Source organism: Odontesthes bonariensis, chromosome 13 (assembly GCF_027942865.1).
Source record: "Odontesthes bonariensis isolate fOdoBon6 chromosome 13, fOdoBon6.hap1, whole genome shotgun sequence".
Classification (NCBI taxonomy): Eukaryota; Metazoa; Chordata; class Actinopteri; order Atheriniformes; family Atherinopsidae; genus Odontesthes; species Odontesthes bonariensis.
In genome coordinates, this window is record NC_134518.1 from 24926480 (window position 1) to 24998568 (window position 72089).

Sequence of the window (72089 nt, forward strand, 5' to 3'; positions counted from 1 at the left end):
AATATGGCAGCGCTCTGTGAAAGAAAGAAATACATTGTTGCTAAATAACTGCTGTAGTTTATGATCAGCCCTGTAGCTCGGGGCACTGCTGTTGCCTGGATTCACACTGCACTCGACTGCACGGGGCGGGGAGAGACATCTGCAACATTTGTGGTGCTCCACTTTACCAAGATTTTTAGACTTGAGGACGTTCAACCTCTGCAGTGTTCGGATAAGTTGCAGAAGCCTCAGCTCAACTCTTTTTGTTAAAAAAAAGCCTTGTTGTTTTAGCACTTTAAAAAAGGAGAGATGAGAACAACTGCACAAATACACAGAAAACACGCTTAACACAAGTCCATATGCCCATTTCCTATCAACTGTTGCTCACAAATGCCACCTTTTCTTATAGTCGATCGGGCTATGCAAGCCTCTGTAACTGGGGGGAAATATAAAATGTGTAATGCACTCTGGTGTACACATGGCCGTGAAAAAGCCCTGAGGACAAGAAAAGTCTCCTGCCACTGCCTCCGGTTGTTTAACTTGCTGACATTAAGAATTTATGAGCTTAAGGATTCTTCTGGCGCTCTCTTCACACAACTGCAACATGTCTTGGAAAGTGTTGTGGCAGAACAAACAAGTTGCGTTGTTGATACTCGCTTGTTTGTCAGGATGTGACTGCATAATGCACGAGAAGAGACAATATTTTTTTACAAAGACTTGAATACATCCGGTGATTCTTTCAGGTGATAGCGTGGCTTTACCTTTTAATTCTACTGTTTTCTGCACTTTTTAGGGATAATTTAATGTGCTAAGGTAACCTTTAATAGAGCATTACATGATTGCTCCTTTCACATATTCTTTACCTTTGTCCACATTGTTCACAAAATAAACCCTCTGCCTTGTGCTCATCTGTTTATTAGACTGATAAAGATTAAGCTTTTGAAATAAATATATGAGCAAATGAGATAAATAACACATCCATAATGCAAAACAATGATCTTATTCTGCTTTCAGTGTAGAGTTCAATCACAATTGATTGCCAGAGAATGGATATGGCTCAGAACTAATTCAGGACATGGACAGAATATTAATTGTGGTCAAACTGCAGACTACTCTTCCAATAAATAGAGGAAATTGATTTGCCGGTGTCTTTCATTGTTATTCTTGTGGCGCATTATTGTTTTTCATCCGGGTGAAACAGTCCGGGGGGCAAAATGGACAAACTGGAATATCAGAATCGAGCGGCAGATGTGGACGCTAGGTGTCACCCTTGTGACTTTGAAATCAGCCTGCCCCACTACAGAATGTGATGGCGGCTTGAGCGCGCGCCGGCGAGAGTCGGGGCAGACTGGTTGCTCTGATGAGGAGGCTGCGCGTGTGTGTAAGAGCGTGCCTGAAAGAGGGACCGGCTGTGAGCCAGTGTCGCTTCTATCTGAATGTGAAAAGTGAGATTTCAGGGTGGGTGATGACAGACTGCAATATGTGCAGAGCTTAGAGGGGAACTTCATATTCAATCGTCTCTCGGTGCCACTGTAGTTTTCCTGCTTCTGAGGGTTGAATGCATGTAACGGTGCTCCACATCACAGGAGCCTTATGATGTCGCCCTGAATTACGCGGAGATAAAAGAGAAGGGACGCTTTGAATAACGGCATAATTGATGTGTCCCTTTTATTATGATGATGAGCGGCAGGCTGGAGGTCAGCACCCGACTCATTATTAACCTCACTCACAAACAATTCCATATAGTGACGGGAGGTTGTCTGTAGTTTTTCCTTATCGTATAGGCTAATTATCTCTTTAATGAAGCACGTCATAGTCTGTCTGTCTGAAGGTGATGTGTCTCGGATTCAAAATTAACCCCCAGTATGTTTTAATCGTTAAAATGTAACCATGGAGGCTATGAGCACCTGGACTCAAATGCGATATTTTAGAAGAAAAAAATATCATTCTCATTATTGTGACTGTGACATTATCACCATAAGTGATTCTTTTCATCAGGCCTGTTGCAACGTGTTACAACGTGGAAATCATCACCCAGACATAGTAATCGTTTATTAGTTTATTTGGGAATTACCTCACCACCTCGTCTGGTGTTTGCCGAAGTTCAGATTGAATGCACATTAAATGCCTGGGAGCCATGCTGGGGTGTAAATGATGTAACATGATATGTGCAGTTGCAGAATCTGTATAGATCAACAGGCCTATATGCAGAAGGTAGCAGGAAATGCTCTTTGGTTCTGCAGTGCTATCTGCTCTGCACAGGGGTCACATGGCAAATGTGAGGATCCCCGTGGTGAAGATGTGTGTTGTGAAAATAAGACTGCTGTAGAAGAGAAAGCAAGCACAATTCTGTAAAGTTGCCCCTACAGCATCTCCTCTGTTGTGGGAAATTAGTATATTTCTCTCTTTGCTGTGGCACCCATGGGAGCTCTCTCAAACACCCCCCAAATGGGTCCCCCAGACCCTACTTTTGGAAGCAGCTCTAACGATCGTCTAATACTCAGCGTCGTGTTTCAGCTTGTACGCTGTAATTGCCCGTTGAGTCGTCCATCTGCAGGAGAACAGGTAGTTGGCCGTGTTTCATTGCTGTACTTTGCCCCACCCACCAGCAGCTCCAGCCCTCCTGTGTAACCCCTGATTGGCTGAGGGGATTGCGGGTCCTGAGACTGAGCGCTCGGCTCTGAGCTGCGCGTCTGCCAGTGTGCACCAGTGAAGGGAGAGGAGCGCTTGTTGGAGTCAACTAGACAGCCTACAGGAGACGAGTGGTGATTTTGTTTTCTGCCTCAGTCAGGCTGGATATAGGCTACGGTGCTTCTTTTTTTGCTGCAGCTCAACATGAAATGCGTTTTGAACACACTGTAGGCTCTGGCATCGTTTCATCCCTCTGGCTTTTGGCAACATTTTTCGGCGGATTTCCTTTTTTTTTCTTTCTTTTTTTTTTTTTTTGTCTGTGCCTGGACTAAAAACCGGGACATGTGTAGCCTTTTCCAAGTGAGATACGAGGGAATTAATTAGTAAGTAAAAGCTGCTAGACTTGCGAAAGGGGACGAGAGACTAAATCAGCTTGAAATAAAAAGGTAATCGGGACTTGAGTGATGTGATGAGACATTCCTGCAACTGCACCCTCCATTAAGCAAAGATATCTGGACTTTGGCTGTTGAATAATTTTGTCACTGCGTATCCTTTTAGCTTTTTTTTAATTTAAATCAGACGAGCTTTTTTGAAAGCCCAAAACTGCCGACCGAAGAGGAAATGTTATATCTGCTTGTAATATAGCCCATCACACAGAACAAGATGTTTATCCAAACTGCGACTTAAACATTAACTTGCATCAGGGCGGAAAATTGAACGCGGACTTTTGAGCCTCATTACTTCATCTCCACGGAAGACTAACATTTTTGTGGACTTGCTCACAGAGGAATTCGCATTTTGAGTCCATGCAGTCCGAGCCTTTCACCTCCTTTCGGCTCTCTTGAAAATGGACAGTTCATCTTGTGAGTCATGTGTAAGAGCAGTTTGCTGCTTGTTAAGAGCTGCACGGATTTCTACGGCTAAACCACTGCTGTGAGAAGATTCAGCATGTTTTCACAAATCCGTCACCCTCAATGTTTCGCCCGCTGCAGTAGAGTGAACGATGTGCTCTGCCTGAGAGGAGCGAAATAGTCTAAAGCACTTGTTAGAATTGTAGCTCTCAGACCATGTTTTCATCTGCATACTGAAGAAATACCGAAACACTTTTTTTTCTGGACATTTTCAATGAGATGTTTCATTTTTGTAATTTTCCCCGTTTTCTCTGACGCGCATTCACGTGCGTAATTATCAAGGTCTTTATCGGGCACAAAAAAACTCAACAGGTACAATGCAAACCAAGGAGATGGAATTAATACAGTTAACTGCTGTGTTCCTCTTATTTTGGGTCGGGACTGAGGCTGTTATCAACCTAAAATATGGAATAAACGAGGAGATGAAGCCCGGGTCAGTGATTGGAAACGTGACAAAGGACGCACTTAAGCAAGGATTTCAGATTGCACCACAGCCCCCCTACTTAAGGGTTATTTCCAATTCTGAACCAAGGTGGGTGGAACTCAGTCCAGCCGGAATCCTTACAACCCAAATGAAAATAGATCGGGATGTAGTTTGTCGACAAAACCCAAAGTGCATTATTTCCCTAGAAGTGATGTCAAACTCAATGGAAATCTGTGTTATCAAAGTTGAAATTGAGGATTTGAACGATAACGCGCCCAGGTTCCCAACGAGCCACATTGATATTGAAATTTCAGAGAATGCCTCCCCTGGTACCAGGTTTCCCCTAGAGGGGGCAAGCGATCCGGACTCGGGGATCTTTGGAGTTCAGTCATATTCCATCACTCCAAATGAGCTTTTCGGACTAGAAATCAAGACCAGAGGGGATGGGTCCAAAATTGCTGAGCTTGTTGTGCAAAAATCCTTAGACAGAGAAACCCAGTCCCACTATTCGTATGAAATCAGTGCAGAAGATGGAGGAGACCCTCCTAAGATAGGCGCGGTCCAGTTGAATATCAAGGTAATAGATTCTAACGACAACAACCCTGTTTTTGATGAGCCAGTGTATACCGTTAATGTGATGGAGAATTCCCCCATCAACACATTAGTCATAGACCTGAATGCCACGGATCCTGACGAGGGCACAAATGGAGAGGTTGTGTACTCATTCAACAGTTACGTCACCGAGAAAACGAGAGATGCTTTCAAAATTGACCCCAGAACCGGGATCATCACTGTCAACGGGGTTTTGGATTATGAAGCAACGCAAATATACGAGATCGATGTCCAGGCCAAAGATTTAGGTCCCAACTCTATCCCAGCCCACTGCAAAGTCACAGTGAATGTGATGGATACGAACGATAACCCACCTGTCATCAGTCTGCTCTCCCTGAATACAGAGATGGTGGAAGTTAGTGAAAACGCACAGCGTGGATATGTCATTGCGCTGGTGAGGGTGTCAGATAAGGATTCTGGGGCAAACGGCAAAGTGCAATGCAGGCTGCAGGGCAATGTTCCGTTTAGACTGCAAGAATACGAGAGCTTCTCCACTATACTTGTTGATGGCAGGCTGGACAGAGAGCAAAAGGACACTTACAACCTGACTATCCAAGCGGAGGACAGTGGCATCCCTCTTTTACGCGCCACAAAGTCTTTGGTAGTCAAAGTAACAGATGAAAACGATAACCCGCCCCACTTTCTTAAACCACACTATCAAGAGATGGTGTTGGAAAACAACCTCCCCGGCTCATGTCTGCTCGCAGTATCAGCAGAAGACCCGGATCTGGGGATGAATGGCACAGTTTCATACTCAATAGTCCCTGGTGAGATTAAGCACATGGATGTAAACACATATGTCAGCATAAACCCATCTGGTCGCATTTACTCCATGAGATCATTTGATCACGAATACACTAGGACTTTTGATTTTAAAGTTTTGGCCAGAGACAACGGTAACCCCTCCTTGTCCAGTAACGCCACGGTGCGTATTGTAGTGCTCGATGTAAACGACAACACACCTGTTATGACAAACCCTCCGCTGGTTAATGGATCAGCGGATGTCTCCATCCCAAGAAACGCTGTGGTGGGTTACCTGGTGACCCAAGTGAAAGCCGAAGATTACGATGAGGGGGAGAACGGCCGGCTGACTTATACCATCTCAGAGGGGGACAGGGCTTACTTTGAAATTGACCAGTCGAACGGAGAGGTGCGCTCCACCAGGATGTTTGGAGAAAATGTTAAATCCACGTACGAAATCACAGTAGTGGCGAGGGACCACGGCAAACCCTCACTGTCCGCCTCGGCCTACATCGTGGTGTATCTCTCACCAGACCTGAACGCGCAGGAGCCTATTGGACCTGTCAACCTGTCCCTCATCTTCATCATCGCCCTGGGCTCTATCGCAGCCATCCTGTTTATCACCATGATTTTTGTGGCGGTCAAGTGCAAGAGGGATAATAAGGAGATCAGGACGTACAACTGCAGGTACTGACTAAACCCCGCGTGTGTGTGTGTGTGTGTGTGTGTGTGTGTGTGTGTACTTGTATGGATATTTGTGGGCCTGAATCAGCCATTTGCCAGTGCATTGCTTTTATCACGCAGCATGGAGAGGCCCTATAAGTGAGGACTGCAGATCTCTCTTTTTCTCTTGCTCTCTCTCGCAGCTCCACAGCTGAGCTCGACCTAAATGAACCTGACTGCTTTAAATCAGATACATTCTGCTGAGACCCACTGTTCTGTGTTAGGGAAACGTGATTGATGGATTTAATCCTTCCATTGTAACCAATTGACTCATAAATACGACGCTTCAACTGTCATGTTCAATTTGCGGATATGTTGCCGGACAGTTAACGTCCCACTGATTCAATGGCAGTCCCAGACATTTATTATTTAACGTCCACCGTGGCTGATTGGCTGTTATCAGCTTTAATCTAGTGTGATTATGCACAGTCCTCTTGGATCATTCAGATCCCCTTCTGTTTTCTTCCTCACCAAGGTGCATCATTAAGAACTATAGTTCTCAATATTATAAAATAGAATTTAAGCGCTTAAGCTCGTTGTTTAGATGGTGTAAAACTATCTTCAGAGTCATTAGGACAGATTTATGGAAAGATCATTAATTTCTGATCTTGGATTTATGGGAATTCTGTTTTCTTCATCAATTTCAACATCAGTTCTGGCTTTGATTTCCCTGCATGTGCCACATTACCACTGTAAATTTACATATAGATTGGATTTGAGAATTTAACCTGAAGCTATAATCATATTTTGCTCCTCACATAATTTTGTTGATTTGAGGTTAACTTCATGTTTCAAGCAGTACTGATCATGACAAAATGAACCGACACTCCCTCAATATTAATCTGTTATTTATTTATTTTTATCGATTAGCAATGGTCTTTTTTGTTTCACTTTTGGCTTAATGTTTGTTTACAAATGCTTTTTTTTTTTAAAAAATTAAAAAAAAGTTAATCGCAAAGACTGGTTAGAGAAATTAATCCTCCCTCTCAGAAACAACATACAAAAAAATCCAGGTATCCCTACCTTTAGATTTAGACTTGATGGACCCATATCTACTATCTGCTCATAAATACTTTTTCTGAATGTTTTACGCAAGCTTGATTGAAAATAGAGTGAAAACTATGAACTTGCATCTATTGAAAGAAGTTCTGCTCTTTTTTAATGTCAGTCAAACATTTCTTGCAGAGAAGAAACAATGACACACAACAACAATTTCAAAATTCAAAACTGCTCCCAGTTCTTTACTCTCCTAGTGTGAGCCCCTTTCCCTGCTGGGAGCTTTAATCAGCACTGATGTGCTCTGCCTCTCAGTCGCCACCTCAAATATGAGGAGCAGTTATCTCCAATTTATTGCTTGTCCTCTGTCAGCCTGCCTGACTCTGATGTTTTCCCCCTCCCAGATTTCAATTTGGGTACAGAGTGCAGAGACAACATGTTAAATGTGATGAATGAAAAAGAGATGCAGTGTTTTCTACCCCTGCAGCTGCCCATTTTCTTTCCTCTGACTCAAAAAGAAACAAAAATGGGGGTGGGAGCTGTTTTCAATATGCAATCTAAAAGACAATTGAAATAGACAAACTACAAGGATGATTTTGAAGAGACAAAGGATTAGTGCTGCATTTTACTGTGGAACAGAGACCAATGGGGCCTTGTATTGCACATATACAATTTTACAAGACATTTTAGACTAGGCAAGAGACGGCAGCAGAGACATTCAAGAGATAGCAATTTCATGGGTATATTTACATGTAATTTTGTTTTTTGGCTTATTATGGGGACTTAACCTATATGTTTTATTCCATTTAAAAGTTATATTTAAACTTCTACAGAGTTTGAAGCAATAAATATCGTAAAAAACAAAATCACACATGATATAGAATGTGTCCTGTGAGGTTTGTAGTCATCACTAGAGTACTTAGCATCTGTTCTCCTGTGAAAATTGCAAATGTTGCGCAAAGAGTAGATATTTCCCCCAATCTGAGGATCCTTTGATAAAGCGTTGCTGTGTTGCTCATTTGCTCCTATTAAAGTCAAAATACTCTGTTCAAGTTTGCAGAAGTCAGTGAGAGCAGAGAAGTGAATTTGAATCTGCAGTTCTCCTGACTCTGTATTGCTGGTGGGCCTGCTTGCTAATGAAAGGAAAAAAAATGTAATTAGTGTAGGTTGTGTGCTTTGAATATGATTGCACATACCGGTGGTGCTGCTCAGTATGAGTGTACTCTTTTGCTTTGCTTCTGTGGTTTTGGCATGTTTGCATATTGTTTGCCTGTTTGTGACATGTGAATTGTTGAGCATGCAAATGCAAACAAACAGAGGATGACAGCTCCATTTCAAGCCGGGTGTGGGAAGTCATTTAGGTGTGCTGTTCCACCCTCTGACAGGGACAATGAGCCTCTGTCTGGCACCCGTGGTTGAACAACGCCCTAGTTGGCATGATGGGCGAGCTTTTTGACCATGTGTGCGAGGGTGGGGAAGGGAGAACACTACTTTATTGAGTCTGTTCAGTTTCTTCTACTTGCGCAGGGTGGCGGAGTACTCATATGGCAACCAGAAGAAGTCCAGCAAGAAGAAGAAGCTGAGCAAGAACGACATCCGCCTGGTGCCACGAGACGTTGAGGAGACAGACAAGATGAATGTGGTGAGTTGCTCATCTCTCACCTCCTCGCTCAACTACTTCGACTACCACCAGCAGAGCCTGCCGCTGGGCTGCAGGCGCTCCGAGAGCACCTTCCTCAACGTGGAGAACCAGAACTCACGCAATGCAGCTCCCAACCATGGCTATCAGCACCCGTTCACAGGGCAGGGCCACCAGCAGCCAGACCTCATCATCAACGGCATGCCACTGCCAGAGGTGAGATACTATCCAATGCGCTCTGTCCTTGATCCTTGGCTAGGCTGATTTGGCTGTCGGAAGTAGTATAAAAGAGGAAATTGATTTTTGAAAATGTGTTTTTGTGATTTAATGCAATGAGGCAGCAGACATACTTACCTTTGCATACTTAGCTTGTCATTAATGATAATAGATCAAGCCAAATCTTAGCAAACTACATCATGCCCCCCTTCTACATTTCTCAAGGTCTAGGGATATTTAGCATTTCATAGCACCAAAGTGTATAATGAATCATAAAATATGTGTCGGTTGCTGATGGAAAAGCTGAGCTATTTGAAATGGCAACGTGTCAGTGGAGTGGAATCCTTCAAGGCATTTCAAGGTGCCCAGACACTGGAGCTGACCTGTGATGTGAGCGCTTTGCCAAGCAGAATTTGGAGGCCTGACAAAGTGGATTATTTGGCCACTCTCACTGCACTTGTTTTCTTTCTTTTTTTTTTTTTCCTGTGTGCTGAGCTACTTGCAAAACGAACAGAAGTTTGTGCACCTGCCAGATGTATTGACTTGGTTAATCAGCTCCACCACACATCATTTCAGGTGCTAACAGAAAGAATAATCATTGCTTAAATCTGTATGTCGTCCATTTGGCTGCAATGTTGCCGCATGGCCGCCCTGCACAGCCAGCCATTGAATTACCCTGACACACCACGCGTGGCTCCACCAGAGCAGTGAAAGTCTGACTTGAAAGACTATTCAAGCTGACAGGTGCATGCCGCAGCTGATCTTTAGTTTATGGATTTTTGTATGTATGAACTCTTCTATTGGATTCTGTTGGCAATCTCCCTCTTTCCGTTCACGACCCACTTCTCTCATGGGAGAAATGGACATTTATGTCTGTGTGTGTTAGAAAGGGAGGCGGTGCATCAGTTGTGTGTTTGTGTGAGAATGCGTGCCATGCTTACTTACATAGACAGCAGCAAATAAGCGCCATCTCGGCATAAACACACTTCTGTAATTGATGAGCCCAATCTCAGTTTGACATTCAGTGAGAGGGTGGGGGTGTTGGCTTGGGAGTGGGGGTCTTAAAACAAGAAACACAAGATGGATATTGATATATTGACTGGATGATCCAGAGAGATCCAGGCACCATTGGATCCTGAGGGGTCAATGAGACCTACTTACAGGCGTGCTGATTTACTGGGCCTGTCTGAGCTGCTTGGTGTGAGCGTGTGTTTGTGTGTGTGAGAATAACACAGGTGGAAAGAATGAGAAATGTTGAGGGGGTTCTTTTGTGGTGTTATGCAGTCAGTGGAGGCAGAGGAAGGGGATTCGGCAGATACATGCAGTGACCCGTATGCTGTGATTGTTTGCTGGTGGGTAATGCTTTGACTCCATACTCTTCCTCAGCCAAAAGAAGAGAAAAGACACTTGGATGTAAGTGAGTGCAGAAAGAAAGAAATAAAAAATATCTTGCAGCATCCTGCCTATGTGGCTGAAGCATCCAATAAAAGTGCATTAGCCGCAGGATTAGGACACCCTTTATTTGTTTCAGCTAATGAAAAAGAGGAGAAGGAGACAAATAGGGAGGAAGATTGATTTTGATGATTCATTATGCAAAGCTTGGAGTTGTCTTGATAGAGCGGTGTGAGGGCAGATAGACAGATAAGGAGGGTGAATCTTGAGTCTTAGTGCCAGGTGTCTGAGCTAAGACCACGTTTTCTCATTTTCTCAGAGGCAGTTGATTGGCTTGATAGAGGCTGGAGCTGTTTAGCATGCAGCTTCCACCTCTTTCTTTCTTGCACTTGATGTTGACAAACATCTCTTTGACCCAGTCTTTGCATATTTTCCCTGGACTGAGAAAAGAGAGTGTGTGTCTGTGTGTGTGAGTGATTGGGAAAGTGGGGAAGAGCGGCAGCAGGAGCGTGCCTTATCCTCCAGCAGAGTAACCCAGCACAACAACAGTTGTCATTGTTTTCTTTCCTCCCCACCGTGACATTTGCAAGAGACAGAAGCTATCCAGTATGTACAGATGTTGCTCTTAAATAAAAAATGTGCTCAGTTTAATTACAATGCCATTTATAGCGCAAACAAACTGCAGCGAAATGACTGATAATTGCTTTGTTACAATGAGCAAGCATGGGCTTGAAACCACTTGACTCCACAAGTCCTCAACCTACATTTCATTCACTGGTTAGGACACACGTGTGGCTGCACTGTTGTGATTACTGAGACTGCTTTGTCCCCCCAAAATGATTTTCATCCTGAGGGCAACCTCATAATTACCCATGATTCATTTATCCTGGGCGGAAGAGGCTTTTTGTTTTTTTACACCAGAGCACAGTGTGGTCCCCGTGTTTGTTTATTTTCCAAAAGGGCAGTTTAAGTCATCATAGTCATCAGATCATGATCAGAGTGGGTTTGCTAATGGAGGAAAGAAGGATACGGGCTTGTGTTGATTTGTAATTTATGTATTTGATCGATACAAAGTTCTCCCCCGTCGTTAGTTTATGTGAGGCTGTGAGCATCCTGCTTATGTCAGAACGGCAGCTGGAATCGAGCTTTTCCTCCTACACACAAAACACGCTGCCACACACTTCAGACTTGGCCAAGATAACAGTGACAGGCATCCCCGAAGGCCTCATACCTGCAGTTGCATTGTGTATACAGTCTTCCCCCCTGTGAGAATGTTCACAAGTATATACCTCCTTGAACATCACTCTCCGTTGTTTTGCAAAGCATCAGCTGTGAGCTGTTTGTTAGACCTGCCTGTGGTAGCACTAATATGAATGCTCACAGGAGAATAGAGCTGTCTTCCATGGCTTAATTATAGTGAATCACATGGTGGGGGAGACAATTATACAGTAAAGGAATGGCCTTTGGCTAGAATGTGTTTTTGAATTTGTAATGCGCACTAAGGCTTTTCACACCTGTGAATCCAGATAATGAGCATAGCAGGAAAAAGAGCTCTCATACTTTATCGATAAGCCTTATTCACGTAAGACAATGATTTTTCTTTAAGATGGATGATAAATCAATCTTGAAAGGGTGGTTGGACATTGTACTGCATGGTGTTAAATGTTCATATTTCATTGAGAGTGTGTCCCGTAAGTAAGAGTTATTCCGTAGCGTAAGCAATTATCTTCCACATGCTCACTCCTTCTCAAAACTGTTGTTACGTAAGTCTTAATGATGGTGAATTGTATTGTATCCGACAGTGACAGGTCCCAATTCTGACTCTCAGAGACAATCAAACAAAGCTAAATAATTCAAAAATGTAACAAAACAACTTTGACAAAAGATCTGACTGTACCAGCCTGGCTGATTTTCTGTCTGAGTTGATATGGATGTAGGAGGAAACAACGGGGAGTGGTTCCTGCAAGGCTGCACATCCCTCTCTATCGCTTCACATCAGGACATTATACATGGGAGCATTCAAACGTGTCATATTGAGCATGCAAAGTAGATGTCATGCTGTCAGTGCATACTACACATCTGTTGAAACTGCCAGTCTCCCCCCACACACACATCCATGAATACACACGCAGACACAATATTTCTTTTGTAGTGTCACATTTATTTGAAATATGGGTTGGGACATTATCATTTACAGCATAATGAGTGAGTGACTCAGAAATCTCACAGAAATAATAGAGGCATAATTCAACATTATTATTATTAATCAAACATTTTTAGGGATTCTGCATTTAAATTACTTTGCTTTTGTTGTTTTGATGATGCTAGCACTGAGTTTTAGATTGGTTCGATATATATATGCTGCCAACATTTCCAAAAGAATTTATTTCTCATTTTATTGTTAATAAAAAATGTCACACATTTACAACAGTTCTATTTTTATGGCGACTGTTCCTCACTGTGGTTTTACTGTGTATGGAATAGCAGATGTTTTCCCCTTATCTCAACAGCTATTCAATTTTATAATGAAAACTACATCAACATTCTGAACCTCCTGCATAGTCAGGAGGATAAAGCAGATTTTGACGAGTTGTTTCAGCTTAATTTTCATTTGATCTTTGCAGATTGTATCCGTCAAAATGATTTAGCTTTGTTTTTTTTGTTTTCTTGGAACAAGCTTTGATTGACAGAAAGTGGAGGACATTACTGACGGTAGAAATAGTTGAGAAAACAACACAGAAGAGAGCAGAGATGCAGAAATTCAAAGCAAACCCTCCTCTCTTGTCTCGTCTCAGCACTCATGTTGCAGCTGAGTGTTTTAGTTGGGAGTTGTAAAAAATTTAAAAGATTCAAGTTTCAACGTCACCTGCTTCCAAGGTGCATGCTGAGGTCAAAACTCACTTTTACTGATAAGAGGGTGAATGTTATAGAATAAGGCATGAAGCTATTTAAATAATTATACATATGTTCTTGCAATGCCTTTTTGAATAGATATCAATATGTAAACTTAATTTAATTTCATGCATATATTCTTTCTATATTTAGAAGGTAAAATGAGTGAGTTTTCAGTTCAGTCATCATAAATTCTATATATAATATAACAATTTAATGGGCATAGCCATTTTTCCTTTAAGAAAAGTCTTATAGGGAGAAAATACAAAGCTTTGCTGATATGACTGAATCTTCTCATCTCTCAAAGGTTTGTCAAAGGCTGATCGTGGGGAGAAACTGTGACATGGTTCTTTTGTAATTAAGGAAGGGATACATAGTTGCTTGATCTTTTTAAGTGTTTTATATTTATTTAGATTCTTTGAAAGCTTTGGAGATATGTGTTTCATTCTTTAAAGTCTTCTCTTTCCGAAGCCGATGAAAAAGAATCATTTTATCTCCAGGTGCTTCAGATGCAGACTGATTGACTGGCAGATGAATCTATCAATTATTTAAAGAGGTTATTTGAAAGGCAGAAGTTTTAGTGTTACTCTTCTTTTCAAGTGTCAGTGTTTGTTAGGTGATATAACATCATGTACGTCAAACATGCTGTAATTTAACTGCATGACAGTGATTTACCCACTGCCATCCTCAGCTGGCTCCTCCCTTCATGTTTAACACACAGCACTGCCGTGGCTATGGGTGAGTGAGCGACATTACTCAACAAGATGGTTTTCAGTTCGTGTGCAACCAGTGCTAGTTTAACACTCTGTTGGATTTTTATAGCCCTGACCCTAACCCCTGACACCCCATCGCTGTGTGTCATTCTTGATGTTGCAGGGGTACAATGATATGACATGACAACCCCAGGCAGCCACTCGGAAGCACACAGCCAACTCAGGGTTGCCACCCTCTCGTTAAGATCAGAGCATCCAGCCAAAAGACCTTAACAGTCAAAACACATGAGTGACAGTGTCTGATGTATGCATGTCACTGTGTGTCCTTAACCACATGTGACTTGTACAGATTGTACAGCGGGAGTAACACGGTAGGAAAATGGCAAGGCCCCGCAAATCGAGGAGAGGCGGTTGGGAAAGAAGAGCAGAGTGGGATCTATTTATAGAATTCCAATGATTTCCCTCAACCTGTGTTGCTGCTGCCTGAAGCATGCCATTTCTTTTTGTTAAATGCATTGTTAAGATGAGGACAAGATTTTTTTCCCTCATACCATATTAAGGCAATCATGTCACCTTTTTTTCTCATTGAAGATGCTCATTTTCCTTAAAAAAGAAATAGACATGTTCAGATTTTTGACAAAAAAAAAAAAAATGTTATTGCAGTTGTAAGAGATGCTGCTAACAAAAGATAGAAGTTTGAGGAAAAATTGAGAGTTTTGCACACCCTGCTCTTTTTCTTGACAATCTTAACACAAAGAAAAAAAATAATTCAGCCCAAAATCAACCAACTCCATCTTCAACCTTTAGAAAGTTATAAACTTAGAATTACTTTAAAAACTCTATCAAATAGAAATAATTAGCTTTCTTGCAAAACCCATTAAACAACAAAGTGAGACAAAAATAGTTACACAATGGCTGTAGTCATCCAGTAGTTTATGTAGTTGGATCTTTATTGGACACGAATCTAAATGCAAGAAGGGCGTATAATGGCACTGGGCTTATAGGTTGATGCGTCCACCCGCTAATGAGAAAAGGCTAAATGGAGTGAAGGAAATGGACACAGTGATGATGTTTATCGCTGGGGAAGGGGACATCATTACGTACCTTGTTAAGCCCTGCAAGCAATGCTGCGTGGCCGTAATTACCCATTTAAATGAGTTTCCTGCAGCGTTGTTTGGGTTTTTTTTATGTCTCAAATTAAACTCTCTGACACAAATATGCTTTTCTTTTCTCTAATGGAAATCCTTCAGAGCTCAAGTCCCAATACAGGTGTGAAAATGCACCATCAACACAGATTTATCAAGGTATGCTGAATTGGCCGCATGAAGCTCTTTCACACATATTGCTGAAACGTTTGTCCGTCAAATCCCTTCCGTTTGGTGTTGTAATGCAAAACTACGGGGGAGTTTACCTCGTGAAAAGAAAAGAAAAGTTTTGACAGAAGAGGGCTCCCAGAGTATGAGAAAAAACTCTCATTAATGCAGATTTTGCTGCCTGTGGTGGTGCCTGTATTTACATTAATATAGGAGAGAAAAGGTCAGCTTGCACACTTAAAAACACAAACCCCGAGACTTGTTATGACCAGGAGGGAAATCTATTTGCAGTGGAAGCAAACTAGAAAACTAGTTTCTGTGCTACACTCTGTGTGCCAGGAGGAACATGCCCACCTATGTCCCTGCAGCTAAGGAATATTAAAATGGAAGCATTTGTATAATGTCTGCTGGCATGCGGTGGAAGAAAAACATTGACACTTTTACAGTATATTTGGCCCTCCTTGTGGATAACAGTAACAAAGGAATTGCCATCCAGTTCCAAAGAAAGTCTTCCTTTTTGGTATGTTAAGAAATAACAAAACGAAAAAAACAGGTGTTTTTCAGAAAATAACCAAAGTGAGTAAAAAGTAATTACAGTTCTCTTGTAATGACAATTATGTGTGCCCAAACCTAATTTCATCCAAATGTTCTGAGAGAAAAGATATTAATTAGAATTCATGGATATCAGGCTTGCAATTGTGTTTCTCTGTCCTGCCTTAGTCACACTGGGGGTTGCCAAACTTGTATCCACATTATTGTGAAGAGGGTTCCCAGGGCTTTCTCCCGAGTGCTGCTGCTATGCCTCTTTGAATGACAGGGAAATGTGAGGGGGGAGGTTTGTGAAACGCAACAATACTAGCTGTGAACGGAAACTTTTTCCAAGCAGCCAGCTCTGACACCAGGGAAGAGTGACCTTTCCAAGTGTCCTGTTTTTTTGCTTAAAACAAAGAGGGGACAGGCTGATTTTTAGTTAGCATTTCCCCCATCAGATTAAATGTCAACTTCTGCATGCATAATTGTAGAATGGAAAGGAGGAAGACTCAAAGTGAACAGATTAGCCGGTGGATATATGAATCCTGAGCTCAGGTAGTCACTGCACTGCAGAGATTGTCACCGTACTTTCAGCCGCAGTATATTTGAATCTGTGTGTTTGGGCTGTAACTGCTTTGCAATAATTACAACATTGAGTGAAACTTAATCCAGCTGGAAACAACACAATTATCCATTTGTCTCATGTCTACCTTTTTAAAGAGTTTAAAGAGGATGGAGCAGACAAAAGGAAGCAAACATCATTGTGTTACTCACACAAATGCTGCATTATACTTTTGTTTTGTTCACTTCAGTGGAAGAACAGTCTCTCCTGCCCCCCCCCCCCCCCCCCCCCCCTTTTCATTGTAGCAAATTCATACCGTGCTTTTGTTTCTAGACATAAACCTGGATTTGCATTACAGAGTACATGTATGGGCTGTTTGATGAGCACAGAGGCTGTTGGCAGGCCAGCCACTATTGCAGCAATATCAGGCGCCTCAGAGGCATGCAGCAGTATGGCTAGAGGAGCAGCAGGGAAGCATAATTGTGCATTGTTCATCCACAGAACAGAGGCAGAGCATGTAATGAGCTGTAGCATTTTCACCCAGCCAGCCTAATGGTCTATGACCAAGTATAGGCCTTCGTTCCCTCTGCCCTGTGTGGCCAGTGTCTCAGGCCTCCGCTTTTCTTTCCTCCCATTCTCCCATTCTTCTCTGCCCGATCAGCGTCAGCCATTCCTTCACCCCTGTTATCCTCCTTCTTTATCTCTGCTCCCTTCCCCATTGTCCCCCTGTCTGAGGAGATGGCGGGACCCCTAATGTGTTCAGTGTGTGGCTCCTTTTCTCATTCATAATGTCTATAAACCTCTAAGCGCTAAGTCTAATTCAGCCTGACATAAATCAGAATAGCTCATTGATTGAGCCCCGAATGCAGTGTGATTACATTAAAAACCCAAACAATGAATACAAATAAAAGTTCAGGGGAGAATTTGCTGATGTTAGTTATAGGGGATTTGTTGTTAGGACTCGGCTCATTTTTCTATCAAAGGCTGTTTTGCATTTTGATTATCTAGTTCTCATGGAAGCAATTCAGGTGGGCCTGTTTCGCTCAGGTTTGTTATCTTGGAATTAGGGCTTTTCACAGACATATTATTTACACCCATATGTAGTTTCCAGAGAGGTGGAAAACCATTTCTTTGCATGAGTGATACCAGGTCAAATTGGGAAGACAAGAATGTGTGCTGGGGAACATATTGCATTTACTCTGGAGAGGGTGTGGAAGTTGGAAATACTATGAATGACATTAGTTATGATTGCCTGGCAAGGGAATTAATGACTTCACCCACATCTTTGTGCTCTCTCACAGGATCAGAAAACAATATTGAGGGTTAAGTTGTCTGGCTGTGGATTACAAATGGACATCACTCCTTGACTTTCCCCTCACGTCCATGTTTTGACATACCAAAGCTCAGGCAGCCAAGTTAATGAATGAAAAGCGCTCGGGTTCTGTCTCTGAGACTGCTCTGGGTGCAGTACATTCGGCAGTAACCTCCTTAGTTCAAGATTAGCTGTTCCCAGTTCAGGTTTATGGAAGCCAGCGAGCAGGGAAGGCAGCGTGTCTGTACTTGTTAAGGGGAAGATTGCTTATAATCTCTGTGCTTTAATAACACAGATTGACTCCTCCTTTGGGGAGCACAGCAGCAAGGTTGCTAAGGAGCTGAGTTCATAATGCTTTTATCTAGTTCAGGGACTGTTACATCAAAGCATACTGTAATGCATCAGCATGTATAATAGATGCACATACATGCACGCACACAAAGGAGCATAAACACTGCAAGAAGAGAGAAGCTTTTAGCTTTTCAAAATGCTCAAAGACTCTAAAGGAAACAGTGAGAAACTCAAAAATGTTACAGTTTTTCTTTCTGTCATGCTGATGTGAAGATTTGTTCATAAGGAGTACTTGTGGTGCTTCTCAGTTTCCCAGTTTTATGTTTGAATTAAACAAGGTATAATGTCTTTTCATGCATACAGATGCACGTTACCTCAAACTCGAGCTGGGCTTGCTGTTTTTACAAGTTTTTTTCACCAGCACAAAGCTGAACTAGACAGCATTAAACAAACTGTTATAGTGGTATCAAACTTCTCCTCCAAAATGTTTTCTAAAATGCCAGTCAATTCCTTTATTTTATTATTGCGTAAATTAATTTTTTCCCCCTGTGTAAATAATTTATCCCAGAGAGGGATAATCCAGTCTGAGCTTTGTTTCCAGCCAAAATTTTGTCCACTCTAAATGTTAATGTGTGACTGCCCCTTTTTTGTTTGTGTGCGATAGGACAGCAGACAAAATACCAATAGTGTTGGGGGAGGACAGGCAGTGGGAGTAGTGTTCTGACTTTTCATTTGTTCGTTACCCAGTAATGATTATTTTAGCCTCTAAGCCCCAGATTTGGCCTTGTTTTGCTGTGGGAAGCAGCATCAGCGGGGACAGAGCAGCCTTGCCCTGGCTGAGACGCTTGTCTAGCGGCTAAGCTGTTTGGCAACAGGAGTCAGGTACACAACATGGAAGACATTTGGAGTGTAGTTATAGCAGGTCAGCTGGGAAGTGAAATGGTAGAAAATGGTAGAATTGTTTAGGCAAAGATGGCTTGGGTTTAGCTACTGTGTTCCTTTGTGCAATCATGTGGCGGCTGAGTGTAAAAAAAAAACTTTCTAATTATAGACCTTCATCATTTGCCTTGTTTGTAGGGCTGGTAACAAGCCAGTTGCCAGCTTGCATGAGCAACTGCAGAAAGCTGACTTTTGGTTTAATTTGGAGGACTAGCTATAATCCAGACTAAGTCTTCTAAAGCTGAAGCCTCCCCCCTCCTCCCACTGCCATTGGATTAAGGGAGTGTCTTTAAAAGGATGAGGACCTGCTTATCACTGCTCTCCTCAACACTTGTTTGGGACTTCAGATGTGGAGGAGGAGAGTCCATCGTCACCCAACATGACCAGTGTGGTTGCGAATCTACAAGATTAGGCGACAGCTGTAAATCAATGATAATCACAGTTTACACTTTTTGAAACTCCCTCAGTCACAAAGACATATGGATCCCAGCATATGCCTCAGCAAGCTGAATCTGACTAAAGTAGATAAATCAGATGTCCAACAGCGATTGGTTAGTTCTTGTTTGCTTTAATCACATTCACACCTATGACTGTTAACTGTTTAGAAACAAAGGCTTCAGCTTTGGTGGAGCTGAAAAAATGGGGATTTAAGGCCTCTTGAATATTAAAAGACATCTGAGCTTGTGTCAAGATGAAGGGATCAAAGCTGCGATAAAAAGGTGCTGAAAAACATGCCTACATTTAACAGCATTTTTTTTATTAAAGTAGTATTTGCTAACAGATTTTTCTTCTCTTCAGAAAATGGGTCTTCCCACTCTAATATATGTTTGGTGAGCAGGATCACACTGCTGGCTTTGCATGTTGTATCTTTTTTCCAGAAAAGACTAGTTTTTTAAATTTTTATAAGCTTGTCTAATGTCTAATATCTTAGACATCCTGGCTAAGAAACAATCTTGCACATAATTCTTAGAATTAGTTATTTTCACTCATTTTCCTACATCCAAAACAGCAAAATACAGAAAATAATGTGAGTAGTAAGTTTTAGAGGTGTCTGGCATTGTTTTCTTTTCTTTTGGACAGATTCAGGCAAGCTTTTACCCCTTGTTTCCAAGTTTTAAAGTAACCTGCTGAGCACCAAGTTGTGCTCAGTTAAGCGAAGGCTTTTTTCAACAATTATGTGACCACATTTATTAAACATTTACATTCAGCCCAGATTTCACCAGGATTGGCAGTATGAATAAAAAATAGCCTATTTGTGAGTCAAACTTGAGACCTACACCTTCCTGAGCCACACAACCACACTGTCGCTGCAGGTCGCGATAAGAAAAAAGGCAAAGTGACATGTTTTCCTGTTGAGTGGTTGAAGCTGTTATTCCTGAACCATGCGATTTAATTGGCATTCTGCTTGTGCTACGAACAAGTCTGCATATACTGGATGCCACTTTTACACCAATCAAGAAGTTCTTGCACATACAGGTATAAGCAGGAGGCTTATTTTGAATTAATGTCTTAAAGTGCCTCCTTTACAATGTCCGGGAAGTATCTTGTGGGCAGCGTACAGCTTGTGTAGTTCAACATTTATTACATGAAACATGAAACATAAAATATCTCTTGGGTTATCTCTATTTTTGCTCAAAACTGAACAACGTGATCAAACAAATTTCACTAAAATTCAACATTAAAATACCAATTGGTGTCATCTGGGAATTTCAATACTTTTTTATTTACTTATTTACAGCTGTTTTGTGATATATGAAGTAAGAATTACTAAGCAGCTTGGGTTTAAAGTGGTCTAAATCATGCTGGAGATAGTAATGGCTTAATAACACAACATTGAAATCACATCTCGTGCCCACTGGGAAACTGAGGCAACCTAACAGTCGACTAGTGTGAGCTTCATACGATTAATGTTGGTTGATCATCTTGTATAATTTTTATCAAGAAGGCACGCGCAAGAGCTTTTACCAATATGTGGAAGTCAAACTTGAATGCTGTATGAAAATTAAAGTAAGTCATGAGCTGTGTAGAAGTTAAAAAAATCCCACCAAATTTAAAAAGTATAATATGTTTTTCTCTCTTTTTAAATTCTCTTATTGTATAAAAGAGATTAGCTATAACATGGAAAACAACGAGCTGTCAAGAAGCTGGATTTCAGGTGACAGTAGCTGCAGAAAAAGCTTTTCCTACTATATTAAGGCTTTTTATGTCACTCCCCACTGAAGACGTGTTGTTTGGGAGGGCTGTTGTGTTGCAGCAGCGTACAGAGACCAGTCTAGCATACATACGCATATGTGCTGAGATGCTATATTTGAGCGTGAAGTTGTTACTTATCTCAATGGGATGTGATGGTGGTGAGGTAAGGGAGCGGAGCGAATCCCTGGTGGACCCGGGCTCTGAACCTTGAGCTCTCAGCTTAGGAGCAATCTGGGAGTTGCAAAGAAAGCCGAGCCACGAGGGGGAGTGTAGAAATAGAAGCACCTCAGAGTGAGCACTTGTTTACCTTTGAGTCAACATTTTTGACTCAGCTCATTAACCTGTGCACCTGGGTGTATCAGAGCATCTCTGGCTTTCTGTCTCTCCCTCTTGGTGTCTTTCACAATTAATAGCAATGACTAAAAGTCTGAATAAACACATTCAACTCAAGCTAAGGAACAGATGCAACAACAGGGTGACGGGGCAGCTATCGCACCAGAGAGACAGTGAATCGATTTTTAACTGATACCGGTTCACACATAAACCCTGTAGCACTCTCCTCAAATCTAATCATGGATCCATTTAAACCATGTTAGCAGGTAGTCTACTTGCCATTGAAATGGGTTCTCATTTTCTAATATTTTTGAGAGCATTGGCTGAAAATGAGGCAAGTACAGAGGTAAAGTAACTGCACGTCTTCCATGTCTGAAAAGGAACATGAAACATTCATCTGAGCTCTCCCCTCCTCTCCTCATATTACCCATGCAGCCAGCATCCTCTCTAAATTGTTTTGCATGACCTTTGCTACAGTAGTTCTAATTATTACCATCACACAGGCCCTGTAAGGCCCACAGCTAATTATGCTGGATTTATCTGAAGGGACATTGGTGCCATTCTTTATAGGCGTGTCTTGGCTACCGTCAGTGCGGGTGATCTAAACCAAGAATAAGGTTAATTTGGATAATACAGTAATTGTAATTAGAGTCACAATAATTACAAGTATAGTTTAATAGCGATGAAGACAAGCCCATTAGTAATCGGGATCAAAATGAACTCATTGCACTTACGCAGTACCTTATGTAATTGAGAACAATGGCATTGCCAAAAAACAGTGAGAGGGAGAAATGCTGTGCAATATGCATAATGACATTATTAGAGAGCTAGATTGTTACCGTTTCCTTCCCATTGCTCAGAATCGATGTTTGACAGTGGAAGCTTAAAGATGTATTTTTCAAAGGCATTGTGGGATTACTCGTTAATGTAGGTACCAGGACCTCTAGTCATTGCATCTTATAAAGAGTTGTAACTAGAGGAAGCAATATTTTTCAAAGCTCTGACATGAATGAAGAGGGGCAGTTGGAGTCGTCTTTTGGCTGGCGGGCAACTCGTGTAATGAGCCTAAGAGGGTTCCAATTATTCCACTTGCGATCAAAACGGAGACGGAGATTACTTCTCTTGCCTCTTTTTTCTTTGACATTTTACACAGTAACATCTTTTGATAGCGGTTGGGGGAGAGAGGGAAAAAAACGATTTCCAGTGAGAGCCTTATAGTCTTGAACAGGCTCCAGCAGAACAGTCCTCTCTGTCTCTCAGACAAGACGATGTTTTTGCTTTTTTTTTGTATTTTTTGGATGCGTTTGTAATAAAACTCCCTTTTCCAGTGCACAGTTCATTAGCTTTCTCTCAGAGTATGACACCTGCACAAGACAGAGGGGAGGCATTCATATGGCCGCCGGCTTTGGCTACAACAGACTTGATGGCTGATCGCCACCATATTTTCCACACAGCTATTGTAAATTGTGTGGAGGCATGTTGGGTACTTACTCACTGCAGTTGTTTTCTTCCGCTGCTTAACAGTGTAAATCATGTTCTGTGGAATACAAAAGGGAGTTGAATTATTCGATTGTGTACAGAATTTTTCCTCTGCCTTCCCAGATTACAAGTTAAAGCACATTAGATGCCTTGGGGTAACTAAAAGGATTTCTCCACTGTAGGACATCAAACTACATCAGTCTCCGAGACATAGATGATGGAAAAAAAAAACACAAGACAAATAATATTATGTACCACTGCACTAAGACAAAGAGGACTCCACCGATCTGCATCGGCACTGATAAACATCCACCCCTAAGATATGTTCTTGGGAGATAAAGGCTTAGTGTGAGTGTGTGCAACACACATAAACACAGGCACACAAGTACACAAAGCAGAGATTTGATAAGCACAGAAAATTACTACATGTTGTTTATGGAGGCAGAACAAAAGGATTCAAGGTCTTCATTTCAAGAAATCAAGCTGTGGATAGGTGGAAGCAGGGTTTAAAATGCATGTCAATTGGATGGATGTGACTTGATAATATAGTCATAATTAGTTGGAAACAAGATATCTGCTCATGTGTGTGTTTATGTTTGTGTATGTGTGTGTGTGAGTTATTGTGTGTGTGAATGTGTGCCGCTGAGATTTGAGAATACAGTGCCTTTCCTTTCCCTGTGGATCCACCACAGGGGTAGGAGGCACCGATCCACCGTCTGTTGCTGTTTTCCGTGACCCCGTATATGCCCCCGCAGTGAAAAACGATGTTTTCCCCCAAAGACGGCCCTAATACAAATTAAATTAAATGAAGTCAGTGTGGTTAATCCCTGTGTGTTTCAGCTGCTGAAATGCCCCCACCCTCCCTCACGAATGAGTGCATCTGGACCCCTATCTACTGGCCCTGCTCTCAAGCTGCCAGACTCCCAGTCCCTGATGGAGACAACAGCCGGCCCCCCTCCGACGTTCTACCCTGCTGCGACTGTATGTGTGTGTGTGTGTGTGTGTGTGTTTGTGTGTGTAAGTGTGCATGAAAGTACGTGTTTTACTGTAAATCTACTTTTTCTACTTTTTGTAAATCTAGTTGTGTTTTTCTCTTTCTGACTTAGTTTATTCTCTTTCACTTGTTTTGCCTGTGTGTTTGCATGTGTGCTCTTCTTCTTCAAATTTTTATTTTTTTGTTTGCAACTGACTTGTGTATGTCAAACACTTTTTTAATCCTTTTTTGTTTTTTTGTTTAGATTTTTCTTTTGTACATTGACACTTATTAATATAAGACCCAAAGAATTCCCATGTTCAGATCTCTCAGGCTGCGTTCTGAAAAGCAGTAGTGTGATTAAAAGCGAACAGTGGTGTCAAACCGCTAAGCATCGGGCGTTGCTATGTTCTGTGTGTGCCCTGACGGCAGTCTGTCACAGTCCTGTTAATAAGCTGGATTTACAGATGCTGTGGTCTTCTGCAGGCAGATAATACTCTACTGTCAATCCCAGCACTGACAGCTGCCTAAAAGAACCATCCTAAATATAAGCACCAGATGTCCTTCACATGGAAGCAGCAGCAAACAGGATCAAAAAGATAACCAAGCTTCCAAGGTTGGTTCTTTAAAAGTAGCTGCCTTGTTGTGACGAAAGCGAGAAGCTCTGTTAAGTAAAAAGACTCTTTCTATGATATGTTGTTTGGCTTCGAGCCACATCACCCACCCCTGATTTTAGCACTAGCTTTGATTTATGTGACAGCGTTTTAGCTGCTGGTGTACACAGATATTGTGTTTAGAGCGTTGTGGGTTAGAGAGGCAGGAGGGTTTTTGATGAGCTTGAGCTTGGAGTACAAGTTTGTATATGTGTGTGGTCACAGTTTGGGCATTTGTGTGTGTGTTGCAGATCTAAGCACCTGCACACATGCCCTTTGAAAAGCTCCATCACCCCTCCATCCAGCCAACACACAGTGTAAACATGGTTTGTTTGAGCGAGTGGCCTGGGGCTGTTGGATTAATGAACGCTGATGAAGTTCCACTTGTATCCTAGGTGCTGCCTCCCTATTTGCTGGAGTGGCTGTGATGTGGTAGTATGTCTGGAGGCGGTGACTCATTCCCTTTACCCAGTGTCAGATTAAGGCATGTCAATAAACAGACCCACTCAATCCATCTCCGAGTGACTGCATCCGCTCAGAGAGCCTCCCAGTCTGTAATGAGCTGCTGCAAATCTCCATCCAGCTAAAATGCCTGGAAAGATGCCTTGTCACAGTGAGCAAGAAAAAAAAAACAGGGAGGGATGGCAAGAGAGACGGAGAGACTGCAGCTGCACCGATGTGAGTGGCAGCCACCTTTAAACTGCTAAGAGAAATTTCACAAAGCCACGCTCCTTTGTGCTGCAGAGGGGAGGTCGATGCGCTCTCCTCACAGTTTCGCAGATTTCTCATTTCTGTTGTCCTGGAGTGCTTTGAGTTTATTAAAAATTCATTCTTTGCTTACTGATTTCAAAAGTGACTGAAAGTTATGCCGTTTATTCAGTCACTGCTCTCATGTAAGCATTTAAGGGGAATGTGTTTACATAATATGCAGTGTTTCTGAGTGTTTATTTTTAAGGCTTGGCCCAGGGGAGGTAAGAGAAACCTTTGGGAACATCTCGTGTGCTAAATTAGCATGCCCCCCCTCCCCCTTAACACTGGCTGATGTAGGCCACAACTGAAAGAGAAACTGCTATCTAGTAATTCTGTCAGAGAAATGGAATGGCTGTTGAAAACATGCTTGCGTCTTCCCATGGGGGCGGAAAGCACAAAATCTACCTGGATTAGATGTTCCCCTTAGCGTTTCTGAAGTCTATTCAAAAAAATCACCACCTACTTCTCATGTGGCGCCACATGCACATTAACGGATTTTGGGATGAGAGGAGTGTGAAACTTTTCAGTCTGACATCCAAATTAAGGAAAATCCCTCAAGACTCGCCTGAAGGGGAAGTTCCTGCTATTTGAGTTTGATTGGGCTCCACAGGCTCTAAGAAAAATAAGCCGATTTCTTTTAAAAACCAGCGTAGATAGTCGAGTCTTTTTTTCTCCTCTCTTTTTACTATGTTAAACCGTGAATTGTAATGGCACAGAGACACACAGGTTTTCTTTCTGACCTGCTGAAAGAGTAAGTCTCAAAACACACGCAGACCTGAACGCTGAACAGGTGTTAAAGGGAACCCTATCCTCTTTTATGTGCCTTGTTGAAACAGTAGACCTCCTATTCACTCTAATGGATCCTATAACTCCATTTGAAAAGCTTAAAAGCACCACCCTTGTCTCCACAGACAAAGACTAAACAAAAACACCAACACAGGACGCCACGCAGCCACCAACAGTTTGAAACACGTTGGGCCTGAGCTGTGATTCCCTGTAAGACAACAGCTCTGACTTAAGCCTCTTTAGCGTCAGCCGTCTCCGCTGGAATGCAGACGTCTGCAAATGGCTCCTATTATTTAAAATCTTTTCATCATGCTGAAAGGGAGGGAAATAGCTTTGACGTTGAGAAGCTCATGAATAATGAATGCTGTTTCTATCAATGTATGTATAATTAATCACATCTCTACTAACTGGACTTCTGTGGAGCCTGTAGTCCTGAGTGACATGGAGACTGCTCAGGACTATTGTCTCTGCTTCATAATGAAAGACAGCAGCATGATCTGCAGATTTCGACGTGGGTGTGATGCACAAGTGGAGAGAGCGACTGCCACAGCACCTTTTGCTTTTTCTTCACAGAACAGGGACTGATTGTTTAGGCCTGAATGGGCAAATATTTGCTCAATTTCGCACAGGAAAGCAAGAAAAATGAGGAGGAAATGCAAGCAGGAAGTGCTGTTGTGTTTTACGTATCTGTTTCATTGTGTTTCAGAAAAGCTGTTGTTTAGCGCACTCAAACAATACTGAACACCAAACTGTGGTCAGGGACATAGGTGACCTCATGACAGCATTTAGTTCACAGAGTTTATTTTTTTCATCAACTCACAATGACCGCAGAAATCTATAAACTGCAGAAGAGCAGGGAAATCTTTTGAAAAGCTTCTCCCGACAGAATCACTCACTTTCGTGACATGATTGATTTCCATATGGGCGACTGGTTTGGGGTGAACTTATGGGTGAGGAAGTGAAATGATGCAGAGAATGTGACAGCTTATTTGTCACACATGTACCTCTCTGTCACAATTGATTGTATAAAATTGGAGTTTTGAGGGAAGCCAGTTGATATTAAATGGTAACAAACCTCTGTATTCATCACGCCAGCCCTCTTTTAGCAGGCAGAAATAGAAAATGTAATCTTATCCACAACCACGGCTGTGCCTCAGGCACTCTTTCACCCTTTTTACCGCTGATCCTCCCTCTGGGGCTCTGCCCTCTCTAAAGGAAGAGGGAAATCTATAATCTAGCAGATGGCAGAGGGTCTATGGGAAATTTAATAATCAAGTTGAAATTGTTGGTGTTGGTTAACGAGGTAGAGTGAGAAAGGTTTGTGATAGTTGAAGAGTGTTTCTCCCCTCATACATGGTGAACAGGATATAAACCCTCCACAAACGGGTGCATTTATCGTCTGCATCTTGGTCGTGGGTGTCGCGCTGACTGAATCTGAGCTGCTTAGAGGCACCGCTGGGTGCAGACCCAGAGGCGAAAACGCCGGGCGCCAGCACAGACTTGCGAGTCAGAGATTGTTGAAGCAGTGCTTTTGAGGCAAATAGGAAAGAGAGTCCGTGTATGCAAGAATGTGAATGTGCTAAGAGCTGAAAGTGAAGCATTTCTTTTCATAGGCACAGTGTATGGGATAAGAAATTCACCTGCAGACCCCGCACTCTCACACACTTTGCTGCATCCACACTGCAACAATTACATAAAAGAAGTCCATAGATTTGTGAACAGCCACTTGTATACACTAAACACTTCCTCTGAGGTGGTTTCAGTTTTTTTACCCATCTTTTAGCTTTACCACAACCAAACCTTGTCGGATAATGAAGCTTTTTTTTACTCTTATTGTGACAGTTTTGTAAACCCTCTGGATCTCTTCCTCCTAAACTCTTTGTTTAGCAAAAACGGGATATCAATAACGAGTGACATTATGTGTAACATTTTCCTCCTGGACTGAGGGGAGTCCATGACTGCGCTGCAGCAGCGAGGCACAGTCTCATGCTGCTCAACCACAAAGTGAAGCAGCCAAATTTGATCTGACAGTCTTAATTGATTCTGTCTCATCTGTGTGTTCTGTATGTTCAAACTGTGCATTTTAGTATAGAGTATTCTTTGTCCATAACAAACATGGCTGGATGTTTTTTGTCAGTTAAATTGATGACATTAGAGTTGCATCCATGTAAGACATGAACCATTTATTTCTGTAATCAGTTTTTCTTTCTCTAGATGCTCAATTTTATTAATCCCCATCCCGACTACCGCCTCCTCCCTTTGTATTAGATAAGATTTATCTAAAATGTTAACTTTGCCTAAAAGATTGATAATATGCATCTTTGTTTTGGCAGGGTTAAATGCTCTGTAAAGGAATAAATTACAGTCTTTAAATCACAGTATTTTGGTTTCATGTCAGGCCATTTTTAAAATGGAGAAGGAAAAGTGAACTGCTTATAAATTGAACTCTTGAGTAAAAAAAACATATTGCTGATGGCAGCATTTATGCATCCCCTTTGTCAAAACAGCATGTTATTAATGCATGTGGCTATATTTGCTCATATTTTTTAGCTCACTCTTTCTTGTTTGAATGTACTACTGTGCTGTATCAGCCTCGATTATACATACAGTAGGGCAGCTGTGTGACGTTTTTTTTTCTCTCTTTTTCTCTCCTATCTGTGTGACATCTGCTGAACTTGTCGGGTGTTTACTGGGGTAACAACTGGTGTCTTCACCCCCCCCCCCACCACCCACACACACCCCTCTTCTTCTCTCTGGTGCCACCCGTGCCACCACACAATGAATACACTTGCATCCAGACTACAGAAGCAATTGTCACGCTGGGAGGAAGGCAAATCAAATCTTACGGCAGCAACTAGGCGAGGAGATTGCTTTTCCTCTCAGTCGCAGAGAAGCAAGTCCGGCGTCCCCGCGCCTCAGGTTTTGATGGAGAGAAAGAAGCAAAGGGTGAAAAGTGGAAAGCTACTGGGCTGCAGCTGCTGGACTGCAACTCTTCGGCAGGTCAAGTCGCACCCATTTCCTCCCATCCCCACCGTCTCTCGCCCTCCACTCCCTTTCCACTTCTCTCTCCACTCATCCTGACAGTACCTATCAGTCACCCGGCGACACCAGGGACTACATTCCTGCCTCCAGTTCTTCAGATGAAACGGAACAATAATTATGGGGATAGAGTGGCTCTGGCCGCCAAACTGGGGCCACTCAATTCACAACAACACATTGTCCAACCTTATTAAGTAGCCATTTGTGGCATCCTCACTGTAGTCAAGCAGTCCTTATCCCCTTGCCTGAAACTTGACCTCCCAGCAAGATATATTGACATGTCCTCCAATTTGAGGTCGGTCAGAAACGCGGGGGAAGACATTACATTTCTTTACAGGAAGCCTGGACTAATGCATCCGATTCTGCCTCAGAATAGGCACTCTTGAGTGACTCATCATTGCCCAAGGTTATGCCCTCTCGTGATGACTTATAGTTCATTTCCTCTGACAATTTAATAAACAAAGAAAGGGAACCACATTCCTTGAAAGATGAGGAGCTGCAGTGTTTAAGAGCTGAAGCGGAAGACCTGGGGATGCAAATGTAGAGGAGCCTCTTTTCAATGCACCTACTGGTGTTGCCCCTTAGGAGGGCTCTGTGTGAAACTGCTGCGGGAGAATTGCATGATGGAAAGAAGGGTTCCATTTCAGGATGGGAAGAAGTTGAGAGCAGAGGCATGCTGCCTTCTTCTCCAGGCCATACTCGCCCTGAACACGGCAACCAAACCAATTACAGGCTGTAGCCAGAGTGACATTCTCAAGAAATTTTCCATCTGGTCTTTTAAATGAAGTTTTTCTCTTGTTACTCATGCCTTGCATTTTCATTCGTCTCTCAGTGGATGCGCAGCCACTGTAGCAGATGAGGCTGTTGAATACGTACGTGCTGGGATCAAAGCAGAGCCCAAAAGCAGCGTAGAACATTATGCATACACGGATCCTAAATTTGTTTTCACATGAACTTCATTCCATCTATACAGAATATAGAAAGGTTGGTGGGCATTGTTCTGCCAGGGGAGACTTTGTTTTGATAAAACACCATGTAGAGGTACATTTGAAAAACGTGACATGATTTCTAAATAGAAGAAATACAAGTGCAAATATTTAATGAATTATTGATCTGAGTTGCAGTATGTTCCCACTCCTGTTACCTTTGATATTTAATGGAGTCAAGCTGCATGGGAACAAACAGAGTCAGGGTTAATACAAGAAAATGAACACAATGTGCTCCGAATTATGGGATAATACTAAAATGTTAATTTGATTCCTTTTTATAAATTATCCTCGGTATAGCAGTGAGTTGAAGATTAATTAGTGGTAAATGGTAAAAAGGACAAGGTGTAATGCTAACCTTCAGCGGAAACACTCTGCATTGTAACTTGGTGAACTCTTGTCAGAACTGCAATATTTCTCATTATAATACAACTCAAAATAATAAGGAACAAAGCAGGTAAGCAGATAAGCTGCTTATCCATTGATTTAAGATAGACACATCTGCATATTAGAAAATACAGGAAGATTACAACTGTGATATACAGCTAAATTCATTGAAGGCCTTTATGAGCATACTCCTAACAAAGAAACGTAATGCTATTCTTAGAGTGAAAATGTCATCAATAACAACAGAGTACATAAATTTGGTAGTATAAAAAAAACTCCCTAGAGTCCAACACCACACATGGTCCGTCAGCATTACTACTATCATTAGATTTAGATCTTTTTTCCAAAAGAGATCATATAGACTCGGACTTCAGTGCTGCTTATAGTCTTCTGCATTGTGGTTGGACTTCCATGCCGAGTCTACAAAAGTTCAAAATGTTCCACTCCATTAACATCTAATAAGGCGAGTGTTGGCGCTGTCGCACACTGAGTTGTATGACAGCTGTGCAGGGCCACAGCTACCTCAACAGCAGGCCTGTGTCAAATGTGCGGTCCACTTGATAATCAGCAACTGTGCTCCAGCAGCACCATTAACCTTTCTTACCATCAGGGCGACTTTTTTTTTTCCAGCAGGGCTTTGATCGAGACTTCCCTCGGAAGTCAGCCATTGACTCACAGCTTTTATCAGCATATAGTATCTGCACTGTGGAATTTTAAGTGAAGTCCCTGCTTACTTTCTACAGAAACACCTGCATCTTATCAAACTTTGTCTCAAGGGTCGTTTCTTGGCCTCTTGAAGGTCTGGGAAAGTCTCCCGAGAGGTTTTGATATGTAATTGCTCTCTGACGTCTTACCTCGTGTGAGTAGATGTTTGGCAGACATGGCAGGGGGGCTACCTGTTCAGCGTACACTGACTCCTCTGTTCACGTGCTCCACTTGTCAGACATTCTCCCAGCTAAATAAATGTTTGAAAAAAAAGACTGGATGATCCCTTTGAACTGTGTTCTCTAATGTGGGTCAGAAATCTATCGGATGCATATTCTGAAAGCCTTTTCATCTGCAATTGCAGAGTTAAGATTCCCCTGGCACACTCTTAATTTCATCTACTTCTCTTACAGTTATTTATTTAATATTTCTACATTAATGTCTACTCAAACATGGTAAAAGTGAAGAGTTCAGAGAAGAAAAAAGTGAAACTTTTCTTCTCCTTGTGTCTGCATGATAGTCTGTCCTCCCTAATGACTCCATTTTAAAGACAGTGGGCTGACGGGCAGGGTGGGGAGGGAGCATTGGATCGAGAGCGGGGAGGGCGAAGAGGAGAAGAGAGGCTGTGCTCACTGCAGCACTCTCCTCTGCTCTCAACTCCCAGTCAGCCTCTCTGTGTGTGTGCTTTGAAAGAGAATAGGATTCAGCCCTTTGAAAGCTGAGGCTGCTCACCAGGGCCTTTGTGTAAAATAACATTTCTACTGAAAGCCAATTACTGGTAACATTATTTTGGTTGCTTCCATTATTAAAAGTATCTCTCTTTGTTGCCCCCATCATTCCTCCTCCTCAACCCCCCACCCCACCTGCTCGCCTTTCCCCTTCATCACTCTCTTACAGACGGAGAATTATTCCATTGATTCCAGTTATGTGAACAGCAGAGCCCACCTCATTAAAAGGTATGTCTTGATTAGGAATTGTTACCAGCACCTCATTACCATTGTTATCTGATCTGTAATAGTTTTATCTAATGAGAGCACAGCCACATTCTCTGCAGTTTGCACTTGTACCTGCATGTTTCTCATTTGGCGTAATTGAAATGGGAGGATAAGATTTTCGGATAAACAGTTTTAGTGCGTAACGCATTTGGGAGACATTTGCTGTAATGACTCATTCTTCCAGATTATTTGATTACGTAGAGCTGCGGAAACTGCAAGAAATCATTTCATGTTTAAAAATGAACTGATTCCACTTCTGTAGTGTAGCTCTTTAGCAACACGGGTGACTTGATTTGCATCGAGTTAGTTTTGAAAAAACCCTCAATGATTAAACGATATTCAAAAGCTTTCTCCAGTGTTATTCAAGGCAGGGATTTCATGAATAGTCAACATTTATTTTCTTTTCTTTCGTGTTGATGTAGAACTGAGAAATAAATGTTTTCATTGTGTATTGTAATGCAACCGACCCGAACCAAGACACCTGATAAGGTTGCAGGAATTCGGCGCTGGGGGCTGTTATAGGGGTCATATAGTAATTCCCTCCAGCCAAAGAGGGTTTTGTAAGCAGGCTTTCTTTTTACCTGCAGCAGTAGAACATTCCACGCTTTCTTTTGTTTGAGGCTACAACACCCTTTTGAAAACCTATTACGGCAATTCCGGCCCCCCCAAAAAAGATTCCTTGCATTAATGTAAACAAAGAGCACTCGAGTGTGGGCCTCTGCAGGATACTACAAAGAAATCCCCTCAGGAGCCAGTGAGCCTACAGTCTGGGACAGGTGCAATTACAGTGATAACATCAGAGAGCCAGCATTACCTCCGCTGCAGTCCTCTCTCCCAGGTTGGAGACTGTGTGGCTTGGTCTGGGGAATGTAACTACCTTGTACTGTCCTTCACTTTTTCTTCTTCTCCTTTTACTTCGTTAGCACACTTTTGTTTACTCATATGTTCTCCTCTCTTTATTGTTTCTCTCCTTTTTAACCTCCAAGAGTGTCTATGAACTCTGGACTTTTTTTATTCCCTCCTACAAGAACACACGTTCAACCCTATTTAGTGTTGCTTGTAAAGCCGAATTCGTTCCAGTGGGATGGAAATCAAATGAAGGGAAATCACGCTGTTACTGTGCAGCTGTTGATTGTGCCCCCACACCCCATCCTCTTTATTGACTGTGAGCCCCAAACAAGACAGATGCTCAGTTTGTATGCTTCCAGCACTTCCTCCATCCATCTTCCTTCCAGGAATTCCTGATTACTGCAGTATTTGTTTAAATTGTAGTGAGTGAGTGCCTCCTGTTTGTTGTTTGCGATGTACTTGAAGACAATGCATCCATCCAAAATGTCCCATACTGAAACATCCTATAGCATCTCTGTCAAGTTAAAAAATGTCCATCCAAAGAAGACTTACACTTTCGTCTTATACTGTTGTTAATGCAAACAGAAGCAAGAGAGGGTCCTTGTTCTTTTCAAAGGCTTTTAAGGAAAACTTACTGCAAAGTAAATCCATTTTCTTCAGCTTTAAATAAATGGAAATGGACTATGTTAAAGGGAAAGAATTCTTGGAAAACATAAAAAGGGACAGGGATAGAATAAAAAAGACCGCTCGTTACGAACCGTTAGAGACACAGGGGACGAAGGACAACGTGTGAGAGAAGGTGATGTGACAGTTAATCAACATTTCCCTTTCGTCCCTCCTGGCCCCCATGTAGCACATCAACATTCAAGGACCTGGAAGGAAACAGTCTGAAGGACAGCGGCCACGAGGAGAGCGACCAAACCGACAGCGAACATGATGTCCAGAGAGGACACTATGTTGACACGGCTGTCAATGACATGCTGAACATGACTGTCCCCCCTAATGTTTGCCAGCTGCCAGACCAAGGTAAGGAAACCTGTGCTGGTTTGTTTGTATTAGGAGTGTGTGTTAAGAGGTTTAAAACATCCTTAGGAGTATGTTGTTGCCAGTTTTAAGATAAGACAAATATGGATTTTTTAGTGTGTTTGGTACTATTTTTAGCTACCGGAGCATGTTTTAGGATCCATTATGCCCATTGCGGGTCTCAGATGTGCAAGCATGAATAACACCATAACATCAATTTTTTTTGTCTTTGATGTCCCGCTCGTGTAGATAATGTGAGGGATCTCTGACAGCGAAGGCTACCGTTTGATACAGGCTTAGGCAACTTTATTGACTGATAGTAGCCATGTCGGCTCTTTAAGCCAGGCTGACTTCAGATGTGCTTGAATGGCAGCAATTAGGCTCACAAAGGTACAAGGTGGAAATCTACATATCTCCATGTGCCCTCATCCATTATTCAATGGGATCATTTAGCAGGGAATTAATGTTGATGTTTCATTTCTGACTCGCAGTTTAAAAAGACATCCACTTGGTTGGCAGAAGTCAGTGTCAGGGTCATGTTCGTTCTTAACTGCTGCCAGTCAGTCTGAGAAAGAGAGTGGGCCAGTAAGAGTAGAAGGAAAGCAGGATAAAGCTGTCTAGAGCGGACCAGGATGTTAGTGTATGCATGTGAGGGTATTTACTGAGCTCAAAGGAAACACCGCAAACACAGGTGCAGTGGCTCTGAGAGCACAAGAGTCAGCATTTGGGAAAAAATTGGAAAAACAGACATTTTAGGATGATTCTGACTAGAAATCTGAATTCAGAATGAGTGTTTTGTATTTAAAACACACTCTCGAGATATCACTCTCTGTATCTGAACTTTGCATTCACTCCACGCTCCAATTCCATGCCAAATTTAGGCTTTCTTCCCTCAGTTAACGCCAACATAATTTTGGGTCCCTTTTACTAACACTGCCCTAGAAAGGCTGTCTACTTTCTCACTACTCCCTTTTCTTCCTCCTCAGCTCATATAGGGGAGACATTTTAATGAGCCAGAGATATCGAAAGAGAAATGCATAAAGAGTGAAGATCATATGCTTTACTTGAATTATTTAGCTATCTATTTTTATCAGTGGACTGTGAAGTGTGTGGGTGTGGTTGGAGAAGTAGTAACAGATATCTGTATGCTCATTCTCGTCTGGTCCCTGGCATATTTAATTGACCAGATGCTTCACTTGGAGCTTTTTTTTTTTGCTGTTTATGTTGTTTGACTGAAGAACATTAGACAACCTGCATTTTATAGTCATCAAGAATGGAGTTATACGAATGCATCTGTCTTCCTCGCCGGCTGCGCTGGCTTGTTAACGACTTAGCTGAGAAATGCAGATTGAGGTGTATAAGGTCAGGAAGAGTGGTGACCATTAGAATCAACTTGTCCCAGGTGTTCCCCCAGTGGCGTCAGACTATAATGAACAATGAAAAGTGAATTGGTTCCTTATTGGTTGCCAGCTGTAATTACTTCACAACCTGCAAAAATTCCTATGTCTCTGAAAAATGCATGCTGACAGGTCTTCTGGTAGTGGAATCTCATTATTGAAGACAATTAGAAATGATGTACATGAAGAATATTACAAGTGGGGAGAGCTCTCCGAGGCGGTGTGTTTTTCATTAACACCACCGATGATTGTATCTGTTTCAGCAAAATGGATGCATGCCTCCTGAATGTGTAATGCAGCTCTACATTTCTGGTAAACAGAACAAAAGGCTATTTTGCAGTGCTGTCCATTCTTTTGACCAGAACGAAACAGATGATAACAAAGATGATGTTTGGATTACAATGTGTTTGCTAGTACCCTGTCTTTTCAATTGCTGCCTACTATAGACTCCCTATTTGCCCGGCAATTTTCTTCAGGACAGACTTAACAAAATGGCCTTTCTGGAAGCTTTTTTCTCTATATGTTTTCATAGTCCGTCAGCTTCAGTGGTCACTCCACTGCGGGTGTTGGTAGTTATTAGATAATTTGATCAAAGATCACATGCGGAAATGTAACGACATGGCAAATGAAATAGTCCCCTAATTACCATCTCAACAGTCTAATTACATACTTTAGTGAAAGGCCAGTGTGGGATGACAGTGATGGGCAGATGATGCACAGTTGAATTCGTGTCCCCTGTTGTACGAGGATTTTACATTATCAGAATTTCTCTGTAGATCCTCAGGAGAACATTGACTGCATCATTTCCCTGCTTCTTTTCCTTTGAGCAAATCAACTTCATCAAGAAGGCAGAAGCCGAACAGTTTGTATAATTTGAGAGGCGCAGTGATTGCATTCGTGCGATGTTGTGGTTAGGCTTTGAGCTCATCTGTCTTAATTGACAAAAAACGGACACCATATTCCTTTGAATGGAGGAGATTTCCAGAAAACAAATAGACATGTTAACTAAACACCCTGCTGCTTAGATGTCTTCTGGGAGTAACTCTGCTGTAAAGTGTGCCTCTCCTGCCAGCTAAAGCAGAAAACAAGTTGAGAGGCTGCAATTGCCAAAGGACAACAACAACACACAAGCTGAGGATAGAGGCGCCTAGTTTTCTATGTGATTTTTATTGTTCTCTTTTCTTGTGTTGATAAGCACCAAGAACAAAAGAAAGCTGGAAGTGGGAGAGAGGAAGGGTTAAACTCTCGGGCTTTTACAGTGCAAATGTTTACCATTCCCAGTGCCATGTAAAGATGTTGTTTGCCCAAGAGACGAGTCGTTACCTTTACACAAAGACCCTGCCTTAGCGTCATGTTGTTGGCTTTCATGTGGGAAGCCATTTGAGGATGAGATTCCGTTCCTAACTAGTCCAGCACCACATCAGAGTGGGCATTTTCTCTTTCTAAAGCAATTTCAGAGTTTGATATATGGCTTTTGTCCACGGGTTATGCTTTTCTCCTCAGTGATGTGGTTTCAGCAACACTTCTCATTATTCCTCTACCAGCCACCACCAAGGTAACGCTAAGTGAAGTGCTTGTGAATAGATTTTCGACTTATATCTGAGTGAATAATTTTTTGTTGAATCGCTGCCAAGAATCTAAATCTGTGCTCTTTTTGAAAACCTGACCTTAAGTATCCTCGCCGAGTGGATTAGATTAGGAAAGTATCTGAAGAACAAATTACATTAAATCTTTTCAAATCTATAGAGGAAGGGATATCTTCAACATGTAATGGCTGCCCCATATCTGCCAATAGAAGAAAACTGGACGATATTGCGGTAGTTATAGACTGAGAAGAGCTATATAAAATGAATTCCTCTTTATCTTTACAGGCATGTCTGTGAAGTTAGAGGGATTTGGTTAAAGTCTGTGACATGCTAGCTGTGGCTCTGTGGAGCCATTAGTGTCAAGGGAGAAGCATGGGAATAGACTCCGAGGGGGCTAGTGACAAAGGGAGCTTAATACATTTTTTTCGACTTTCTTTGATTGTCATAGCTCACACTGTAATTCCTCCCAGATATGGATGAGCCATGGTTTTCAAGGATTAAGATTCGTGTATTGTTAAGTCTCTCAAGTTATTTCTGTGGGAGGGAAAGAGGGAGCATCAAGTCATTTTACAGCGTCCGATTTGTGGCTTTAGACGTTTGTGGTCTTTGGTTTTGGAATTGTTTCCAGGTCAATGTGTAAGTGCTCATCAAATGAAATCCCTACTTCTTGGCTTATTAGACTCAAAGGGATCCAAGACTGCTCAATTAGCCAGAGCAGGGAACAGGCCTCTTTTATTTCTGACAAATTCCTTGGCCTTCACCTCTGGAGAATATCTCTCATCTATCTGTTAGCTCCCTGTGGGTGTGTGCCTGAAGCTGGAGCCCAGGAATGGAAGCCCCCCTCTGTGGGCCGCAGATTTCTCCATATTCCCTTCTTCCATCAGCAGATCCGCAGGGTTTCGCTGTTCCTAATTGATTTCACCCCCCACCTTTTCATTTTCTCTCTTTCTCACCTTGCATTTGTCTTCCGCCTCTGTTTCCATCTTCTGACTGCAAACATCTACAACCCACCCATCTCCCAACTTTGTGCCAGTCAAGCACTTCACTTTCCCTGTTGAATTAAAGAAAGTGTAAAGGCACCTCACATGTTTCTGCCGCAAACTTGCCCTAAATTCACCACGGGAACATTTCTAGTTTGCAGTTCTCTGATCTACTAACAAAAATGCTGACAGGTGTCAGAATGAGGAAGGCAACGGGAACAGGGCTGTGCTGACAACACGGGAGGAGGAGAGAGTCTGCGTGTGAGGGAGACAGAGATTGAGAGATGAGCTGAGAGTCTAGTAAGCAGTCTTAGTGAGAGAAAATAAAAAGAGGAGAAAAAGAAACAATCAGTCTGACAGGTAGGGGGGATTTTTTTTTCTTTCTCTCACTCCAAGGCAACTGTGAATTTGCCAGAGGATGTGACTGATTCTCAAACAACATTTGATTGAATTAAGCATCAAAACTCTTGTTGTGATTCAGGCTAGAAACAGCGCAAGTTGCGTTATGATACTTTATGATTAGATCAACATATAAACTCTATACTGGGACCATCCATTTTGATTTGGATTTGCCTAATCTAATGTGGAACCGGTGGAGGTAAAATGGCTGACAGTGACAAAGAGCTCGGTGCAATACAGGCACTAAGGAAGATAGAGTGCAAACACACTCCATACTCAAACACACCAGAGATTGCAGAGCTAGCAGGTGTAGTGGAGTCTGTAATGAACAACCAAGATGCAGATTTTGCCTCCAAGATGTAAAGACTTGAAGAAAAAGAAGGAAATAAAATGCCATTTCAAGCTGTGTCCATCTGGGTTCCTCTTTTTTTTTCATGGTGCATATCACTGAATGAAAATGTGTTACACTGCGAGGTGTCTGGCTCTGTCATATTAGAATTACACCTAATATCATAAAACAGAGCTGACTGATGGTGATTTTGCTCCTTGTGAAAGAGGCCTGTATTTTTCTCTCCTGTTTCCTTTTAATTTTTACTGGTTCTGCTGCTTTTTTTTTTGAAAAATTGCCTGTGCCTTATATTTGTTTGCTTTACTTTCATGAGTAAGCCAGCATTTTTTTTATTATTATTAAGATTATGTGCAAGCTTTAGCGAAGAGATGTGAAGAATTAAAACACTTGTGACGTATTTCAATTCTCTAACTACGGCTTGCAAGCATCACCTCTAGCTCCGCTTCGTCAACTGCATACGCTAGCAGAGACAAACAAAACCGCGCACAAAAGGTCTTCTTTTCCAGCCGGGACTGAAACATATAGTAATGTTATAATACCATAATGGCATCCCTTGAACCCTCACTCTACCAAAGCTCTCCTGAATATACTCAGTGTATTTAATCAGCTCAAGAGGGGACTGCTTATCTCTTTGCACTTGTCATGGATAGCGTATTGAACATATCAGAGAAAGAAATGGGAATAGTTCATTATTTTCTAGGGCTTACAATGAGCCTGATGTATCTCATTGCAGGCCCTCCACTGACAGCTCATTTTCTAGACAATCCTGGCTTTCAGTTCACAACGCGGCAGGGCAAGAGAGAAAGACAGAGGCTGAGAGGGAGGGAGGAAACACAGAGGCAGACAGAAAATAGGGCTCCGGATCTCCATTGCTTATTCATGACGCTGTGGCATGCTAGGTGTGTTAATAATCTCCGCAGAAACCAAGTGAATCGCAGTTGTTTGTTGAACACCTCGCCAAGCTGGGCCCCAATCAGCAGCAGATGGGAAAACAAGGGATCAGGATGATCCCAGACAGAGTGAGGGAGATTAAGAACAGGTAATGTGCAGAAGTTGATGGGGGCCGAGTGTGTATTAAAGAGAGAGGAGAGAGTACCTGAATTTTAAATCCTTCTGAGAGTGTGTACACAGTATATCGAGTGTGTGTGGTTGCAAGTGTGTGTCTATAAAGGTTAATCAGAAATGGAGCGGGGAAGAGAGAGACGGGGAGAAAGATAAAGAGATGGCACAAGAGAGAAATACTGTGGCTTGGTCGAAATAGAGTGAAATTCAAGAAGCGGAGCTATAGCGTTGTCTCCAGTCTGCTCGCCTTTTGTGGCTCTGATTGATTCTGCTTCTTGTCTGAGGAACTGAAGCAGCAGCCATTTTTCTAACGCCACCGTTATATTTTTAATTCTTTGAGGTCACAGCGTGGACACAGCCCGCTCCCAACTCTAGTACAAAGCAGGAAGTTATAAGACTGTCGGCTGAAACAAAGGACTGCGGAGACTGTAGCCCCATTAGTACAAACACCTTTATAAACTTTTTAGATTGGGTTAGGTATGTGTGTTATTTTAAAGCTACTTGTTTTTTTAAACGATTTCTACCACTAAAAAGAAGCATTACCTCCTAAAGAAAAGCAACTCATTGGAGTACTTTAGAACAACCTATGTGCATTCCTTACACATGTTAGTTATGTTGTCCACCAACAAGCTGATCATTTCCACAGAGCCACATCTTTAGCTGGAATCAATAGTTGGTTGCTGCTGTTTCAGAGCTGCAACACTGACATCCTTTTCACTGCTACAAGGCTTAAATTGAATTTGCTTCTTTACCTCTGAAGCTGAGCTCTTCACAGCTGACAGACAACTATTGTTACCCATTCCCAGTTTGGTGGGATGTTTTTCTTTTCATCCACAAATTTGAAATGATGTGTATTGTGCACTCATGCACGCTAACACAACTGTTGGATTGGGCACCTTCCACTACCGTGCAGATTTCTGCCAAGAAGTGGGGAGACACAGAAAATATGTAAATGCTTGAGGCTTTTTTTTTTAACCTTTTTTTCTGTGCCACTAATTTATAACCAAAATGGATTACTTGTTTAAAAAAGTAACTAAGTGATGGATTAATGTATTTGCAAAACAAACTTGTTACATCATTTGTCATGACAAAAAAGAACTGTCTTGTAATCTTAAAACAGTGGCGATAATGATATTATTGTAGTCGTCCCATATTAATGATGCAGAAAATAATCTCTTTCCTTTTCTTGCTTTGATTCTCACGACACATTTGTGCACTAGTTTATTCAGCAGGAGTCAAAAGAAATGTTACCCTTATTGCCGTTTCTGTGCCATCAGTCTGATTTGGGCATTCTGCCATAGACAGGTGATCTAATCTGAATACAATTTGACCCCCCCCCCCACCGAGTGATAATCTTATCTTCATGTGCTGTGAAGTCGATGTAACCAGAGGTTAACAAAGAATCCTCTCAGAAGTGCCATTCTTAATTTACAAAGTCCTGCACCACCAGCTGGTACAGCAAGTGTAGAGACTGCTGCTCACACACCTACCGGCAGAAGCTTCAGTGAAGTCAGAGGAAACTATTAATCCGAAAGCTACTGCTGCAGATTTTTCGCACTTATAGACACTTCACCCAAGGACAATGACAACATCAGTCACACCGGGTGAAAGTTGTTTCAGCAAATGCCAATTCTGTTCAAGCCGCAAATCCCTCCAGTCTCCATGGTAATTTGACAGTAACAAAGAAAAAGTAACGTGATTTTATTCTAGAAAATCGCTGAGAAGGGAGGTGGAGAAATGTAGGCTCTTCTGACAGTTGGCCAGTTTATTTAGACCTGTTTATTGTTATAAACATGATGAAAAAGTTCCCCAAAATGAATTAAATAATCCCAATTGTTAATCACATTACTGTGGTAATGGCACCAGTATAGCTCCTTTGCCAGTTTTGCTCTGGACATCCTAATTTAGAGTTTTAGTGTAACTTAGGGAGCGGTAGAACTGAATTAACTCTAATGAATTCATCCTCAGTTGATCAGCCACTGCTGTCTTTTTTGTCAGGATTTAAATTTGTGCGCATACAGTAACAGTTTAGTTGGCCACTACACCCTCTGTGCTCCGAGGTCAGAAAACAGCAGATCCTCATCCTCTGTTGACAATTTGAGTTCTTAACACTCTTTTACAAAAACAGGACTTGTCACAGCCTTGTTGATGAAATGGTATGACTGTGGACTGATACCATGTGGAGTAAACAGCTTGATGAGGACATATTATACACATAGACTAACTCAAAGGAGCCTCATTGTGTGGCTGGAAGTGGGCAGGATAGTCACAGACTGACTGCCAAAGCGAGGCTTGTATTACAGGGATCCCAGGATATCAGACACCAGGCGGCCTGTGCTCCCTCCAGGCAGGGCAGAGTCTGGCAGCTGGCCCATAGCCCAGATAGCTATAATCAGCTCCATTACCTGTAGCGCTGACGCCCGTTTAGGAGTCTTTATAGTAGAACTATAGCTTCACTGCAGGGATTAAGGATGCTGCAGAATTCAGGAAAACTACAAATAGCATGTAGCTGCTCAAGCTATAGCTACACCTGCTGCAGACACATACAGTGCACACAGAGGAGCACATTCACAACTAAACGCCACACAAACATGCAGTGAATGGTGAGAGATTTTTTTGGGGCATTGTGTGTCTTGGCATTCGGGATTTGTTTTATCTTCCCCCTTTCTGTGAATGGAAAGATTAAAAATATACTCTGCTCTGTTTAAAGAGGGGGAAATCTGCTGTCTTCTGACAAGTACATTGTAGCCCGCATTTTTTTGTCCAGAATACAAAGAGACATTTATCACTGCAGCTGTGGTAAGGGTGGGGGTGGGGGGGGGGGGTGGGGGGGATTCTCCTCTGCTGCAGCAATGTGGATCTCTCTTTTTAAACCCGTATTACTTCCTCTTTATGTGGGAAAAAATACTTTACCTGCATCCTCTTGAATCTATTTTAGATTTCCCTTGTTTAATTTTTTTTTCTTTCATTTCACCATCTAGACGAATGCTTTTGTCATCTCCATCCTGGTTTCTTATCCTGGCTCTCATCACCTGGGTTCTCCTGACAACATTATTACTCAAATGGAATATGAAGCAGAAATATGTAAAGTTACGTTGTCCTCCTCAGTTGTGGCAACAAAAGGTTACTACCTCAGGCAGAGTGCTGTAATATTTCCATATCTTCTTCCCCTCATGTATATTCAGTGAGAATGATTTATTTTCTAACATTTTACAGCCACTGAAATGCAGGATTTCTCTCGCAGATACTGTAAACCTTAGCACAGCAGAATATGCTCTTTGGATTTGTACTCCACCGAAGTTAAACAGAGGTTAAACAGAAGTCATCCAAACCACCTCTATCATTACTATCTTTCATTCACCAATTAGTGTCAGTGTTCCCCGCGCTGTCCGCCACATGACCTTGCAGAGATGAGCTCAGTGTGTTGTAATCCAACATTTTAAGTCAGTCTCACTAGTGGGAGTCACCTTATGGCTGCTAGTGACCCACATTATAAACTATTGATGAGAGACTGAGGGCACAGTAGCAGAGGGGAGGGATCTGCTGAGGTCTGTGAGGACCCAGAGAGCCTCCCCCTGCCCTTTTCTTGTCCACCATTTTCCACTAGACCTTGTCTGCATTTTGTCTCTCAACACTCCTTCATAATGAAGAACCTCCATTTTTTCTAACCCTCTGTGCTCTCTTTATGCTACCGATTGAACTAACATGCAGCCTACTAATTCAGTTTAGGGAAAAAACATATTGCTGCTGAGCTAATCTCTGCCTTCTTGGTGAATAAAGGTCAAAATTGTAACTGAACTGAACTTAAAACTGTAGCCTAAACGCCACTCGTCAGTCTGAATTACTGTGCCATGCACATGCTGCAGTCTAACTGTTTGGACCCGGTTCATTTGTGAGAAAGGTCAAGTGCCGAACAGGATCCAGAGTGGTGCCTCTGCATTGTGGCGTTGCTGGCGGTGGTGGATAATCAAATTAGAGTAAATTCATCAGCATTAAAAAACATTCATAAAGCCCCTCTTTTTTTCCACATTGGGCTACTAATAAGATGTTTCCTTTAGGCTACAACTTATCTTTTGGTGCATTAACATAATTATCATATGGCATTTGTATATAATGTTAAATACGTTTAATGTGAAACATGTAAATGCTGCTCTAACTGTAACATCTAGTTTACATGTGGAGAAATGGCAATGTAGGGGAAAAAAGTATTTTGACAAAGTGTAGAACACTTTCATGTTTCTTCCTCTATGTATAATTGAATGAGGGGCAGAATTCAGACAGTGGGTGCATCTCACCAACCCAATGTGACTTTTCAAACCCCTCTGTCCCCCATTCTTAAAAGGGAGGATGAAAGGTAATGAGAGAGGTAGGCTGTTAAGTTTAATGGCAGACAGGAAAACCTCAGAATGGCTCTTTTTAATGATGTGCCTCTTCTCATGCAGTCCTCGTTAAAGATGAGGCCAGAATGCTTGGAGAGGACAGGGAGGGGACTGTGGCCATGCAGACAGTGCACATCCCCCCGTCATCATCTCCGACATCTGCAGCGGGGGTCTTGGGCTCCTTTGTGTGGTCTCCTGTGCTCCTTCTCCATTCAGCTTGTATTAGCATCAGAAAATACTGTAAATAAAGTAAGAATCAGGCCGTGACCCCTTATGTCCACAGTTCTTACGGACTCGACACTACTCCTCCTCCCACTGCATAACCTTAACTGGCTTGGATTTGCAACTGAATGTCGAGCATGGTGTTTGGCTTTACCAAGAGGGCAGGTTGTTCCTCGGCAGCTTCTTCAGAAAAGAAACTCAAGGATCGAGAAAGAGTGAGGGAATTGGATCTTTGACACCTGTCACTTCCACTCTGTTGCACCTTTCTCCCTCGCCACACATAAGGACTTTTCATGTCACAGCTCAGCATGTTATCATGAGTGGGCACAGGGCCTGAGAAATCCAATTACTACCACTGTGTCAGACCCAAGCCACTATCCTTATGTATGCTGTACTCATGTTCCTCAAATCAGAGAAGATGTGCCCATTAGTTCCTTCTCCTTTCTTCTGACTAGTCTCCAACTCCATTTTTAATCTGTGTGTCTTACGGTACGAGCTGCAGCTTTTCTCTTGGACTGCCACTGTACTGACAGTCTTCTATATAGTGTGGCACTCGCTGGTGGGTGGCTAATGCTACAGACATTGGTTTTGACTGTGTTATATTAAGAGGTATCATGGTGCAGACCTCACTGTGGTGGATAAAAGAGAACCTGAGAGAGAATCAGCATGCCTCAAAGATGCCAAACAGATTGGACTCCATGACAGTGCAATAGATAGTAAGTTAGAAAGTGTTAGACCCAGTAGGTGTAAATCAAATGCATCTGCACGCCGGGAAGGGGACTCACTTTGTTTTTCTTATTTCCTTTATCTGCCTGTCATCCGTAAGTGACGCCACCTATGTGGTTCAGCGGTAAACAGGGGAATTGTTTTTTAAGCCATGATCTGTTTTCCGAGGTGGCCCACTTCCTCTTACTGTACACTGAGTTATATCTGCCCATCATGCTGCGTACTATCACAATCACCATGTTACAGTGTCCTACTTCCAGAGGTTGTTTCAGAATAGAGAAGAGTAGAATTTATTTAAAAAAGAGAAAAAGTGAAAGAATAAGGACACGAGAGAAGGAAGGCACCATGCTGATGCTTCAGTGACGAGATAAAATGGAATATAAAACACAACGCCTTGGTTAACACAAAATGAACATGACTTAAAGAGAGGCCACATTATATTAATTATGTAAGGCTGCTCTTTTGAGGCAAAGCAATGGCTCACAGCAGGAGAGGAAATCCTTAGATATTGGTTTACTGCACGTTGTATTATCCCCAGTTGTTCTGACTCAGTGACAAGTGCTGAAGTGTTGCATTTATTTCAGACAGCCAAGCAAAATAGCAGTTAATGAGAGAGGAGAAACTATGAGCTCTGTATCGTCATGGCAAAGGGGAAAGAATCGAATGGTTTCTTGGTGTTCATTGATTTTGTTTTTTAAATTTTTCAAAAGCCTCGAATCTCTTGATTAGTTATAGTTTGTGTGAAAAAGTGGATTTACAAACGCTTAATACTGGTGTTGGGAGGGTGGGGGGTCTCTCTCAAATTGTCATTGACATCTCTTTCATTAAGGAAATGCCTCATAAGGCAGCAAGTATTGTTTCCCCATCTCCCTGTGTCAAATTATTATTTGCAGTTTTTCTTCTCTGTAAGTTTGCAGATGCTGACACAATTAAAATATGGTTGTATTCCAGTTAAAAGCACTCCTTTAGAGTTCATTTAGGGATACTGACACTGTTAATCCTAGAAATTAGATGATCTGACCTCAGTTATCCCTCATAGTTTTGAAATCAATGATCACAGTCCACAGCAGTGCCATCTTTAAGTCGTATCTCCTTCTTTTTCCCCATCCCCGCTCACCATATAGCTTTCATCCTCCCCCCAACCCAATTCATGGATGTAATTTAAGTGTCTGTTTCTGCCCCCTTGCTTCTCCCAGACTCGAGGGTTTAGGAGCAAATTAGCTTGCCAGCTCGGTCAAGCTTAAACACAGAAATACTGCATTTGTTCCAGTGTATTTAAAGATGTCCTCTGCTGATGCTTTGTAAAGGGTACGAGCCGAGCAGACAGAGGCAGGCAAGCAAGCAGGAAGGCAGGCAGGGAGGCAGGGAGGCAGGCAGGCAGTCAAACAGACAGACACACAGACAGACAGGTGGGCGGCCCACCTGGCTGCCGTGCCAGAGTGGGCATGTGTGCCACAGGGACGCCAGCAGCCTTCTGTGCTGCGTTTTGGGAGTGCATTGTATTGCCATTGTGAGCTTGAAGAGTTTCATTTGAATTTCATCATTGGAAGGGCAATTTGAATACCCAGAATTGACAAGGTTGACATGTGCTGTGTGATTATCCCAAAGCACATTAGATCACATTCAACACAATCCTTGTAACGTTCGAATACATACGCTCATTGTTGCAATCAGTTTTCAAAACTATATTAATTATTTGCTTCAAATTATTAAAGCTACGAATTACCTGTGAAGGATTCACTTACCAAAGTGCTTACTCAATAAGCTTTTAACGACCTAGAAGATTAGGACCCATATGGTAGCATTTACTGTAGTTTGCTTGCTGTTTTTGTTGAAAACTGGTCCATGCAAATGTTTTAACAGTAAAAGCTCATTCAATCAAATAAAATACGGTTCTGTCTAATTTTCCTTCAGACACTTAATAGATTCTGCCCTGCAAGATGCTTCTTCCACAAAATCCTGTTTTAGCTGGAAATAGATCAAATTATATGAACAAGGTGAGCTCAAGTTTCAGTTTAATTTCCACTATAATTGCACTCTTTTTCATCCTCTTATCTTTCATATTTTAAAATAATTGTCTCTTTAAAACTCTCCAAACCCAAAAGATGAATTTTCTCTCATGAAATTCATCACTGAATTACATCCCTGATTAGTTTTTCTCCCAAATGTTATATATGGCCACAAAATTATCTAATTTACTACCATAAAGTTATTAAGCTGAATTTCTGTCTCAGTTACAGCGATGTGGTGGGAGTCATTATTGTAGCAGAGGAAAGAAAAAAATCATTTACAGTTTCTAGTTATTGGGTTTAAACCTAAATATATTTAATGATCTTATTGAACTTTTTAACTTGGATATATAGGGGTGTATTCTTCAACATTATGTGTTAATGTGTTATCAGTTGACATATCAGTAATATTTTAGTCTAAGTACTTTATTGTTTTGGTTTCTTTTTGTGCAGCCACATCCCAAGATCCTTTGAAATAAGAATTTACAAATGTCAGTCTTTGCAAATTAAGAATGTACAAATAATCATCCACAAGGGCAGTCATTTGACACAAGCAGCAACACCTTGACATAATCTGCGTGGCCTTTTGATACTGTTAGTGATAAAGTATTTCAGTGTCCAGTCTGGGATGCATGCTGGAAGTGTGTCATTTTCTCTACCAAATCTGCGTGTGTTGTTGGGTTGGCAGCGTGGTTGAACAGTTGGGCGCTTTTCTGGCAGAGATGAAGCTGGTCTTCCCACAGGCTTTCTGGTGTTCTGTTGCCACATACGTGCATTGTTCTGATGCTGGAGCCTGTGTTGAGAACCTCTCCGCTACCTCTTTAACACTGTTTACCCTCGTGCAGCCATGCTTGTCTCTGTATGCCTTTCTGCCTGGGTTAAATTCAGTTCAGAGTGCCTGTTGAGGTAGTTAAATGGTCACTGGCTCATGTAATGTATGAAAACCAGGGCATGAATTATGATATTGGCTGGTTTAAACAACAACAGATCAGCACTGTAAGCTCTGCCCCTTCAAATGTTCCACATGTCACGACATGAGTAAAGGCTAATGCTTTTTCAGGCTTTAAAACTGTTCCTTGGACACTTTGACCCTTATATATAGTTATGGTGTGAGAGGGCCACAATAGGGTGAAAGAATCCTCTCAGCAAAATAGTATTTGTTGCCAGGGCACTGAAACCGGCCCACCCACGTATGTCATCATGACAACCTGCTCGCATTGTTTCCACTACATCAAGCAGTCCATTGGCTAGTGGTCCTGCTCTTGAACAAAACAGTACTCTGCGATGACATAGTGATTTATAAACAGCACAGCGATTGCTTTTTTTCCTCCCGCTGCTGTTACACAGCTGTTAAGCAGATGCTGTTTGTACCAATTTAGAAGCGAGTGCCTTGTTTGTCAACACCGGTTTGGAAATTCATTCTTTATACTAGGACAGTGTTATAGAATGCACTGGCTGTGCTGGATGGGCAAAGCAGCAAGGGCACGGATGCACAGAGGAAGTAAATATTCACAGAATTTGTCTTTAGCAGTCGCTGGCCTTTGTAATAATAATTGACAAGCGCTTTTAAAGAAGCAACTTGCTCAAATCATCGTCTTTTGGGACAACACAAGCAGGCTGGTCTGAGTGATGAGATGTCAGGGACTCCGTGTTAGTGCTGAACGGATCAGACAGTGAATTTATTCCATATAAATTGACTGCTGCTGATGCTCAGAAGTACAGTAGAAACGGGGCCACATGCACCCGTGGCTTTACTTAGCATTAAACAGCACTAACAAGACTGTCCCATGTGTCTTAACAATTTCCATTTAGCTAAGGGAGAGTTTTAAGACATCTGGTCAAATAGACAGAAAGGAGAAGACGTGATTTTTGTACGAGGGATTCATTTAATTACATCATTATATGTGAGACAGTAGTACTGATTAGAGGCAAGAAGAGGACAGAAGGAGGAGCGGCATAAAGGATGGCCTTGTGTGGGGAGCTGTGAGGGATGAATCTGGGGATTTCGGGGGGATAGCTTGATGTGACTGAGCCAGATGCTGTAGGGAGAAGGAGAGGACTCGGTGCTGTGTGGAGAATGATGGCTTACGTGGCGCAGTAAGGGTGCCCCTCTACTGTTTGTAAAAACAAGACCATCACACTCCATCTTGCCGCTCCCGCAGGAGCCAAGCCTCCAGGCTGATTTATGGCCCACAAACTGAATTGGCTGGCTGGGATGACAGCAGAGCTTGGACTCTCCCTAGTGAGTAGTGTAGGAGGCTGCTTGGCCAAGCTTCGGCCTCAGCTGGCCGTAGAGCTGTCCTCGCATAGGACAGACTAGAAGCTAAGCTCCATTCACGGTGTTAGGATCAGACCGGACCAAGCCTGTTAGGCCTTGGGCGTGTTTTAAACTCTTTGTAGCCATAGACAACAGTCAACCTCTATTCTGTTCGTGCTATATTTTCAGATTCTTTTTTTTTCTCCTCTGCGATCCTTCTCATCAGCGTCTGCATCACAGGTTCCATCAAGACTCTGTAGTAACAATTTAGATATAATCAATCTTTGCCATGTGACTGCCTGGATGGAAAATTAATATGGAGAGCAATTAGGAAACAGCCATCGCACTGTCAGATACTCTAGAATACTCTAGAAGAGATCAGAGCAGCAATTTAGACAACAATATATAGCAGCAAATAAAAACCTCCTGCAGACCACTCAGACATGGTCTCATTCATTTTAGCTTTCTGTAAATGTAGTTTTTAAAAGATTTTAGATCTGTCTCCTCATATTGCAGTGAAAACAAGGTCATGGCGTAATGATAGAGCTGGTGTTTACTGTTTCAATCAACAGAGCTGAATAACTGTCGTGAGACTGCAGACAGGTTCTGTTTGATAGCTTTGTCACGGCATTTTAATGGGGTTCAACATCAAAGACAACGAGGAAACAACAGGAAATCAAAGGGAATCTGTAAAGTCTATGTAGGCCACGAGAAAAAATATATCTGTTTTAAATTGCTGTAAATTATTCAATTTCTTAGCGTCTACATCACAAGAAGATGCACATAATGCTGTCTGTATAGGAGTATCTATTTTCATATGACAAAGAGAATCAGGATATTTGTTGTCAGTGCTACAACAAAAATGTCAGCATACAGATGGAAATACAAAAAGTAGTTTAAGACATTCCTCGTAAAATGATTTATCATGCCACACTGCTGTTCCACATTTTTCTAAGGGTTCGTCTGTTTTAAAACCAAACTGACTGAATTGTGTCGTACCGCCGGCACCCTTGGCCTTGTGGTTTCAGTTAAACTGAGACATCCAGGTTAAAGATTTTGTCACCTGAATTTGTGCCCAGATGGACTCAGCCCTGTCTCTGGTCTGGCCAGTCTGGCTGCTTACACTCATTTGGAGGGATTACATCAAGGTTGGGGCTGCATGTGCTACTTTTGGAGGGCTAAGCGCCTGTGTTTTCCAAGCCAGATTCCATGTGCTCACAAAACAGGACGTAGAATAGCTGGTGAAAGCTTGAGAAAAAATTCAGGGAGTTGCTTTTGTTTGTGAGCACATCCCTTTGCTTTTGTGTAAAAGTCTTTTTTTATTCCTCTTTTTTGTTACATCGGCAACAAACAAATCGTGCCTACAGCTGTATAACATGAAGGGATCATTAAATCCCTTTATGCACACAGGTAAATTGAGCAATGAGCTCGTCAGGTTATGGGATTTCCAATCTGAAGCTAAATATGTGTTTGGTATAAGTTGAAGTTTAGATGCCTTGTCTGATTGAGTGAAAGAGACAGGTCTGAATCTGCTGCTGGCAGGCTGCATATTTCAGATGAAATGGCACAGAGCGTGGGGGTTTGCTCTCAGTGCTGATGTAAAGTGAAGCTATTCCAGGTAACCACAAACAGAAAAACATGGACAGCAGTATCAGGACGATTTGGCTCTCGCATTTGAAGTGGCAATATTTATTATTTTCCAGTGCCTGCACATGTTTAAAGTGCTCCCATGTGCCTTTGCCAGTCTTTTGACCTTAATTCAGTATTAAAGTGCAGTATGTCTGATTTAATGGCAGTGCCTTGCTGCATGTACATGGATTCTATTAGATTTTTTTACTCCATTAGATTGCATTGTATTCTAAATGCACAACCCAAAAAAACACCTCCCTCAGTAATTAACTTGAAATCATTGATCGGAAATGTTGTCAACGACATCCTGCTCTGTGCTGTTCCTGGAAGTGATTGGCAAGCCTATTTTCCTGACTTTTCCTGATGACTTTGAATACACACTCTCAGCAGGAGGTGCCTTCGCTGCCTTCTATTCTGTACTTGCTGACGTAAAAAGCCTCAAATTCATCTCTTACCATTACAGTTGGCTCGGATTTTTCTTTCTTTTTTTTTTAATAGGAAGAGATTATGTCTTGTCAGAGGTCGATGGCCTGCACTTATTTTTTAATTTAAATTTTCTCTCATTTTTTCTGTGGATCTTTTAGCGCAACATCTGCGTTTTATGAAGCCCTGAGCAGAGGCAGGATGTGTGTGTTAATGGCACTTGGCTTTTGTAACATTGTCATTTACAACCCAGTTGCTCTCCCAAAGACCCCTAAAGGAAAGAAGAGAAAATGGCTTTCACTGCATATGCATGCACTGCTAAGTAGAGAGCATGCAACTTGTGTGTATTTCTTTGTGCCTCGAGGCTTTTCATGCCTCAGAGAGAGCTTTAGGCTATAGAAATAAGCCACCAAAGTGTTTAGAGGAAATTGCATTCATTATCAAGATGCTTGCAAATTTATAATCATTGGTGAAAAAGAATGGCTTAGTCAAATATGTCAAAAAAGGTTTTGTAGGAATTTTCCGGTAACTGTGTATGGCTAAAATGTATGTTACAATATCTAACTGGATATTTAACAAAGATGTTCTATGCATCGTTCTATGCATTCAAGTTCAAGAAAATGCATAAAAGTGGATCATTTTAAAGCACAATCACAGGAAAAGTTATTTACGGTTGAAAAGGGACGTGAGAATTTGAAATCGCATAAAAGCTGCTTTTGTTGTGAACACTCTAATCATGCCTTTCTAAGATTTATATATTTATTTTTCATTCATCACCCTCCATTATGTTTTTTGATACCTGACTTTTGTTGTGATTGCATTATTACACTCTGATTGGATATCTTTAAACAAAACGCCCAGCTTAATGCCTTTTGTCTCCTTGATTGCTGCCATTGCAGTTACATGGACCAATCAGCCAGTATTCAAATTAACATACACACCGACTCTAACTGGTGAAAAATATTCTGTTGTTGCGTTTTAACCTCAGAGAATGATTTTAAACGTAGAGCTGGTTTGCATCATTGTGTATAATGTGGATAACACTATTTAATATTTCATACCAAACATCAATTTACATGTTAACCCTAGCTGTGACTGTAGACAACATGTTAGATCCTGGGTAAGATGCCAACTCATAAAATGAAACATGCATGATCCGCCAAGTTCCCATCTTTGTTTCTGGACTCCAACAGCCCTTGATCCTCTTTACTCACTCAGTCATTTAGTTACTATGTTATCTGTCAGACCCATCGGATTATTCTTTATGAGAGACAGCTTTGGCATATCTGCCCCTGAAAAGCCTGTCTCCAATCTTTAAATATCGATCCCCAGGGCCTGAGCAGAGGTGCCTCTCATGAGTGCGGAAAAGAAGGGAGAAAAACAGATCATTAGTGATTTTAATTAGGTGATCTGTCAAGCTGCGATTGCCAGATGTAAGCGTGTGCATTTGGGTCGATCACAATCCTTCTCACAATCCCTTCTTGTCATCCCAGGCCTCTGGAAGGGAGGATGTCTACTGCTGGGAATGAAGCAAGCAGTAGGGGAGCACAGAAATATGTCACTGTGTATGTGTGTGGCAGGTTCTCTAAATGGAAAACACAGTGAAGTTGGAAAGAGGGATGTTCTATTTTCTCACATCAGATAATTTTCATCAGAAAATACTGCTGATGTGGTGTAAAACTGATGTCATCATGAATGGAATCATCTTTATAATTAGAGGATATCCAACCCATATTTTCAATGTCAAAGTGTGCACGGGGACAAAAGAAATAAATAAAAATTGCACCATTTAAATCTAATTAAGAGACAATAACATGTATTTGTGGCAAATGATTATGCAAAAATGTTCTTGAAAGTTCTTTCTCCAACACAACAAAGTGCAGCACAGTTATAGACTCAGACAAATCTTTTTTTCACTCCAGCGTTAAACATCATTACATATTTATAACTCGGCGCCAGATGACAGAGACAGAGAGGGAGCAAGATATGAACCAGGCAGCAACGACGCAACTCGTCTTGTGTTTTTCTATGAGATATCTGATTGCACTGTTTAAACCTGGTTTTTATCTAATGTTGCTAGAGAAAACGCAATTATACAAGAGCTGCAAATGGACTTTTGATTTAACAATACATAATTTAATTGGCACATTAGACATTAGATGTGCCCCAAACATCCCGCCCCTTTTATCAGTGAGTGGTGCTAAAGCGACTGCAGTTGTGAGTGGATGTAGATGGGCTGCAATACAAGAGAAGCAAATCAATCAGAGACCTCTAACATAGCCTGTTTGGAATAAAGCAAAATCCATCATTTTTTTGTATATTTCCTTGATTACTTCATGACAGGTTTGACGCACATTAAACAAATGAAGGCTGTATGGGAGGAATATCACAATGAATTCTGGGTGTTTGAAATCAAGCAAGTTTTTTTTTTAGACATATCTAACAAACTAATTTCTTCTTATTTTTGTGTGTCCTCAGAACCCGGTGAGGGTTTTCATTGCCAGGACGAGTGCCGCATCCTAGGTCACTCCGATCGCTGTTGGATGCCTCGTGTTCCGATCCCGGCTCGTGCCAAGTCACCCGAGCATGCTCGTAATGTCATTGCTTTGTCTATCGAGGCCACCACAGTGGACGTGCCGCACTATGAGGATGGCACTATCAAGAGGACTTTTGCCACCTTTGGCAAGGATGGGCCTGAGGATGTGGAACGTGGAGAGATAAAGGGAAAGCGGACTCAGGAGTCTCAGGTGTGTAGCCCCAAGGCCAATGGAGGGGCTGTTCGCGAAGCTGGCAATGGTCGTGAGGCTGCCAGCCCCATTACTTCCCCCGTACACCTCAAGAGCCCCGTATCCAAGCCGTCATCTGCCTACAATACTCTGAAATGTCGTGATGCAGAGCGAATTGCCAACCACAGCCTGCTGCGGCAGCCGGAGGGAAAGGACAGTGAGCCAGCTGTCAGGGAGATCAATACGCTTCTCCACGATGGCCGAGACAAGGAATCCCCCACCAGCAAGCGCCTGAAGGACATTGTGCTTTAGCAAGCTTCTCAATGACACACACCAACATGCATACACATATACAGTGTAAACTCGCATATATATAAATATATCTATATCCGCAATAGCTGTGTGTACACAGAAGAAAGTCAGGCTGTGGACGTGTAGAGACACCCCTTTGCAGTATACAAAATTCAAGAACCAGCTTGGGCTGATGATAATGAACTGTAGTATGCTGCAGCTAGTTGTGTGCTCAAGCCCAGGTAGTGGATGTGGCTTTGTTGTAGTCGCAGTACTTTTTCTTGTTTGCTTTTGTTCAGTTTTCTTTCTATCAGTCTGCAATGAGTGAACAGGCAGGTTACTGTTGACTGCATGGACACGGCCAGTGGAGCTCTCCAGCCCTTGAGCCAAAGCAGGACACACTCCATGTTTGGACACCTGAGGTGCCAATTCATACGTACAGTTTATGCCTTTTGAACTACTTTTTTATCACAAAATGACATTTGCCTTCATTGGTTTTGCAGTGTGTTTTAGCTGCCAAAATCGCTCTTTGTTCCTTTGTATAGTGAGCTCTGTCACTGTAATAAACAACCACAGATATTCACAAGATTCATCTAAAAATGTTGATTCACTCCTTCAGCAGTTTCCAGTGCATTCAGGAGAGGGAACGAGAGGCCTTGGTTTAATTTGCGCCTCTCTCTGACTAATAAGGGAAACCTTCTCTGCATTTCCCTGAGGACATCCTGGTGTCATCAGACTGTGAGGTCCTTACAGTATTTATATTTTATCACGGATGGAGCTAAATGAACTCTCGCTGCCTGCCAAGCCGCTCTGAGCACTGGAAGTGAGACTGACAGACCTTCGTGTTCAAAATGAGTTGTATGAAAAAAAAAACATACTGCTTTTGAAATCTCCTGTGCCCAATCTTGATTGTAGCCAGTGGAGCACAAATTAGAGCTTTGTGCTTTGGTCTTGTACTTTTTTTGACTTTTGACTATGGGGCTAGGATAGAAGGGATCGTCACTCATGTCTTGCTATGTGAAACTCTGTATAGGGTTTACTATTATCATTTTTAATAACCTGTTGTTATGTGACAATCCCTTTAATGTTTTGTTTCAAGAGAAAAAATGAATAAACATTGGTGTTCAACTGAAGCTACAGTAGCGTTTGTTACACAAACACAAAAATAAAAAAAAACATATATGCCAAAATATATTTTATAAATAATTTAAAATGTATAATGAGAATATTTAATGCTGTGTAGTTATTTTATGAGTAAGTTATACTTGAAATTAACTTGCTTTTGTTCATTTGTCTTCTGCTTTTATATTGAAACTGATTTGTTTTGTTTTGTTTTTTTATTTCAAAAATGAATTTGGATTATTTTTTTGTTTACTGTGTGATCCCTGGCAACCGTTGACTTGCAGTCTACCTTGTTGTAAAGAGTTTCTTATTGGTCAGTTCTTGTGCCATCCAGTTTCTGTGTGGGCTACTAGAAAATATGAAAAAAGAAAAAAAAAAAAAAAAAAAAAAAAATCGACAACAAAAAAGCGATTTCAGCACCAACATTAGTGTGTCAGTTCAATGAGCTTAGAGTGAGATAGCAAAAGAAACCAAAAAAGACATAAACAAAACCGTACAGATCGCAGGATGTTGCTTAATCTTCGCATCTAAAGAGGAGAAAGAACAGCCTCCAGTGTTGTCAAGGCTATAAATGGGTTCCTCCTGTAGGTTGGCTCTCCTATTGGATCCAATCAAGTCCAAACAAGCTTCTTTTTTTTTTTTCAGATCTAACTGAGGACATTCTGATGTGCAGACTAGCTTTACTCAGCACTGTTGTCACCCTTCGCCATCTGTGTTCAGCTGATCTTAGAGATCACAAAGACAGAGCTGAGACCACAGTGGTAGAAACAGGGCTCTCCCCTTGTTCGTGCACCACAATACACACTGGGTGGGATCATGTTTGGTCAAAATAAGGTCTTGGAGGAACCGTGTTGCACATCAGCAATGTGGTTTGATGTCGCTTTGCAGTATGTACAATGTGGAAAAATATGAATGAAAATGGACAAATTGCATACAACAAACTAGATCTTGTAGCTGAATGTTTTGCTGGTCTCACCCATGGCTTCTGGCAACATGAAAATTGGAATAATCACTGAATGTATACAGCAGCTTATAATTAAACTATTAAATGTTCTCTGCTTTGTTTCCTTGTCTTTACTTGGCACAAGTGAAGTGGAACTGAAACATGCCTAAACAACATTGTGCACATGTAAGTGTATGTATACTGGGAGTCAACCTCAGGGGCCAGTCTAATGAATCAGACTACCACTGCACTAATAGTAGTATAGGAGGTAATGCCACAATCAGAGAAATACAACTTTTAATTTTGGTTCTAACTAACCAGAACAAAAGAGGACAAATTAACTTAATCTAAACCAAGAAAAATTTAATTTCAGGTCAACACTTATTGATGTTTAGATGTATTGAAATTAAACTTTATTAACTCAAATAATCAAGAAGAAACGATATGGAAGGTGAGTGTCTAAGTTTCCACTATAAAATAAATCTAGTTTCCAATCTGTAATATGATGTGAGTGTGAACCTTTCCTAGAAACAGCATAACTCACAGATGAAATCTCTGCTGAAGCCAGTTCCAGGTCTCAGTAATCATCCCAACTCCATCTCATGAAAGATTGTCAAATACTTACTTGGTCCACAGAAAACAATGTAGCAATTTCACAATAGCAGCTAAAAATAATTGTACATTAGCCACAATTTCTTTTCTCACTTCTCTACCACGACACAGTTCCTGTAGAGCTTCTGTGGAAGTTGATGCTTACTACGCGATGATGTCTACAGCTGCCACTGTTGATTAGGACACAAATTCCATGAAAGGGGGGAAGGATTTGGTTGTCAATGTTAAGCTCTTTGCTATCTCCAGTTTGAGTGACAGATCACTGGTTCAAATCAGTTGTTTCTCTTCTCTACCTCAGCTGAACTTCCAGGATTACCTACTTCTCCATTTTGCATCAACCTGCTAAAGGTTTAGGTTAAATGTTTCCATAGTAAGATTTAAATGTTCTGGAATATATGGTTAGGATTAGAAAACTATACCGTGTCATATACCTATAGTATTACAGACTACACAGTTTGATATTCATTTGTCGTGGTGTGATACAGCCACAAAACAACTGCCTACCAAAGCATCTCACGATCTTTAAGCCTGGATTTTGAAACTACGACGTTGGAGATGTGGACAAACATTGATATTTCACGTTTTCTGGTGAGTCTGAGCTGATTATTTCACCAGCACAGTGCCCACTCAAAGCGTGCTTGCTCAGGACTAGTTGTGGCTCTTTCACAATGAAAGAAGAGTTAGCGCGCTTTGAGAACTGGAACCTTAATATTGGGCTTGACTTAAGCATTGTGTCAAACAAAATTGATGGATAAATAGTCAGAAAATTTTAATCGAGTGTGTGGTATAAAATTTATGTTGTACTTAAAAATTCTGGAGGCAATGACAAGGCCAATGCAGTAGGAATGGGATGTATTGAAAAATACATAGCTGACTCAGACATTTGCTTTTTATGTAGAATAAACAAAGAAGGCCTGAAGTGGGTCTGAGGGGCAGAACTAACACACCTGTTATGAAACTGTTTTTAAAAGACGACAAGCTATCTTAAAGATTAGGGGGTTTGTGTTTGTGTTGTTGCTAAAATAAAAAAGTGAGCCTCAGCAGCAAAGCTAATGATTCTAACCGAGACATTGCTAAGCTCCATCCATTAATTTTATAAACCTGCTTCGTTTTGTTCAGGGTCGCGGGCTGCCTTAAGGAAATAAAAACAATTAAATAGAACTCCCTGATTACACCAGTATACACATTCTACATGTAAAGTCATAGGTGTTATTTGCTAGTACTGATCCCCCTAATCATACTGTTGCCATACAAATGTAAGGGTGTTTTCAGTTCACATTCTGCTTGTGAGACTCCAGTTTGAGGGCTATAATACAACAAACGTTTTCCCACTTGTATTTATTCATTCTCTTTTCTCTTTCAGTTTTTGTCACATCTTTAAACCTCACAACTACAAGGTTAAGGTGAGGCACACAGACTCCTGGTTACATCAAAACTATTGAAATACTTGGTTATGGTTAGGAATCTATGTGGTTAAGATTTGGAAAAGATCACGGTTTGGGCTTGAATATATTCTTTCCCAAAGCTCATGCCTAGTTACGACATGCTCTTTTGTTGGCCGCTAAAGTTGCAAAAGTGATGCTTCAACATGACAATAAACAATATGAATGAGTAGGCAGCCGGTACATGTTGAACAGTTCTTAATGCCCCACATGTATGGCAAGACACCTCAGTGACAGTAAAAAGATATAAGCTGATTGATTAAGATCATATGTGGAAGGTTTGTACATGAGATTCTTGATTGCATTCAATTTAAAATGTTATTTTAAAACGAAAACATCTTAATGTGGGTAAAGACTTGAGAAAGAGTTGTAGTTTTAAACACACTGCCAAGACCCTCAGATAAGAAATTACCCCTGAGAGCATCATTAAAAATGTATCATGAAAGCACAATAAATAACAACTTCTGGCTAACAAACAAGGACGTCACTGCCGCATTACCTTGGGATCCCAGCTATACATCCACTTAATGTGAGGATGAACTTCTGTAAAGTGAAGAACAAACACAGGCAGACAGTCCTTTAACCTTAAATACAATCGCCTTTGTTCTTTCCTATTAATTCCAAAGCAGACGTTTGGGAATGTTCCAACAAGTGCGGGTTAGGGTGTGTACTCATCATTTGGTCTTTTACACATGCCATTTTTCAGACATCTAAAATCCCCAAAAGCACTATAATGTAGTCGCTGATGAGGGGCATGTTGCCTGTCATCGAGGCTTTAATTCCACTGGTGGTTAATGTGCTTTTTGCAGCCAACAGTATGATGTCATTAAAACACCGGATCCAGCTTGACATATCGATTTAATAGTCAACTTTGAGTTGCAAGGTCTAAAAGCTATGAAATAAGTTGAGAGGCAAGACGGAGCCTGATTCTTTCTCTGCGGGTCTACAACACCATCAATGACATATTCACTCAATAAAGGCTCCACTTTTCACCTCCCCCACAGACAGCAGATATTTCTCTTGCGTAAGTTTGTATGGATTGATAAAAGGAAGCAAAGAAAAGATGTGGAACAGGACACATTCCTGCACTAGAAAGAGAAGGAAGCAAACAAGTGAGGGGAAACACACAGCTGCCACACAGCTGCCCTCTATGATAAGAAAAAGAGGCTGGCTTCATTTCTATAATTAATTTGCCATTCCCTCTATCCCCCCTGGTGGAGCCAACATGAAAGCTGGTCTGAAAGCGCACTTGCTAACACATCCATTAGTCTATAAGGAGGATCTTGTTTCTTCCAGCTAAGTTCTCTTCTCATGGGCAATACCACTATTCCATCCCTGCCCCACTCATATGAATTACTCATGTCCTTTCAGCAGTGTTTAGACCCCTGGGTTTCCATAACAAACTCGCCTGAACCAAAGGTAAAGTCCTGTCTCCAACTGAAAGGAAAAATAATTTGAAAGAAACCACTCTCATTATCATTAACCTTAAAAACTGACTTAGCAGCATAATATTGCAGTTACTCTTTAGTACACACAATATATGTGAAAAACTTTCCTAACAACCTAACATACCCCTTGGCTGAACCTCATTTACAATGCAGGAAAGCACCAAAATGGTGTCTGTGAACGCATATTTAATTACCCTTGATACATGTTGGTCATGGAGAGTATTCTACATTATGGTGAGATTTATACCAAAGGTTACCAGGACACGCATCCCATTAATATCCTATTAATGTTTCAATTATCATGTTGTAAAATGGGGAGAGGGGTTAACATAGAACAATTAAAATGATTTATTTCTAATGCAGACTTGCATTGACAAAGAGCAGGAGGAGGGCCTGCAGCTTGACGTTCCTTCAAGACAAAATTGTTTGTCGCCTGTTCTTTTGAGTGAGATCTTCCCTCAACCAACCCCCAATCAGCCATACTGATAGCTCTTGCTCTAGTGACCTCATTCTATCAAAAGGGCTTGCAGCTGCTGCTGCCTCATTATGACCAACAACTCTGTTCACTAACCTCTCGTCGAAGTTCACCGTGGGATTAGGTGACGGCCAACATGTCTGACAAACTGAAGCAATTTACCAAACCTTGCTCTCAAGCCTTTTGTAATCACTGAGTATCAGAGTTGTGCCAAAAAGGATGTTGGAAAATATTCTGCTGATTTCATCTTAAATGTTAAACTTTTGAGAGAGTTGAGAAAAATGCATTGATTCAGTTGCAAACATTGTCTGATGTTATGACTAGAGAGTCCAGTGGGACCATGAGGGAGGAGATGTCTGTTTCCCATACACAAACATCATCTGCGCGGGAAGATATCCTCTCTTCGTTCCTCTACAGTTTGATAAATTCTTTTTATTGTAAGCACGCAAATGAGACACTTTCTACATTTACAACTGCCTTCTATCCTAGGAGTATGTGCTGATTTGGCCAAAATGCTGCATTCAGTATCTGGAATGCCAAAAAAAAAAAAAAAAAAGATAGAAAGAAAGAAAGAAAGAAAGATAGAAAGAAAGAAAGAAAGAAAGAAAGAAAGAAAGAAAGAAAGAAAGAAAGAAAGAAAGAAAGAAAGAAAAGAAAGCTGCAGAATGTCAAAAATAACAGTATGTCATTCTTATTCAGGCAAATATCTCCAGTGTGTAGGGAACTCATACATATCTTAAGGACATACTATGTTAGTTGGTAGAGGGTACTTTCAAATAAAGCCTTTGACTTTAGGCACTTCAGATTGACATCTTTTCACATTTTTTCCCCTCAAAAGACATAGAATTGGTCAAGACTTCAGAGTAACCGCAGACAAGTTAAATTCAGCAAGAAAAATTTTTTTTTTTACTTTGACATCTAATCTTTCACATTCAAACTACCAAACTGTAATTAATTATCTTTAAAGAAAAGCACTTTCATTTCTTTAGTCTTTGGTCTGTTTTCCCCAATCAAGCACTTTATATATTCTATAGGTCAGCCACCAAACAGATAATCGTTTGCTCCTTAGATCCAAACCTTTAAGCAAGATGATTATCATCCCTGCTAGAGAGAAATCACATTGTCCCTGAGCAGAGTTCACCTAGCTTTGTGTGTGTCCTAAAATCACACTAGCAAAGATGTCAGTCTGGACCTGGCTTTCACTGCACGGTGGGTGACACGTTCAGACTTTGCCAGCCCTAAGGTTTTGCTGTAGTCACAGTTATTTGAAAGTGGCGAGCTCCAAGAATAAGATATTAGTTTAAAGACTATACTGAGAGTTTGGAAAAAGTTTTCCGAGATTTTTGGGACTCTCTGGAATGTATCTTTCCTTTTTGCAGCGGTTGGCGATCTGAACAAAAAGAATAACCTTTTGTTGTAGGTTCATATTGTGTCTTTGTCACGGTGGTCATTGCTATCAGTGAGAAGACTGATTACCCTCTGTATCTCCCCACCAGTGCTACATATCTAATAGGCCTGGCCAGTAGCCACTTCCTTTTGTGGTAGTCACAATGGAACTTTGATCACCATTGAAATGAGCGGCTCAAACAATGGTCTACACACACTGAACAGTGCCGAGCCCTCAGTGAGATGGAGTACAGCGTCTGCCACATTCCTCCAACAAGCTTTAATTGGAAGTGATGCTAGACAGATCATATCATAACCATTAGTGATGCCCTGATAAAAACTGACCTGGGAGCTGCTCTGTAAAGCCTCTTTGTCTGAGAAGACTCAGATGAGCCCCAGGACCCTTCAGCCTGGCATCTACAGCAGCAATCACAGCCTGACCTCTGTCACCTCTCCCAGCCCTTAATGCCCAGAATGCTGGCTCTGGGGCTGTGGAACAGGGGCAGTTGACCTCCCCCTCTCTAGAGGATAAAAACGCTGATAGCAGGGACTAGAAATTAAAGACTGTGGCCTTTGAAAGCCTCCATTATTGTCAAAGGGAGCAAAGCAATGAATCTCCCCAGCCACTCCATGGACATGCATTATCGGAAGGGTGATTATTTGACCTAAAGTCTCTACTTGCCAATGATTTATTTTACTCTGGCACAGGTATATTGTGTGACCTGTTTACCCTCTTGTGACAGAAACTCTGTTTTCAGAGTGACAGAAAACACCAACATGTTGAAATTTGGATCATAAGTAGTTTAAAAGCGTTGAGAATTATTTACAAAGCCCCTTTATTAAGTGTTTAGTCCATCTCAATCTGTTTTCCCTTCTCTGTGAAATAATGTCTGTTACAGACATGTACTGGGGACTAAAAAGATTGGATCAATTGTTCCACTGCTACAGTAATCCAGAAAGATGGATTGCAGGCCAAAGTGAGACCAAAATGTGCTGCGAGAAGCTAAAACTAAAGGTGTATGTCACTTCAGATGTCAGCTCTCATGGCTAAAACTACTCTCTCGTCAACACAAGAGAGTAGGCTCCTAAAATATGCCACATCTTCAAAAACCTTTGCAGTAGTAAGATGTCTTTGTTTGCCCAAGAGTTACTCCAGTAGATCTTCTGTTTCTTGTGATCATTTGACAATGAAGTTTCTCTTACACAAAATGTAAATTGGGATTATTTGTTCTCAAGCACTACAATACCTTTTTATTTGCATCTGTTAGACTTGATACAATTGCTTTTCTGTTGTGTGAAATGGTTTTTCTAAGGGAAGTGGGACAGTTTAAATAGTGAACAAATAGTGATTTTTTTTTTTTTTTGCCATTACAAAACCAATTTTTTACCTCCAGCACTGTTGGTTCTAATCAGTACTATTTTAAAATCCATATTCAATATTTTGGGCCTAAAATACACTTGCTTTTTAATCCTCCTTAGAATGTTTATGATCATTGATGTATCCTGTATCGCTTTGGGTTGTTCGACATTGCATGACTGTTTGCACATCCCCAAACAGTCATGTTACATATACATTTTTTTTATATGCAATATGCAGGTTAGTATATGAACAATTATGTTCATGACACACAAAGTTAGAAAGCAAGAAACACATAAAACAGAGTATTCATAGGTACAGAGCTCTCAAAGGGCTGTAAACCAGGGAGTTCACCATCAGTCCACCTGGTTTGCTACTTTTTTTATTTGACACTTGTGCAGACAGAAGATCACTGACTTACAACCAGCCAGTTGTGACTTCACCTTCTTTCTTTTTTGTCAAAGAAAAGTGTTTGGTTAATTTTTGTTTTTCTTCCCACAATGAGTTTTCTATTGTTAATAAATCTTACCAATCAGGTGCAAAATAAATCTTAAACATCAAACTGACAGTGGGGCATCAGAAATGTCTGGAGCATAATTTAATTAAAGCACTGATATCAGCTGCTGGATTTTTCAGTGCCCATTGTAAACTGTCAACTGTCAGCAATTTATGATTTCATTTCAATTCAGGATTTCTTCTCATGCCTATTTACTATTTACCATGAGACTGGGCATGCATGGTAAATAGTGAAATAGGCATGAGAAGATCCTGAAACTTGGAAGCTGGAGTTTTGGGCATGAACTATCAGAACATACATTTCAACTGCCAGTTGTAACATAAAAGTGACTGAAAATGAACAGGTACAGAAAGCCCAGTTTAATTTCTCGGCTTTTTTCCTTCAAGACACTTCAGCGACATAACGGAGAGTAGTCTTTCAGTGATGAAATGAAGTGTTGTATAACAAACAGCAAAGTATTGCTTTCTCTGTGTGACCTTGCTAACCTGTTAAGAAAGATTCTTTTTTCAGCTCCTCTACAAAGCTTTCAATACTTGTGATATGCTTTTGAGGATTACAGTCTTTTCAGGAGGTACTCAGTGTTGTAGATTTGATTTTAGTGGAGGAAATTGTCATTTTCCATATCAATCTGCATTCAGTAACAGATGCTGAAATAAACATTCTTACAAATATTAGCAAATTTATTAAAAAATCAGCAGTGTAAATTTGTCATTTAAAAGTATTTAGCTATATTGTCATGTAAGGTTCATCTTGGCTGCTATTACTTCATCAGATGTGTGTGGATGTATTGGACATGGTTTTAAATGAGGACACCTCACATGAATAAAAAATGCGCAAAAAGTAAATGGATCTGAAGATTTTCAGATCTCACCAACAAAAGCATTTGTAGGCGAGTTTGTGCCAACTTCATATACTTGGCTATCCAAATCTAAAGTGAGGCTCAAAGAGGGAAAACAGGTGCTGGTACAAAACACATAAGACAGACATACTGTATTTCCCTGCGGGCAGAGCAAACAAAGTGATTTGAACACTCGTAGAGATAAAAAGCAGCAATACTAAGACCCACTTGTTTTGTCCTGCATGTCACCAAATTAATTTCCACCTTATATCCCCTAGTGTGTGTGAGATTAACTATTATAAATTGGCCTACTGGTGATTGTTTTTTTCTTGCACACTCAAAATGTGAGATTGACACTGAAGCTTTCGCCAGTTTTTATTCTAAAATCCATTTTTGGTTCCAACCAGCTGCTTTGATCTCTCCACAGATTCGAAACTGATCAAGTACTAATTTGTGTTTTTTTTTCCTCAAGCAAATACAATCAAATATCAGGGAGCAACACTATTTTATGGGTCTTTTCAGTGTGGACGTTTGTGTACGCACACAGATATCCTTTACTTATACCATAATCAAATTATAGGCTAATTAAGATCATCATGTGCAGATAAAATGTTGACATATGTATATAAAGATGCTGTTTATGCATGGATTCATGAAGAAATGCTATTGTTTTCATAATAAGAGGCTGTGGCAACAAAAAAAGGAAAAAAGGGAAAAAAGAACCATAAATGGATGTCACCGTTCTGCAGAGAAGAATGAGCGATTACTTGAAGAGCTGAAATTGCAACATTTGTAGAGTACATGCCTCTTATTGTTCTCTATGTTATTTAAATCTCTGAACGAAAGTGAATGGATTGCCTGCAGCTTTGTCTACAGGTGTATGTGTAGCTTCTAGTGCAGCTGCTGGAAGAAATTGGACAAGCATTTTTTTATGAGCCCAAGTTGCAGAAATGGTTTGAAACAGATTTTCCCTCGGCACAAAGGTGGAACATTAAAAAGTGCCTGGAATAAAGCATTGGCGGTGAAAGAGAGTACTCTAACTATCATGGCGGGTAGCTGCATCATCAACTGCATCTTCACAGATTTCATGTGGGTGGTTTATGTAATTTGTTACTCGACACCAGCATAGTCAGCTCAGCAGTGTATATGTCTACATGCTGTGATATTGTATTCTTCAGTGCTGCATACAATAGCTGAAGATTTACCAACACTTGTGGCCCTACTACTGCCTTACTATTCCTGCAGGACATCTTAAACTGCAATATTCTATGGCTCATACTTTGTTGTCAAACACCTTCCTTACTGTTACCCAAAGCTTCATTTAAATGTTCAAGCTTCAGTATTTTATATTTAAATAGATAAAAAGCCACAATTTTCAGCTTGGAAAGTTGAATTCTGCCTCTTTAGCAGCTTAGTCGAGCAATGCAGTGCTTTTAGAAGACATAAAAACCCTACAGGGTTGGTTCCCCTTAGGGAGTAGGTGTCTTTGTTTAATGTGACCTCAGGAAGAATAAGTAGCCTGGTGTGAGGTTTTCCCCCGAAACGCTCAAACAATGGAAGATCTGGGTGATACCACCATCACTGCTGCGGAGGGAGAGAGAGTCCATGCTTCTAGGGATTCAAAAAGAGAAGCTGTGAACATTAGAAACTTGCCTCCCCCATTTCCAGTGATTCCACTGGTTTCTCTCCCTGACTCACATGGGAACTGCATTCCAGATTCAGCAGTCTGGATTCTAATGAATCTGCATCTCAATTTCTAAAGTAAACTAGCACTTTTCATGGAACAATGTACCACCATCACGAGGGGGTTCTTTAAGGATTCAGTGAATGCTGGTGGTGCTTCAGCTTCAGTGGTGCTGTTCATCAAGTCCTGAGATTGGCAAAATGCAAGAAAATTGGAATAAGAAATCTTACTAGCAATGAGAACAGACCTAATTTTTTATCTTGAGTAATGGACCCATGGCTTAACCCATAGCTCTAACATGAGGCTTTTCCCTTTTGATAGAGATAGACTAGCAGCTGTGTGCTGTATGATATGGAGATGCTGCTTAATGTTGCTCAATCTATTTGCAGACAGTAGTCAAGGTGGCATTGTAAAGAACATACATTACCAAGATATTGCACATTATTCAGTTTGTTCATAAGCAATTGTCTCTCAGACGATGCAAAATCACAGTTACAATACGAAGCCTCAAAAGTAACCAACAAATTGATCATCACACCTGCTTCATCACAATGGAGAAAACAATGATGTTGTGCCCACTCAACAAAGATTGAGTGCACAAATAAATTATATGGGAGATAAAAGGTCAAGCATAATTTGAGGCAATATTTTCCTTTATTACACTTGCACAATATATTTCTCCCAACCAGTGGATGAAAGTTAATAGGAACATTTTGTTTCTTAGACACTGCACATCAGTGGATATTGCAAGGCAATGGAATGACAGGACCCCTGCTACTGCATAAATGTCGCCGTCGAAATAAGATTATTCTCATGATAGTAAATCAAACAGAGACCAATGTCCTTGTGCTGCAGTCATTTACATGATTGTTGGAATGAAAAAAAAATACTGGAGAAAGAATGTCTTACCACTCCGAGCACATCATTTCTGTCTTCCAACACCTTGAAAAGATCACCGTAAAAGAGTTAATGGTGTGGCAAAACAATTTTTATGATCCCAATACTTTCATTAGGCCGAAAAAGCTGCACTAACAATGCTTTAAACATATTACAAGCAGTCCTCTCTTGCAAAGTGGAAAACAAGGATGCTCAATGATTAATTTAACGTCAAGACTTCACACTGGCTTATGGAGATGTCACAGTATCAACTTTTTATGACCTCCCTCACAAATGAGAAAAGATTACAGCTGAGCTTTCTCTCATTTTAATCATTTCTGTTAGAAGCAAATACACGTCATAAATGTTGCTGGGCAGTGTCATCTGCACCACCATCATTTAACCACGACTGCAGTTAGGTCAACAGAGCAAAGCTTGTGGCCATGAAAGTAGTTTTATATCTTTCCAGTCATAAAAACCTCACTCTGGTTTGGCTGTAGAATGAAAGCAATTTGTCTGGAAACAAGGAGTGTTACGCGTATATGTAAGCATTCATTAAAAGTGGTATTTGGCATGATTAATGATACTCGCAATTTGCAGGGGAGAGTACGGGCTCTATTGAGACTTGGGCAGGGAAATTGGATCGGATAGGGTAAAAGGGTGGGTGGTCTTAACTCCTCTCTCTATGCAGTCCCACTTGCTCAGTCATGTTGTGCTATGCTGCAATGCCTCTTGGGGATCATGTCTGCGGAACACAATGAGTTGATTCCCCTCAATAAGCAGCGTCTTCATTTTTTATTTTTTTATTTTTTTTCCCAGGCGCGATCATTATTTCCTCATTTTGCATTAGTTTCATCAGAGATAATTTATCTCTGCCTGCTTTAATGAAGTGATAATTCCATGATAATTAACGTAATCCTGCACCAAAGCAAATTTGCCTAATGACTGTTGTTTTGATAGTCAGAGTCGGTGCATGGGAAAATGTCCACACTGGGAGAATTTGAGGCTCTGTGCCAGGCAGAGGGAATCGAGAGAGAGTGCCAGGAGGCAAAGCATTCAGAAAAGTACCAGCGAATTTTATTTTGCGACCTTAACTTTCTGCCATGGGTTGAAAAGATCCTTGGACTTTTCATTCAGCAGTTCAAATAGCAGGGTGTTATTAGGTCAGCTCAGAGACAGAAAGCCTATTTGGTCTGCCCACTTATGTCTGACTACAAATATGAGTGCATTGAAATGATGGATCAGGTGAGAGGGGGCTTGGGCCGAGGTATTGTCCCTGACATTTCATTTGTTCAGGGGTACCAACTCTGACATTTCATTTGTTTGATATTTGTTCACTCACCACAAAAGTTTAACCTTTTCAAAGCCTGGATTAAATAGCCACAAATACCCTGGTTGCCTGCTGAATTGATAGATTACCACTGGTTAAGGTGTCAACAATTGATCGCTGCATATAGATGTGCATGTTTGACCTCATACTGTACATATAGAGAATATGGACCAGATGTTTAAACTAATGGCAGCCTTTTCTCTCAGTACCATTAGTAGTCTCCCACCAAAACTGATCTCCTTGCTGCTGATAAACTGATAAATTGAAATGCAGCCTGAAAGACTTGTGCGTTTTATTCATTGTTGCTGGTCCAACCAACCAGTGAAACAATTGGCGGTAATTTCTATTTTGAGTGACCACAGATAGCATGAAAGATGAGTAGGAGAAAAAAAAAGGGAGAATCTACCATAGGACCATACTCTACATATGCTTTAAATATACTCTTGAACTTGGCTTTTCACAGTGCTTGAATAAATGGACAATAATAGAGTCTGAGTGCATGCTATAACTCATACTGATTTACACTTGGCATGACTATAGAACACCTTTACATAGATATATATATATCATAAAAGTGGGCTGCGTCTTAAGAGATAGCTTTATGAAGGTCTCAGCGAGGTTACCCTGGATTTACCCTGAACATGTCTCCAGTCCATCACAACAAGAACAACGAAACAATTGTTTCACTTTTTTTCTAGTTTATGTTTGCATTTTTTCCCCCTGTTTTATAAAAGGAGGCTTATATTAGATGAATAAATGATTTATGATAATAATAATAATAATAATAATATGCAGTATCAAGCAAGGACAGGATCAAGCATGTGTGGGTTTAGTCTGACTTTGCCTGTAAGTAAACATAGCTGCAAACAAATAAAACTGAGTGGGAATCTTTTTTCTTGATTTATTTGTTCTTTTAAATCATGCAACAACAAAAACCAAAAACAGAAAGTCAGGCGTGGATTAATTGCTTCAGAGTGACATTAGAGCTTGAATATCCAGCTGCCTTGATCTATCCAATGGCTCACCCTGGATGTAGAGAAGACTGACAGCCAACAAATCACCACCATGTTTGTGTGTTTTACATGATTAAGCATATGGAAGGAGCATTAAATCACCCCTTTCTCTCTTAACAAACTGACATCTGTGAGATCCAACACACCTGCCCATGCACATATTGACAAGAAGTGCTTACATTAGAAAACAAAATTAATTGTCGAAAACAAAAAAATGACGGTTGGTAATGATGATCATGAATTAACAGCTACTTTTACTCAAGTCTCAGCCTTTTAAGTGCCCCGTTGACTGGCAGCCTTGTTTCTGTGTAAAACCAGGCAGAAAATGGTATTTAGCATTAGCAAATAAATTATGAAATTACTGCAGAGTGTAAAATGCCTTATAACCTTTCATTATTATATAAAAGCTCTTATCTTAGATAAATGGATTATACTTTTGGATGTTCTAGCATCTTGTGAGGAGGATTATGGAAGTTGTTAGATTTTCATGATACTGGCATCATTGTCTTCTTATTCAAATGAGACATTTTCACGTTTTCCATGAGGTGAAGCTGCTATTTATTCTGCAGGAAATTACACAGTTACACATGTAAACAGACACCAGCAGATGGATGCACAAGTATAAACTGTAAAAGGAAACTGGCCTTTGTACGGAAGAACTGGGAGCTGCATGAGCTGGCAAGCAAGACACAATTAGACTCCAGTGAAGCAGTTGATGAGGTATGGATCAGAATCTGTTATGTTGATAAGAAATAAAAATTTCCTTAAGTGGACATTGCCTATGTTTAAGTCTTAGAATGCTTTATTAATCAAGTAAAACCGAATGAAATACATCTATTCCTTTAGAAAATGATTTGGGATGGCACAGTTCTGTCAATAACACAAACACTTTACAAAAGGTAGTGGTTGGGAGTAAAATACACTAATTTTATGATGCAAGAAAGAGTCACAGACGCCATTTTTGCAATTCACCGATTCCATTGAGTGCAATTATTGATCATAAAAGCCTGCATGAACAAATGGGCACATTTTGGTGATGAAGAACAGTCCCCAAAACAGTCATACGTGAATCTCCAACTCACCTTAAATGCTTGAAAGTGCAGCAAGTAATCAGACCATCCGCTTCTGCAACACTTGGCCATTGCTTACTCCGATACAGAAATGCTTATATGATACTTCCATCCTGCCACCTGTAGGCTTGGTAGTGATGACACTCGCCCTATAGACTTTTACACTTTTTTAACTGTATTTTAGATATTAGAACATGGATGGCAGAAAACTTTTTACAGCTGAACCAGGACAAAACACAAGTTTTGGCCATCGGAACCCTGTGTGCCCCCCTAGCATAAGAGCCCCCCTTCGCCTGCTGGGGGGGCTCTTATGTCACACCTTTCCTCACTTTGCCCCCCCCCCCCCCCCCCGTTTAATTTCTCAAATTACATTATGTACATGTGACATTATTGTTGTCATTAACTTGCGTTTCCCTGTTCCAACAGGTATCCTTTGAATGGTGTTATGGTGTTTGTTGTCCCCTCTTTTCTGACCTTTCAAACCCCAGCTGGTCGAGGCGGATGGCCACCCTTCCTGAGTCTGGTTCTGTCAGAGGTTTCTTCCTGTTTCCACAGTCGCCTCAGGCACACTCAGGACGGGAGATTGGACCGAAGAGAAGTTTCGGTGCAATCTGTTGGTTTCCTTAGCTAGGAAATTGTTTCTGAATTGGCTCTGTATGAATGAATTGGAATCATTTTGGATTTAATTAATTGGATTTGATTGAACTTGAATTATGATTACAATGAATTGAATTCCAATTGGCTTGAATTGGACTATATTATTAAAGTGCCTTGAGATGACATTTGTTGTAATTTGGCATAGTACAAACTAAACTGAATGGAATTATAGTGTAAACCAATGAAGGAAACAAAGATTTACAAATTTTCCTCTGATTGTATACAGCAGAGCAGGAAAAAAAGAGACATTTATTTGTTTACGATTTCTATTGACTGTGTACATCAAATCTCTGGTCCATGAAAAGGTCTCATTTTGCAGAAAAAAACATCTCACTGATGACAGCGGCCCCTACACTGTTGTTTGGCTTATATATGATATTTTTGAGTGATTGTTCCTTTACAAATTTTTTTCAAGAGAGTGCAGCGATTATGTTGTTATGTTATTACCTCCACAGCATGGAGCTAACTAATGGCAATTGGCACATTGTTGTTTTCTGGTCGCTGCTCCATTAAGTCCTTCAAATGATCTAAGAAGGTTAGCCTTTGAAGAAAAAGATGGGGCAGGAATACACAGTGATATCTAAGGCAAACTTAAGTATAATGTTAATGATGAGATAATCATGTCAATCGGCACATTTTGAAATCTTCTCGAGAACATTCTCGCACAGGATGATGGCTTTTTGAAAAGCATTTTGCATTTGCTTCTTGTGGAAAAAAATTGAAATAAAATGTATTTGAGAATTGCTTGGCTGAATTGATATCTAACTTAACAGAATGCTGCATGTTTTGATCAGTAACTCAACACTGTTGTCACTTTGTTGCATCAACCGAGAAATGCCAGACTTCACAAATCCAAGCCTGTTTTGATCATCCCGTTTTGCAATCGATAGCAAACTCTTTTTCAAAGATAATTGAA

The 72089-nt window shown here is 41.1% G+C and overlaps 1 protein-coding gene across 8 annotated transcripts; it reads left to right on the forward strand.

Annotated features, from left to right (window-relative positions):
- Positions 1-2694: 2694 nt before the first annotated feature.
- Positions 2695-56578, forward strand: pcdh19 (protocadherin 19). 8 transcript variants are annotated; one of them, XM_075481756.1, is made up of 6 exons: positions 2695-5985; positions 8527-8872; positions 23663-23803; positions 31999-32057; positions 33799-33971; positions 53865-56578. In XM_075481756.1, the coding sequence occupies exons 1-6, from the start codon at positions 3839-3841 to the stop codon at positions 54422-54424; spliced, it is 3426 nt and encodes a 1141-aa protein (XP_075337871.1). In that variant the 5' UTR covers positions 2695-3838; the 3' UTR covers positions 54425-56578. The 8 variants fall into 8 exon arrangements, with proteins under 8 accessions (XP_075337871.1, XP_075337870.1, XP_075337872.1 ...); XM_075481755.1 differs by having other exon boundaries at positions 31999-32056; positions 33786-33971; XM_075481757.1 differs by having other exon boundaries at positions 8545-8872; positions 31999-32056; positions 33786-33971.
- The last annotated feature ends 15511 nt before the right edge of the window (positions 56579-72089 follow it).

Bases quoted from the DNA above. Each gene is read 5' to 3' on its own strand.
- pcdh19 (XM_075481755.1), top strand. From the start codon at position 3,839: ATGCAAACCAAGGAGATGGAATTAATACAGTTAACTGCTGTGTTCCTC. The intron at 5,986-8,526 runs GTACTGACTAAA...GAGTCTGTTCAG, and splicing joins ATCAGGACGTACAACTGCAG to TTTCTTCTACTTGCGCAGGG. The intron at 32,057-33,785 runs GGTATGTCTTGA...TTCGTCCCTCCT, and splicing joins CAGAGCCCACCTCATTAAAA to GGCCCCCATGTAGCACATCA.